General features: G+C 36.7%; 6 protein-coding genes and 2 pseudogenes across 7 annotated transcripts in view; 1 reads left to right on the top strand and 7 right to left on the bottom strand.

The window, feature by feature from the left end:
• Window positions 1-9613, bottom strand: part of LOC143559898 (clustered mitochondria protein-like) — a 10497-nt gene extending 884 nt beyond the window's left edge. Inside the window, exons 1-27 of the mRNA XM_077048332.1 lie at window positions 9433-9613; window positions 8844-9130; window positions 8377-8438; window positions 8101-8290; window positions 7875-8015; window positions 7628-7787; window positions 6947-7140; window positions 6753-6854; window positions 6543-6678; window positions 5616-5744; window positions 5196-5520; window positions 4986-5090; window positions 3803-3921; window positions 3615-3723; window positions 3396-3536; window positions 3176-3304; window positions 2856-3026; window positions 2679-2765; window positions 2449-2583; window positions 2188-2331; window positions 2037-2105; window positions 1791-1949; window positions 1608-1664; window positions 1482-1522; window positions 955-1074; window positions 565-874; window positions 370-477 (exon numbers count right to left, since the gene is read on the bottom strand). Of these exons, the coding sequence (XP_076904447.1) occupies window positions 370-477; window positions 565-874; window positions 955-1074; window positions 1482-1522; window positions 1608-1664; window positions 1791-1949; window positions 2037-2105; window positions 2188-2331; window positions 2449-2583; window positions 2679-2765; window positions 2856-3026; window positions 3176-3304; window positions 3396-3536; window positions 3615-3723; window positions 3803-3921; window positions 4986-5090; window positions 5196-5520; window positions 5616-5744; window positions 6543-6678; window positions 6753-6854; window positions 6947-7140; window positions 7628-7787; window positions 7875-8015; window positions 8101-8290; window positions 8377-8438; window positions 8844-9114 (3714 nt within the window). The 5' untranslated portion in view covers window positions 9115-9130; window positions 9433-9613. The remainder of the gene's footprint in view (window positions 1-369; window positions 478-564; window positions 875-954; window positions 1075-1481; window positions 1523-1607; window positions 1665-1790; window positions 1950-2036; window positions 2106-2187; window positions 2332-2448; window positions 2584-2678; window positions 2766-2855; window positions 3027-3175; window positions 3305-3395; window positions 3537-3614; window positions 3724-3802; window positions 3922-4985; window positions 5091-5195; window positions 5521-5615; window positions 5745-6542; window positions 6679-6752; window positions 6855-6946; window positions 7141-7627; window positions 7788-7874; window positions 8016-8100; window positions 8291-8376; window positions 8439-8843; window positions 9131-9432) is intronic.
• A 13599-nt stretch (window positions 9614-23212) lies between these two features.
• LOC143559886 (disease resistance protein Roq1-like) lies at window positions 23213-28553 on the bottom strand. The gene is made up of 5 exons (XM_077048322.1): window positions 28239-28553; window positions 27670-28167; window positions 23980-24528; window positions 23448-23684; window positions 23213-23296 (listed from the first exon to the last, which is right to left on the bottom strand). The coding sequence occupies exons 1-5, from the start codon at window positions 28551-28553 to the stop codon at window positions 23213-23215; spliced, it is 1683 nt and encodes a 560-aa protein (XP_076904437.1).
• A 6803-nt stretch (window positions 28554-35356) lies between these two features.
• Window positions 35357-36591, bottom strand: LOC143559874 (uncharacterized). The gene has a single exon (XM_077048312.1). The coding sequence runs from the start codon at window positions 36065-36067 to the stop codon at window positions 35357-35359; it is 711 nt and encodes a 236-aa protein (XP_076904427.1). The 5' UTR covers window positions 36068-36591.
• A 1680-nt stretch (window positions 36592-38271) lies between these two features.
• LOC143559873 (large ribosomal subunit protein eL6-like) lies at window positions 38272-41103 on the bottom strand. The gene is made up of 5 exons (XM_077048311.1): window positions 41093-41103; window positions 39451-39711; window positions 39249-39355; window positions 38548-38729; window positions 38272-38455 (listed from the first exon to the last, which is right to left on the bottom strand). The coding sequence occupies exons 2-5, from the start codon at window positions 39705-39707 to the stop codon at window positions 38300-38302; spliced, it is 702 nt and encodes a 233-aa protein (XP_076904426.1). The 5' UTR covers window positions 39708-39711; window positions 41093-41103; the 3' UTR covers window positions 38272-38299.
• A 5887-nt stretch (window positions 41104-46990) lies between these two features.
• On the bottom strand, window positions 46991-53793 carry LOC143559891 (protein SRG1-like). The gene is made up of 5 exons (XM_077048325.1): window positions 53693-53793; window positions 53321-53459; window positions 52463-52710; window positions 47550-47874; window positions 46991-47218 (listed from the first exon to the last, which is right to left on the bottom strand). The coding sequence occupies exons 1-5, from the start codon at window positions 53791-53793 to the stop codon at window positions 46991-46993; spliced, it is 1041 nt and encodes a 346-aa protein (XP_076904440.1).
• Window positions 53794-54134: 341 nt separating this feature from the next.
• On the bottom strand, window positions 54135-56675 carry LOC143559895 (protein SRG1-like). The gene is made up of 4 exons (XM_077048330.1): window positions 56429-56675; window positions 55647-55894; window positions 54577-54901; window positions 54135-54452 (listed from the first exon to the last, which is right to left on the bottom strand). Exons 1-4 carry the CDS (start codon window positions 56666-56668, stop codon window positions 54189-54191), a joined length of 1077 nt encoding a protein of 358 aa, XP_076904445.1. The 5' UTR covers window positions 56669-56675; the 3' UTR covers window positions 54135-54188.
• Window positions 56676-60517: 3842 nt separating this feature from the next.
• LOC143559871 (FT-interacting protein 4-like) lies at window positions 60518-63255 on the bottom strand (annotated as a pseudogene).
• Window positions 63256-67780: 4525 nt separating this feature from the next.
• LOC143559885 (protein neprosin-like) lies at window positions 67781-71026 on the top strand (annotated as a pseudogene). The gene is made up of 8 exons (XR_013140013.1): window positions 67781-67941; window positions 68022-68108; window positions 68184-68419; window positions 68506-68667; window positions 68838-68891; window positions 68974-69120; window positions 69399-69510; window positions 70941-71026. The product of XR_013140013.1 is annotated as a protein neprosin-like (transcript).
• The last annotated feature ends 468 nt before the right edge of the window (window positions 71027-71494 follow it).

Below are 71494 nucleotides of genomic sequence, written 5' to 3'. Positions count from 1 at the left end.
GTTGATTACACAAATAGTCCATGTGGTTTTGACAAATGTACCACATTCAAGGTCTAGCTTTAAAAAGTTATAATTCAATCTGTAACATGTTTGGGTTCAAACACTAAATTCTGTCAAGTTTGTGTAATATAATGACCATTTTACCCTTTTGGCAAACCATCTGGACTACAATGGTTTAACAAAAGTAACATTTTTAGAGTCTTTAACTATAAAATGTTATTCACAGACCCTTTAGCGAGAGTTAATGTTATAACCCAAACATGTTGCATTTTTTTAAAGTTATGACCTCAAAGATATAACTTAAACAAGCCACAGAGACTTTGTGTAACTAACTATAAATAAAAAAGCATTAAAAAAACAAATTTTTACCTGCGTTTCACGAGCTTTAAAAGTTTTCATCCAATTCTCAGAATCGCGAGTCCTTGAGTCATCCTCTCCAAGCTGCTTCACAAGTGTATCATACATCTTCTTTTCATGCTGTTAAACAACAAAACATTAATCACAAATAACATTAACAGTTATGTAAAAAAAAGTTAACGCTAAAAAATAATTTGAAGCACATGCCTGATGAGAGAGCTTATAAGCACCGACACAGTTAAACGCAATAGCAAGTGCATGATAGCATACAGCAGTCTGAATATGTTCTTCACCCAAAAGCCTCTCGTTTTTCTTTAACGCTTCTTGCAAGTACCGAAGAGCCGTATTCATTTTCCCTATATCTTGATACATCATGGCAACGTTAATATAAGTTGCAGCCACATCCGGATGATCGGGGCCTGATGATAAACTCAATAATAGCAGAGCACGAGACATGTGTCTTAATGCAAGCTCTGATTGGTTGAGCCCGTGGTAAAACAGGGCCATGTTTCCATAACTGTAAAAGATTTAAAGTGAGTTTATGGTCACATGACACACACATGTGATAAAGAAATGAAATTGAGTCTTTAATGGTACCTGTGAGCCGTGTCGGGGTGGTCGAGACCGAGGCACCGTTCGTTTATGATAAGTTCTTTGTGTTGTTGCATAATGGCTGAAGCCATGTCTCCAGCATGATAAAGAACCATTGCAAGGTAACTATATTTAAGAAAAAAATAAATCTTTAGTTATAAGATAATTGATATTCTCATTATAAACAAAAATCTTTCAACAAAAAGATTGGAAAAAAAAAAACAAAAAATGCTCTGAAAACTAGAGGTGGTCCTATGGACTCTGATTTTTCTTTTTTTTTAAACTTTATATATATTAAAAATGTGGAATTTGATTACCAACGCTATAACTTATACAAAATATTCTTATCTTCTGAATAAAGTAGTTTACAAAGTTATATGCATAAAGTGACTTCCAATCGTTGGGTTAAACTTTTTATTTTACCCATTTGGCACGTTACTAGAATCGACCAGTTCATTACTGAACGGATTGAACTTGCCACTTTTACACAAAATTCAATCAAGATTGTTACTAGTAAAAGTATAAAATCATACCGGCAGCAGTTAGCAACCTCACGGTGCATTGGACCAGTAACCTGTAAATAATAATTGAATAAAGATAAGAAAATAATTTTACAAGATTTAAAAATTAATATTATGCGTGACGAAACAAACACGTACCTGTTGAAGAATTGTAAATGCTTCTGTAAATAAATTGTAGGCTTCGTTAAGCATTCCCTGCAAGTATGTGACAGCAGTTTATACAAGGAATAATAATAACTGCTATATATAATAGTCATCATAAGAAGATGTTTTCATAATTAATATCTATATTATGATGAGCTGAGAATGAACTTTGCAAACCTCTGCCAGCTGGACCTTCCCGGTTTCCACAAGATGCTTTGCTTCTTGGCAAACGGGTATCAAATGTTTTACAACAGGTTGAAGATTTAATATATCTGATGTTTGGAACGGTGTTCCTGCACTAAGGTCATATTTTTTGGCAGCTACGGCTACCCCAACCTGTAAAAAGAAAAACAATTTAACATGTATAAAAATTAATAAGAAATATTCATATTTGAAATACTTTAAATTTGCAAAGGCTAATACCTTCAGGCAGAGGTTACGAATAACCGAAATCTTTTTCACACGTGACCTCGCGTCTTCTGGCAATTCAAACTGTAAATCAAAAACTTGAATTAAAAAACATTGAAATGGCATTAAAAGACTAATTAAAAAAATATATATAACATTATATTACCTGGTACTTAGCCTTTGCAAATTCAAGAATGTTAGCCCACAAACTTTCAGAACTGAGATTCATGCAAGATGCTTGCTTTTTAGTAGCTACACCACCAACCTTCAACCTCGAGTGCCCCTTTGCCGATTTTCCCGCCAAAACATCCTGGTTTGTTACAAGTTACATGAATTAGTACCAAAACTTCAGCTAACATAGGTCGTAAATCTTGAAAATTTTCATTTCAGTTTGTATTTTTTATTGATTTTGAGAGTTAATACTGACCTTCTTCTGATTTTTTGACTGCACATTATTATTAACGCCTTTCCCAGATGCCGTTTGGCAATCTCCAAATAAACAGTTAAGGAAATGAGCAATTGCGTGTCCAATATCATGATCTGCTGTATCTCTCAACATATCCTGTATAACAAAGATAAAAATATTAATACACCGTTTAAAGACAAACAAATAGTGGCAAAATAGATTTAATAAATATAAAAGATTGTCTTACTGACCTTGAGGATGTGTTTTGCACATCTAACGATTATCTCATTAGAGCAAATATCCCATAAATGGGGCAAGTGCTTGGTACCATCAGCTATCTGTAAATATTCCAAAATTATTATTATATTTTCAATAACAAAAATAAATAATAATTTTCATTTACTTTGAAGTTTGCTAAATTATCTTACTTTGCCAATATAACGAACGTTAATTCCATGAGCATGTAGCGCTTCGGTCAACGTTTGACCGTCCATTGGCGAAACCTCAAGTGTGCAAAGATCTTGAATGAATTTGGGAAGCACGGTTTCTTTCAGATATGAACTCACTTTCCGTACACTTTCTTCATCAGCAGCAATCTGCTGTTAATATTTCAATAAACGAGTCAGATTGAGTTAAAAAATATAATTTTTGTGTTACATATTACTTCTGCAGTATTCATATATTTGGTCTTTAGAAGGTTGTATGTGTTTAATTACACTTTGTGCCAAGTCCGCAAAGAAAATATTACCTCAGGACTTCCAGCCAATTTGAAATCAGTAAACACATTAGGGTTAAACCGTATATCATCAGACTTATCAGCCACATCAGCGTCCTTGGAACCCGAGTCTTCAACGACCTTCTTTTCTACTGACTCATCCTGCAAAGGAAATATAGGCAAAGCAACATTAAATATATTTACTTGAAATACATGATAAAAAAAATATACTACGGCTTAAAGTATGCTTTACTGGTTTAGGGTCAGTTGTTTCAGGTGTTTTGGTAGTATCCGCTTGATCAACTTGTTCGACAATATCGTCTTTTGAAAAATCTACAGATTTAGATGCATCCTCTGGCTCAGGTTTAGCTTTTACATTCTTTGCTGCTTCAGCCTTTTAACATGGCCATACATTAATCACATGTGCCATAAATATTCAATAGTGTTTTTATAAAATATATTAAAATATTACCTGGCAATAGGCGGTGATTAATTCAGGCCTCAAAATGCAAAACTTGGAATTTGGTCCTGCGTAATTTGCATCACGAGGAGTGACGCGCATCAGGTCTAAAAGATAGTGCCTGTGCAAATAAATTCAGTCAGTATATAATTAATGGGACATCGTAAAATAGTAATTCGAGTATTGTGAACAGAAATTACCTATCATCACTTCCAACAATGCCCTTGCATTCAACAGGTGCAGCTATTTGGAAAACATTTCCTGATCCATCAACAACCGAGTGTTCTTTCACACGCAGACGCTTTGAAGCTTCCAGTACCTAATGTTAGATTTCAATTAGTTAGAAAATATAAGTAAATAAAATTAGAAAACATCAACATGATTATTACTAAAATTTTAAACCACTTCAATGCAGATAGATACGCCCTGCTTGCGGTGCGCGCATATAATGTATATATGTGTGAACCCTCGGGTGGGCAAAAGTAAAATTGCACTAATTTTGACGTTATTTTACTAATCTCGTGAAAATAACGTTAAAAGTGGCGGAAGGTTAATCAGGCATCATGTGGTGGCGTTGATAGCCGAAAGACAAGGGCACATGCACCGATCAGCCGGTGTCCCGATGATTGAGTGCTATGTGCCTTATGTCCAAGGCTTGATGCAAAACTACTATCGAGCCGGGGGTCTCACCGGAAGCAGCCTCTCTATCCCTATGGGATAGAGGTAAGGCTGTCTACATCTTACCCTCCTCAGACCCTACCATGGCATTGCTATTGGTGGGATATACTGAGTACGATGATGATGATGATGATGATGATGATGATGATGATGATGATGATGATGATGATGATGATTCAATGCAGATAGATATAAGAAACTTTTTAGTCAACTAAATGTATTAACTAGAAACAAAATATATATATATATATATACATATAGATATAGTAATTACATAAAACTTTCAGCAAATCACATATATTATAAAGTAAAGATGATGAAAAGACAGAAACAAATACAGAAAAATCTCATCATAACTCCAAAACAATGTTAGAACTCCTAACAACAAATCATGTTATTTATTTATTTTATATACTCAATATTACTTTTAGAGTACTTTTGTCATTTTTATATGTTACATTATGATATATTTAATCACAAGTTTACATGTGTAAAAACCAACTTAAGAATACGTAATCATAAAACTACATATAATAAATGTAAAAACTGCCCTCAATTAATATCAAATATAACAAATAAATAAAGTAATATGTTTTAAGAGTTCTTAAATTATTTGGAAGTTCTGATATGATCATGATATATGATTGTGTGTATGGGCGTGTACACACACACGTGCATTTTAATTATATAGAAGCTATAACTTACCTTGGCATGAAAATCTTGATTCCAAGAAATCTTCTTGCCATTGTCAACAGAACCGTAAAGAAGTGAGTCTGATTTATCGCCTTGTAAAATCCCTGGCAGAACACTCTGGGATAAAAAACATGAACACAAAATCAAAAACAAGAAAACATAACTCTCAAAAAACATTTCACGTAAGTTCAGTAAAAAATAATAATGGAAATAAACGCATACCTGTGCCACCACTCTATGACCTCGATAGTCGACAATGGCCATAGCAAGATTATATAATCCGGGAACATCGGCTTCTTGATAAGCTTTTGTGCCTTTCAAATCATTGTTGGAAGATGCATATGTGGCTTGCTCACTCTCTGCCAGCTGTACCTCCGCAGGTGCATCAGAAGCCGATTCCACAACACCATTCTCACCGTTGACTTTAGACGATTTGGTCAACGTTTTCTCAGACGAGGTTGAGTTAAAATCTGATGACTGTTTTCTGGATAACTGTTCGAGATCCGAATCGACAGCAAAACTGAAGAATATGTTGTTGTGAACATACCTGCAACAATATATGAAAGTGATACGTTTAATATGATATTAATGGTTATCAAATAAATGTTAAATGTTAATGATTGCAATTTAGATCCTGCTTACATGTGAAAGCATTCTGGATCAGTTGGATTAATGGGCGGGATGCATCTGCTAATGACTCCAATAGCACCACTTATTGCAGCATCAACAAAATCAGAAGATACCTTATACAGAGCTCTATCTCTCAAGATCCTAAAATAATTTTTCCAAAAGTAACTTGTAAGAGAATGGGTTAAAAGTCACCCAAAGTGTTTTTTAGCATTTTGATGAAACCATGTAGATCTTTGTTATCTTGGGCACACCGCACTAATTATTTATACAGATTCAAACCTTGAAAACAAAATGTGCTTAGGATTGAAAGTCGTACAAAGTGTTTTTTTAAAGCATTTTACTGAAATCATAAAACTTTTTGTGATCTTGGGCAAAGTATAAACTTATAAAGATTCAGACTTGAAGAACAAAAGGTGTTTCCAAAAGTCGTGCAAAGTGTTATTAAAAGCATTTTATTGAAATTTTGAACTTTTTGCGATCTTGGGCACACTATATGTTTATAATTTATAAAGATTTAGACTTGGAAAACAAAAAAAAGGTTTTCAAAAGCCGTATAAAGCGATTTTAAAACCATTTTATTGAAATTATGAACTTGTTTTTATCTTAAGCACACTAACTACTTACAAGATTCAAACTTTTATAACAAAATGTGTTTAGGGTAAAAACCAACCCATTTTGACTTGTTGCCAAACAAGCAAGTTGAAGAAAAAGATTAAAACTTCGAAAACAGAAAGTGTTTGGAATCAAAAATGGAACCAAATGTTTTCAAAGCACTTGTTAAAATTATGAAACTTTTTGTGATCTTGTGGACACTAATCAAATATAAAGATCCAAACTTTAAAAAAAAAATGTGTTTAGAATCAACACAACACAACCCAACCCTGCCTGTTTTGACTTGTTGACCAACAACAAGAAGCACATGGAAGAAAAAGGGTATACCTTTCTTGAGGGCTTGCATGAGGAAACTCTCTGCACGACTGTAACTCCTCGTTCCAATCTCTTTGCATACCGATTAATTCACTCCCGAAAGACAAAGTAAGCGAATTTTCAGCTCTTGCTGCATCACGCTTGTGTTCTAAATAACACAATAAAAAAATTAACAATAGCAAAAAAAAGCTAAAAGAATAAAAACTTTTGAACACAAATTACCAGGAACAGGGTGCAATCCGAGCCATGAATTTGGGGGCAACAACGACTGAATGTTTTCAAACGGATGAGCCGACGCCTTGCGTTCCAACATTTCACGAAAAGCTAAAGTATATAATATCACAGCAAAAGTTAATAAAAAGATTATAACTAGTTACTTTTATATAAAAGAATAGAGAATAACAGATTGTAGAAACCTTTCTTGAATTTGGAGCTGATCTTTTGCAAGAGCCCGATAAGAGTGGTTGCTTCAGAAGCAGCCTTAGTCGGTTTCAGGTCAAGGGTATTTCCGGAACTTGAGTTAACATAAAATGTGGTTGTGGTTCCAGTTATACAATGTTTGCTTCCTTCGAGTGTCACCACATCCAGATAAATTAGGTCCCCAACGAGCCTGAACATTAAAATATATACGCTTAGAAATAGAGAGGCTTGTAAACGAAAACCAAACAGGGCTTGTCCGTGATCATTCGTTAAACGTTAATCAACAAAGCATTTAAACAAACAATCTTCCGTGTTCATATTCGTGCTTTTATTATTAACCAACAAACACAAGCATTTAAATAAATTAATTTTATTGTTCATGTTGGTTCATTGAGTAAATGAGCGTGTTTGTTTATGTCCATTCGTTTATATTCTAAACGAACACAAATGAACAAATTTTGTTTATATCCGTTAAGAAAACAAACATGTTCGTTTATGTTCATTCTTTATATTCTAGATAAACAACTTTTCTAGTTCATGTTCAAACGTTAAAAAAAATGAATGTGTCCATGTTTGTTTATACACCAAAATACCATAAACAACCAAACTTTCGTGTTTGTGTCCGTTCGTTAAGAAAACAAACATAAACAGCGTAAATGAAGAACGAGTTAGCAAACCTTCTGTAGCTAGGAGGAGGGTTAAATGATGAAAACACAATACTTTCAACACACTTAATTTCTTTAGAAGGAGACGATAACAAATTTGAAAGTGAACCCGAAACGTCCTCCATAAACCCTAAATTCTCAAGCTCCAAAACCTCAGTTTTCTTGGAATTATCTGTTTCAATAAATTAAAAAACATATAAGTCACTAAACTTAAATAATAGAATAATAATGCTAAAAAGACCATTTTTAAGCAATATACCTCCCGAATTTGCAGTCGCGTTCTGCCCCATTTCATGTTGCAATGCAAGCGATGTCGACAATGACGAGTGCAAAGTTGATAGTGAAAGCAATTCTCGGGTACGATGCACATGGGCCCGGATAGATCTATCGTCATAAAGTGCTGCAACATTTTCATTTATTAAGTCAGAAAGTATATAAAAGGAAACATATCAACTTATTGAAAATCATAACAAAGTGTAATATACCAGAAATCATTTCTAAAGAACAGTCTCCAGCAGTGATGTCAGCAACCTCAGAAATTTCATGATAATCTTCTAGATGATGAGTTGACCCGTCTTTGGTGTGCAATAACAAGTCATAACAAGTGAAAAAGCATGTTTCTGGTGCATCGAGAAGGAATTGTCGCACATCCATAACTGAGTCATTGGGACTTAACTGCAAATTTGATAAATTTTAATCATATAAAGCATATATACCAAAATAAATGGATATAGAATAAGTCAAGGTTAAAAATAGCATACTTGTAACACTAGCTTTTCACCAAACTGTGTCTTGACGGGAACCGGGAAAAGATTAATGTCACCTGCGCAAATAAAACACAAATTCCAATTTAAGAAATATAAAAAACGAGATGTGTTTAAATATTACAAAAAAGTTTCAAGATTTAATTAAATTAATTGGCTTTATGCCAACTAAGCAGCGCGTGTTCGTTTATTATTATTACTACTACCACTACTAACGGTCGTATTTGTATGTGCACCTTTTTAAAGCGCGTGAACATATACGAATATACGATGCACGCGCTTTCGAACACCTTTACATACACGCATTTAACGTTCCGTTCATTCAATTGTGGTAACAAAATATGTCATAATATCATTATGTACAAAATTACACACACAATTAAATTACTTCTAACATCAAAGATTCAAACCAATAACTACCATATCATGCACAACTAAAACCATAACCGCTAAACAATCTTTACCTTGCTTAGCCTGATTCTCTGAGCTTTCACTTTCCGGCTCCTTAACTTCCGCCTTATTAGCTTCAACCTCAACCGAAGGCAGAACCCCATTAGCATCAGCATTAGCATTAGCACTAGCATCCACCTTCTGTTCTTCAACCGGATTCACGTTATCCTCAGGATGACCATTAGCTGCCGGAACCACCACCGGTGCAACCGGAGCCACAGCAGCCGCATTAGCAACAGTGTTCGCCGCTTTCTTATTCCGCCCCTTGCTCGATTTCCCAGCCATATCTACTCCCAATCACCTAAACCCCAAAACACCACAAACAAACAATACCCATATATCAAAATTCAAGATTTATAAACTTTAACCAAGAAACACACCCAAACACACAATAAAAATCAAAACTTTATACCCGTATATCAAAATTCAAGATATGTACAGAACTTGCTATAGAAACAATAAAAATCAAAACTTTATACAAAATAATTGAATTATGAATCAAACCCAGATGGGATTTGGGTAATAAACACATAAACCCTACTTAAATCATACCTAAAACCTGAAGAAATAAAGACTAGATAAAAGATTTGAATAAAAACCCACCTGTGGGTTAATAATCGGTGATTGAAAACAGAGGAAACAGAGGATGAGAGTAAGGGTTTAAGGGGTGGAGGCTGTGGCGGCCGAGAAGGAATGAGTGTGTGTTTGTGTGTGTGGGTAAGCGATGAACAAAGGGGTTATTGGCTTCTAAAATGTGTGGGTTTTATTTGCATATTTCAAGGGGTCATATATGTATTGATTTCTTAACTTTTAGGTCATTGCCCACATGCTCTCTCTAGCTACAAATTTTATTTTATTTGTTTTTTTCAAAACTAGTGCACTACTATTTTTGTTTTTAAGGTATTTTAAATCCGTTAAAAGGGTGTAAATCGTGTTAAATCGGTGGGTTTTGATTTGGTTCATTGGTTAGTTTACTTTGAAGACGGTCCATGTTTTTATTCGTGTTAACAGTATAATCATAACACGCACATACATAAAATCGGGTAATTGTTTTTATGATATTTTAATCCGTTAATATTAATAGTTAATGTTGTAAATCGTTGTGGATTACAGTTTGTTTAACCTAAAGGCGATCTGCATTTTTGTTTGTGTTAAAATATAATCATAGCACGTTTTCTTAAAGCATTTTATACAAATGGGTTGACGGTGGTAATCAAGTTGTAAATGTGTTAATCAGTGTTTTAGTGGGTTGTCAAATGGGTTGAACATGTCGTAAGCCGGTTAGCAGTTGAAATGTTAAATTAATCAATTCGACAGATTGGGTTGTTGAATTAGACACGTTAAATTAGTCTGCCTGGTATATAAACTGAATTATTAAACAATTAGATATGACAATTTAAAAACATGGTTAAATATGTGACACGTGTGTGTCGTATTTTGGGTCATGCCATAAACCGACACCCCTAATTCAATATTGTTAAAGAAAGTCGTTTTATGTAAATTGTCTTGGTTTTTATTTAATTATTTAAGATGTTACGTGAATGAATGCTTAAATTTACTAGTAAACATTCCGTGAACCAAACGCTCATTATACATGAGTTGTTTAACAACTTCATTTTGTTGACCATGAAGTGTAAAAGGTTAGATTTGATTGATCACTCTATACTCATATCCTAGTTGTAACTTTAAAGATGTTTCTTTTTTGCTTTTCGGTTACTTTGTTATTTGATTAAATAATTTTCCTTTTTTGATGTATTGTATATCTTCCAATGTTGTTGTAAAAGATGGCTTTAACGTTTTGCAGAAAATTATAACTTATTATAATGAATTTGTTTTGTATAGAAATATAATAAATGTAGCATGTATGTCCTCTAAAGTACAGTGTGATATGATGTTGTTTAAACAAGTTATCCCTTCAACCAATAGCATTTGTTGCTTGATGAATATCACGAATATATAAATTTTATGAAATTCAATGTTTTTTACGTAAAAATTCATACTATAATCATATATACATTCATTGTCATCGTATGTGAAACAAACAAGAAATCAATTAATTGCATAGTTTAATAGTTAGGTATATAATAATAATAATAATAATAATAATAATAATAATACCAAAGGACTTTCACGGGTTCAACTAGTTGTATCAAGGTGTTTGATAAGGCTTTGTATTTCCATGTGATGAGAGTTCAAATCACGTGAGTAACAAAAAAAATTGTGGGATTTAAGACTTTACTACAATATGCATTACACGCCGAGTAGACAAACTGCCCCTAACACTTGATTACATTTAAAAACTAAAATTAAAACTTGGGTCGCCAACCCAGTTATCGTCCCCAAAACTTGTTTCTTTATTGGATCCGTGTTTCTTCATTGGTGTCATCCCGCGGAACATTGCGGAACATAAACTAAGGGTAAACCCGTTGTTTGCGCCAATTGTTCAAAAACAACGTAAGATGGGTCCGGAACAAACAAAAGCAATGAATGAACAAGTCCAGGACCTCTTGCAGGCAGGAATCATTCGTCCAATTCGTTACCAGACTTGGGTCGCCAACCCAGTTATCGTCCCCAAAAGCAACGGGGCATGGCGAATGTGTATCGATTTCAAGGACCTAAATAAAGCATGTCTCAAGGATTGTTATCCTTTACCCGAAATAGATCTCAAAGTTGATGTTGTGGCACCATTCAAATTCAAGTGCTTCTTGGATGCATACAAAGGCTACCATCAGATCCGCATGGCAGCGGGTGATGAGGACAAAACAGCATTTCGTACCGATCAAGGCACCTTTTGTTACAAAATGATGCCTTTCGGACTAAAAAATGCGGGAGCCACGTATCAGCGATTGATGGACACAGCATTTAAAAGACAAATTGGTCGAAACTTAGAGGTGTATATGGACGATCTTGTAATCAAAAGTGTTGAGGAAGATCAGATGCTGAGAGATATTGAAGAGACTTTCGAAACATTGAAAGGTATTAACATGAAGCTAAATCCAGCCAAGTGTTCATTCGGAATGGAAGAGGGAAAATTTCTGGGAGTGATTGTCACGGATGCGGGCTTCAAAGCTAATCCAGACAAAGTTCAAGCTATAGCCCGCATGCCTTCCCCGTCCTCCCTCAAGGAAGTTCGACACTCAATGGGCGTTTGGTTGCTTTGAATCGATTCTTGGCAAACCATGCAGCCAAATCTCACCCATTTATCTCAACACTAAGAAATTGCCTTAAGAAAGCACATTTCAGTTGGACTGCGGAAGCAGAACAAGCTTTTTTGGAGGTTAAAAAATGTTTGATGGAGCTGCCCACGTTAACAGCACCCTGTGCGGGGGAACCTTTAACATTATACCTATCAGCGTCAGACATCGCCATTGGGGCCGTCTTCCTGACATATCGAAAGAATATTCAAACACCGATCTACTACGTCAGCAGAACATTATCGGACCCGGAAACAAGATACTCCATGCTTGAAAAACTTGTTTTAGCACTGGTCTATGCTGCCCGACGCCTCCGCATATACTTTCAAGGGCACCCCATCAATGTTTTCACCGGATACAAGCTCAAAAATGTTCTCAGTAAGCCCGAATTATCTGGCCGACTGGCCAAATGGGTCATCGAACTAGGTGAACATGCAATAGAATACAAACCTAGGCCAGCAATCAAAGGGCAGGTGTTGGCGGACTTCGTGACAGAAGTTCCGCATCACAAAGAAAAAGAATGTTTAATCGAGCAACGACCCCAAGCACCTCCGGAATTAGGACAAATTTGGTCCTTATTCACGGATGGAGCTTCAAGCAATGAGGGATGTGGCGCAGGCCTCAGGCTGGTCAATCTCGAAGGCCATGAGTTTACATATGCCATAAAGCTGAACTTCAAAAGTACCAACAACGAGGCAGAATATGAAGCTTTCTTGGCAGGCTTGCGGATAGCCAAAAAGCTCGGGGTTAAACATTTAGAAGCCCGGGTGGATTCCATGTTGATTGCGGGACAGATCAATGGTACATACGAAGCAAAAAACGATATCATGGCTTCATATGTGTCACAGGCAAAGGATTTGATGCTTCAGTTCTCTTCTTGCAAAGTCATTCATATAAAGAGAAGTGAAAACAAATCAGCGGATGCTTTCAGTAAATTGGCTTCAACGAACTTCGAACATTTCGCCAAGGACATCCGCATTGAAGTATTAGATCGCCCGTCTGTTCCGCAACATCAGGTTTTAGTGATCCAAACAGGAGTAGAATCCTGGATGACACCCATTATGGCATACTTGTCATCTGGAGCACTTCCGGAAGGAAAAGCAGCGGCCCAGAAGATAAAGCACAAAGCCTTGAACTATCAGACTCTTGATGGTATTTTGTACCGACGTTCTTTCCTCGGACCACTACTTCGATGTGTGGATGCCGAGGACGCGAATTACTTAATTAGAGAAACAAAGATAATGAATGCATTTGTGGTCTTCATGAAGGCATTTGTGGTCTTCACGCGGGTCCGCGGATGGTTGTAGCAAAGATAATGAATGTCGGGTATTACTGGCCGGGGATGCATATGGATGCTGTACATGAAATCAGAAAGTGTGATTCATGTCAACGCCATGCTCCTAACACGCTTTGACCAAAAAACGAGTTAGTCCCAATCACTTCAGCTTGGCCGTTCCAGAAATGGGCAGTTGACATAATGTGACCTTTCCCTGAAGCCCCGGGACGTATCAAGTTCCTGATAGTAGCCATCGACTACTTTACAAAATGGGTGGAGGCCAAACCAGTTGCTTCTATAACAACAGCGAGTGTTAAAAAATTCTTGTGGGAATTCATCATATGCCGTTTCGGCCTCCCTTTAGAGCTCGTTAGTGACAACGGGACACAATTCGCGGATAGTGGGTTGCAAGAATGGTTAAAAGAGTTACACATTTCTCAAATCTTCACCTCTGTAGCTCACTCGCAAGCGAATGGTCAAGTCGAAAGAACAAATCAGACGATTAAAGAAGGAATCAAAATGATGCTGGGAACAAAACGAACGGGATGGGTGGACGAACTGCCCCATGTACTATGGGCCTTCCGCACTCAAAGGAATTCCAGCAATTCCGAAACCCCCTTCAGTTTAACATATGGCACAGAAGCCATGATTCCCGCCGAGATTGGTATCCCATTCGCCAGAGTCCTTATGATTGAAGATAACGATCATGAGCTCCGGATGAACCTCGACCTCCTCGAAGAAAGGAGGGAAATGGCATCGATCCGTGAGCATAATTACAAACGACAATTGCAAAAGTATTATGATTCGCGGGTTCAATGATGTGAATTCGATGTGGGAGATTATGTCTTCCGCACTAACGAAGCCTCAGGGCAAGTTGGCCCCTACATGGGAAGGACCTTATAGAATCCAGAAAGTTCTGTCTAAAGGTTCCTATAAACTAGAAAGGTTGGACGGGATAGAGGTCCCTAGAACTTGGAATGGGGCCCAACTGAGGAAATGCTACATTTAGTATGTTTATCTTTTGGCCTGCGCGCCTAACTAGAAGTTCACAACATTTGTAATTTCATTTCTTGTAAGTTGGCTTATGCCCTATTTATGAAAATTTTCATTTCAGTCATTTGAGACTTGTATTATTACGTAATCCTTTATTGTCATACAAAGAAGATCCTACTAAACACTTATATTATGACAAAATAAACAAAGTGTAACGGATGCAAAATTAAAACTTCTTTATATACAGAAATGGGATTACAACAAAAGATCAAGTTACAAGAAAAAAGAAAATTCTATCTATGGCGCGGCATCTTCGTGTTCCGCATCGTTACCTCCAGCATCTTCAGCATGGTCTTCTTCTTCTTGTTCGTTACTTCTATCAAGTTCAAGAATCTTCGTCAGCAAGTTCGGATATCTGGTCCGCCAATGGAAATTTCAAAGAATCAAAGTCCTTTGATTTCTGTTTAAGAATGGCAACAGTATCCTAACCAGCCAAAACGTACTCCTCAGGAAGCTTGGAAGTGGAACCAAACTGATAACCTTCTTTAAAGCCCAGTTGGCGACCAGCTTGCTTCGAAGCTTTGAGGAGGATAGCAACACAATTCCCAAGTTCGTCACTAGCCTTGGGAATAGCCTCCGCCAAGTAACTCGGCAATGACCTGATAAGACAGTTACACATAAGTAACTCTAAAAATACTGGGAATATTTATGATAAGAATGAGACACATACCTTGGGAATAGCATCCGCCAACAGCCATTTTTGATCTGCCTTGGCCTGAATAAATTCCATTTTGTGTTTGGCACATTCTAAGGCTTGATCACGGTTTCTGGCATTAAGGTCAGCCAAACGCTTGTCTTTGGCCGCCGACTCAGCCCGAAGGGTCTCCAACAACTTAGCTTGTTCAGCCATCATCTTAGACTGTTCATCCAGCTGTTTCTGGAGAGTGACCTTGGCTTCCTCGGCAACAGACCGAGCAGTTTCTTCCGCCTTCAGGGCCCGGCTGGCTTCCCTAGCTTCATTCATGGCTTTAAGGGCTTCTTCTTTGGCATCGGAAGCGGAGGCCGCTAGCTCGTCCCATTGCTCATTTATCGTCAACCAGTCCCTGGTTATTTCATGGGTGGTGGAAATAGTGTTCGCCAAATAGTAAGAATGAGAGTTCAGCAACTCTTGGCGCACACTAAGACGACGCCTCTCCTTTTCACCGTGCGGGAGACACTCCCCCCAGAAATTCAAAACATGTGTCCACGTTACGGAATGTCGAATCCCGACGTAAGGACCAGTTAGGTTGATGAGGGGTGGGGTCCTCCTCCTCAGGAGTAGGAGAGGTTCGGGAAGAATAGGGGAACGTGCTTATGCCCCCTTGATCCCTGAATTGGTGTACATTGTACGAAGGTGACACCTTAGCGTGAACAGCGGTGTCCGCCTCCTTATTCTTCAACAGAGAGTCGTCCGTCACAACAACCGGGTCCTCGGCAGTATTAGGAGGAGGCGGTGGCGGACGAAGAGGTGAACTTTTCAATCCGGAAATACCCTCGGAAAGATTATCCAGGTTCACTGAAAAACACTAACAATGGTTTAACATCACAATAAACAAAGAGAAAAGGGAAGTAGGAACTTTGCATACCCAGCGAAGGGTCCTCCGCATCAAGTTGTTCCAATCGTGCTTCCAAGGCGGAAGGTTTGGTCTTTTTTGACTTCTTCTTCTTGGGAACATCCTTTACAGGATGAATTTTTCGCTTGCCCGCCGCCTTGGAGGCGCCCGCATCAACGGCCGGGCGTTTACCCTCAGCAGTAATATCATTAGGTCCCGGACCCTCGAATTCTGCAGTGGTGTCAGCATCATCTGGGCCCGTTGATTGAATAGTCGCGGCTCGTTGACGGGTGAGACCTGCAGTTGAGCTCAAAATTTTGTTAACATCAATCAAGCATATTTCTCCAGACAGTGACGACTCCTCGCTAGACGAGAAGAGCACAATCACTCAGTTGGAACTAATAGCAGTCACATGTTTGGGTTCAAAGCGCCCTCACCTTTCTGGATGCATTCTTTAACATATGCCTCACCTTTGGCATACATCGCCTCGGAAACTTTGGGTTCCGAGCGGAAAGCTGTGGGAAACACAAAATTAGAACGGGTGCGCTCAAGAAAGGACGCATCCCTTTTATTGATTGGGCGGCGCACCATCATTCCCCCCTTGCGATCCAACAAAGTGCTAAAGGAGGAACCTTCACCTACGAAAAGCAAGAAAACAAATTAGAAAATTCTTAATGACAGAACAGAGACAACAACAAACTTACTCTTGTCGGTCTCCTCGTAGTACGGTTCCAGAGTTGGGAATGGCCACAATCGGCTCATCCTCGCACTCACCATTGCCCCTTCGTGGATTGGGCGCATGGGAGTCGGTGTGGAGATCAGCGTTTGATACCATGCCTGATCTTCATGGGCGGAGGCCACAACCACTGGCATAGCCTCTTTCGCCTTCCGTTTATGCACCGCGAAAGGAATAACATCCTCTCGGATCCAGAAAAATTTAGGTTTCCAGCCATGGAGGCTACGAAGCCATTCCGTGCCTATAACCCTCTTCTCCACAGTCGCGAAGCTGTACCATCCTTCACGGAAGGTCATCTTGTAAAAAACGGCGAACATGCCAACAGTCGGTTCAAGGTCGTGGGTCTGGCAATAGAACTCGAAGTGTCGAATCCTCAACATCCCGAAGGGATGAATCTGGGAAAGATGAATCCTATAAGTTGTCAAGACCGATTGGACAAATCTGGTAATCGGAATCCGGAAGTTCCCTGTTGTAAAGTGGTCTATGTATACAGATATTTTCTTTGAAGGCGGACCAGTAGCAATAGAACCACTAGCAGGAAGTTCTGGTTCCCACTCCGTTGTCAACCCATAAACATTGACAACATCATTATAGTCTTCTTCTTTAAGACAAACGGCAACCTCGTCGATAGTAGGGGGTACTCTTCTTCTCTTTAGCCATTTTAACTCCACAAAGATCAAGAAAAACACATAAAGAGGAAGAAAATCAAAGAAAAATGAAAAACTTCAATCGTTTGAAAGAAAAGAAATCTGAAAGTGATAAAGAGCAAATAGAAGATACAAGGGCCATATTTATACTCATCGCAATTAATGCGATCCATAAAGCGCCAAAAGAGGGAGAAACCGCGAATCGACAGACGACTGACACGTCAGGCGGGAAATTCAAGATAATGAAAACAGACTGTCGGCAGCGTCATATACATCCTGTCAGTTACCCTCAAGAAGTTTCTCTCTCCGCCAAATCACTATAGTTATCTAAAACTTTCAAATATTTCAACAAATTGAAGGATTCAGAAAATTCCTCTCAGAAGGTATTAAAAGCAGTAAAAAGATCACAAGAAGTCAAAAGAAATATTCTTCATTAATGATCCAAAAAACATTACAAGAAGGAAAGAAAACTTTTTACAAGTTATAGAAACAGTAAATCTATCCTAAGGGTTTGAAGCGGACGGGTCTTCCGGAGCCTTCACAGACGTATCTTCCGAAGAATCATCCTCAGAGTCTTCCCCAAGATAGACCTTCAAAAGTTGTAGGCCATCATCTGCGGATGCAAACTCCGGAAGCATTTGCTGAAGCGGAAACACTAGGTCATCATGTTCCTTTACTCGCGTAACTCGGGCTTGCTTGACATCAACTCCATGAAGAGGATGATCTCTGAATGTACGGTTGCTCTGAACATACTTCATCCCTTCATGAAAGCCCACAACACGCCCAAGTGAGGAAGAAGCAGACATTGCATTGGCAAAGCTGTCATTTAGCTCCTTACCTCCTTTGATATGGCGAACAACCTGTTAAGACAAAAACATAAGTCCCCAATATCAAAAGGTACGAGTGAAACAACAAATGATAAAGTGTGACTTACAGCATCAACTCCCCGAGTAAGGAACCATTGACGGTCCTGTTCCGCACACTCGGCCCGCGCTCGGAACTCCTTTGATTCCGCGATGGCTTCCTCATGAGCTTGGAGGAGGGAATCATAAGCAATCTGGATTTCAATAGCACTTTGATCCTTAAGTTCAGCCCGCTCCTTCTGCAGCTTTAGCTCCGCTTCAAGATCGTGAATTCGCGCACCTTGAAGGGCTACTTGGTTTTCTAATGAAGTATTAGCCTCTTGAACACGAGCCAATTCATCCCTTTCCCTCTGAGCTTTAGCTCGAGCAGCCTCAAGAAGGGAATTTCGCTTTTCACAAGCTTCTTTCCATCGCCGGGCAGCCTCAGCATTGCGATCCTGCTCGTTTTTCAAGGTGATTTCCGCATCAGATTGTTTCCATTTGGCGGTTTGGGCAGCAACGCGATGCTCCTCAGCCTCCTTCCTGGCAATCTCAGCCGCCCGACGAGCTTCCCCCACCTTCCCGCCTAGAGTACGCCACTCACTTAAGACCTCCTGGCTACCGGCTAAGGCATTAGCCAGATGATAAGCAACATCTGTATGAATTTCGTGGCGGGAAAGATCACGCTGATATGCCATCTCAGCAGGGGGTGCACAATGTTCAACAAATTCCATACAAGTTCTCGGTTGAGAAAACCGATAACCATTGGTAATGCCCCATGGAGGGACAAACAACTCATGTTTGTCACCCAAACCCGTATCCCCGTAATAACGGGAACCCGAGGGCTTAAGGCGAGCCGGGGTGGAAGAAGACTGTTGAGGAGGACGTTGGCGTGGAAGCTCGTCAGTCTGAATATGATCCTCATCAGCAGCAGGACTGTCTTGCTGATCACCACTACCACCCCCACCTTGAAACAAATAATCAAAACGGGTATCACGGCCGGACTGATCGTCCGGACCTCCCGTTGAAATATCAATCGGAGGAGTAGGCGTCTCCTCATCCATAGTAACCCCAGCCTGGGGGAAAGTTGGTTGATCCTCCACGTTAGCAGCATCAGGAGGAGTAGATAGTTTATCCTCTGCCCCTCCCCTTGAAAAAGGGGATGATGGTTTCTCAGTATGAGGAGTGGGTGTTGATAACTTTTCAGATATATCTTCACTAAAAATCAACGAATCTACACAACAAGATTTATACTTAGCAAAATACTAATAAAATAATAATAATAATAATAATAATAATAATAATACAGTATTTAAAGGCTGGCATGTACCTTCAATAGTGTCAAGACGATCAGCAAGGCTATACTGTGGCTTCTTGGGACGGTGTATTTTCCGGTTTTTCTTGGACGGTCCCGCCTCAGAGTCCGCAGCCTTCTCGTTCGTACGACCCGTCTGGGAAGCTAAGAAAACTCTCCTTTGCTCCAATTTTGTCAATAATTGTGAGACAGAGGAAGGTTCAGAAGTATCAAAATCCTCTTCTTCGGAGGCAGGAGACATAGAAACATTACCACCGTCATCACTTGACGATAAGATGGCAACTATCCCGTCCGAAGTAACGGCAGTAAGAGGAGGAGGGTTTAGAATATACGCACCTGTTTCAAAGGTGGCATTTGAGATTACAGGTTCAGCCCAAACTTTCTTCGGAAACAGAAATTGAGATTTAGTTTTGTCAAGAATGGGTTGGTCCCCCGCCTCACGGATACCCTTACGGACACAACCCCTATCCCCAAAAAGAACGTTAAACATGGGACTCCGACCTGAGGAAATAAAAACTTAATCATTCAACGATTCAGAATAAAGAAGAAACAAGTATACAAGGGAACTTACGCTCATGCAAGTCTACAAAAATAGGCTCCATGAATTCCGTCGGCCACAGACGACTCATGCCTGCCCACACCAATGCCTCTTCCGACAAGGCACGCATAGGTGAGGGCTCCATGGTAAGCATGCGATACCATTCACGAACCTCATGAGCAACTGTCACTACCTCCGGGAGAGCAGAATTCACAGGGCGGCGAACCATGGGTAGAGGCACCACGTCCTCGGATTTCCAGAAAAACTTGTTGCGCCAGTCGACGGACAACCTTTCAACCTCATTCCCAAGGCTCTGATCGGAAAATCCTTGGCACGTATACCAGCCATTATGGTTAGCAAGGCGATAGAAAACCGGGAATCGATCTATGTGGGGAACCATATCATGTGCTATGCATACAAATTCATAATGACGATTTCACATCATAGCACGTGGGTGTAGTTGAGATTAATGAATTCCATAAGCGGTCAGAATTCTCTCTAAAAATTTTGTTATAGGAAGACGAAAATTCCCGTGAACAAAATAATCGGCATACAAAGTCATTTTCCCAGGCGGTGGGAAACTGGCTATGGATCCAGGAGCAGGGAACTCTGGCTCCCACTCCGGTGGAATGCCATAAGTCTCTAGCAATTTCTCGTAATCAGAATAGTCCCAAGACACTTCTGTCTCGTCAACCTCAGTTTGAACATTCGACATCTTAGAAAGATTTGATGAGAGAATACAAGAAAGTTCAATGCTTTATCAGAAAAAAAAATTAAGAAGATAATCAAAGCAAAAGAGCGATAAAACTTCAAAAAGAAGGAGTCTCTCCTTATTTATACCCATCGCAGTTAATGCGATGGGATATGAACAGCAGAGAGAGAAAAACATTACCCAACCAGTGACTGCCACGTCACGCGGAAAATTCGAAAAAGAGAAAAAGTTATACATTCGGGTACAGTGACAGCTGTAAAAACGTTCCATCATGTGTTCACGCGCCTGCGAGTACTCAACTTGTCCTTTTTCGTGACTATCCATACAACAGAAGATATTTTCTACCTAACCTACGAACAACAAAAATCCCCAAAACATACGTTAAGTCCAGAAATTTCACCCGCACAAAAGACTTCACGCGGAAGAAACACTGGACTGGGGGGACTTGTAGAGGTAGGGTACCAAAAAGACCCAAATACCCTTAAATACTACCGCGGGTCATAGAGAACCCTCTTATAAACCACCCGCGGGACACTTGGGCCACCCGCATGTTACGAGTAAGGAGGAACGTTCTCATAACACACGCGGAAGCATCCTGGCGTCCTCAAAAGTCATCCGCAAGACAGGACGTATGTCCGCACAAATAACTGGAGGACAGTGCCAGTAGGACAGCTGTCACCATTCAAATACTTTCTAGAAGAAAGGTTCATGATTCTTACTTGGGGAATACTTGACATACTAACCAATGAACAAAGGACACCTCGCCAGGTTGTTATAACCGTGCACATGGTCAGGGTGCGATCCATTCTATCAGCTGGTGACACGTGTCCAGGTTGTTATACCCATGCACATGGGACGTATAGCCCAACCTATCACAAGAAGACACGTGTCCAGGTAGTTATCAAAGATCTTCTAGAAGAGGACAGCTGCACCAATCATCTTCCATCATCCTTCGGCTATAAATACCTTGTCAAACGATATGAGGTATTCATTCATTCACTCACATATATTCTGACTACACTTAGTCTTTATACATCAGTACTTTCTTCATTACGAACGTTACTGATTCTCACGCCGGAGGGTGGTTACAGGAAGACCCCCCCTCTTGTCCTTCATGTAACGAGACTCACTGTGTCTGTTTTGCAGGTTCCGGTCACTGGACTTTAGGAAGCCTTACTCATATCGTGGTAGTAATTATCGTATTGTACCCTGTGGACTCACTGGATCAAGGACCCATACCCGGGGAGTGGATCCGTGTTTCTTCATACACCACTACTCCCACGTTAAGGCCATGTACTTGTATATACTCTTTACCTATAAGAAGTTCAACACTTTGATCTCATATGTTGTTTAAGTGTGCTGACTTTCTTTCAACACCAAAGAGTTTCTTACCTTCTAAGTACACCAAATCGTTGTGAGACACGCCACATGAAAGGCATTTGCTTTACGCGTCGGCGAACACGAATACTTATAAAGTTCAAACAGGTCACGAGTTGAGAACGCATTAATTATTAGATCCTTACACTAACAAGCAATGATATCCCACACCGATTGGGTGAAGTGACACGACTCTAGTAAATGTTCTGCCGTCTCCAAATCCTCCTCGCATATTGGACACAAGACTGAGGTGACCTAAATGCTCCACTTAGCCAATGAAAATAATGAGGGGATCCTTTCCATTCCCACTTGCCACACTAAGATACACACCTTCTTTTGCACAAAACTATTCCATTTGAATGCATACCAACCTTCCACATTCGAGCCCGTAGCAAACTTGTTCTTTATACTCTTCACTGAAAATCCAACCCCCACACGAGTCGATCTTGTTATCCATATAACCGAACCCCTTAACACTGTAATAGTAGCTCCCACAATTCATTGATTCTGGCCAGCAGCTGCCAAGCCCTTAAACTCTATATCCCAATCATAAAGCTACCAATGTATGCGGCGATAATATATCGATTGTCTATTTATTTGCTTATTTGTTTAAACGTTCATTGTACTCTTTGAGCTTCTTGCGGCGTGTGAGTTGTACTATTTATTTGCTTATTTGTTTATTTATTTGTTTGTGAGTTGTCCTTTTTCTTGGTTTATAAAATTTGGCCTTTCCGAAAAAAATCAACACACTAAGCATGTGGAATTCCACATAAATAGTATGCCGATATCTTCACGAAAAGGCTCCATGTATACACTTCATCAAATGTTTAAAAGACAGCTTTTGCGCTCGTCAACCTACCGCTTAGTCTGAGGGGGTGTATTCACATATGTATGTTTAGTCAAATTATAGATTGCATCTATTTAGGAATGATTGTTGTATTTCAAATTATTTGGTATAGCCTCCATGGTGGTTCACAAAGAGGTTTCTGAGTTTATGCTAGCAGTGATTAACTAATATCACATATGCAGACTAGAGCATATAATACGGAAATTTTGTTCGAACCCAATGTTTGTTCGTTGAAACCGTGTTCGCTTCAATAAATGTTGTCTTATCTTGAAAAGGTGACCACGAGACGTGTTTGGTCAAGCACAACCCCTGCTTTATGACTTTGATACACAATTCTTCAGTTTTCTTCGTTTTTCTTCGTGCATCAGCTCGTTTCTTTCTTGAAGACCGGAATACACCTAAAAGCAGAAAATAACATCATAAATAACTATTTCAACTAAAATTTAAAATAAAAATAGTAAAATGAAGATTATTTGATGCCAAAATGATGTATATTTTTATATACATCATGAGCACATGTGATAAGAAAGGGTGGTGTTAAAAATGTACCTGAAGACTTCTTTTGGTTTCGCAATGATTATGCGAATATGTTTTGTTAATAATCCGCATAAATGTCATGTTATCTATGATGTATTCTCCCATTGTGAATTGAGAAGAAGAGAGATCTACACTAGTTATATGATTCTGTGGCTTATAATAACCGAACCCATATTCTTCTTCCTTAATCGAGTTCAACATCACTTTCCCCTCATAGAATGAGCTGAAAAATCCAAATTCATAATGTAACTGCAATTGCGATTTGTATGTTCGCAAGCGCATTTCTTTAATAAACTCCAAGTTTGCCCAGCCCAAACCTTGTAATAAATTTTCCTCAACACCTGCTATAGCTTGGATTTTCACAATGCCTTCAATCTCAAAAGATGTTTGTGATAATAATTTCCAGGCTCCTCAGTCTAAGTGGAGACATTTCTGGATAAAATTTAACTTTTCTTAGGGAAGGCTTATAACCGCGTATGAAACTAACATCAGAGTCGATCGATAATACTCGTAGCGTGCGTGGAGGATGCTCGATTGATATCACCTTATCACAATTATTCATGCTAAGTTTCTCAAGCCTAGGAAGGGTTCCAACACAATTGGGCATTGAAACTATTGGATTATTATCTAAACCTAACTCCTCTAACATGGATAGGCAACTCAAGTCCATTGGAAAGGATTCGTTACACAATTTATTATTCGCTAGTGACAATGTTCTTAACGTGATTGGTGGAGAAATCTCAAAGAACTTCAAATGACTTGGTAGAGCCTCCATTATGGCTCGCAAAGAGGTTTTTGAGTTCACACTAACAACTGATGAACTCATATCACACGTCTCGGCTTGATATTCACGAGAATCACAACCATCTAACAATAGTGTTTTAACCTTATTTAACTTGCCTATGGCTATTGGAACCCTTTTGAGTTTGTAGCAGTAACTTAGATCAATGAGGACAACTTCAACACATTGTTCAAATGATTCACACACCTCAATCAAACATATGCAATATCTAACTATTAACCTCTCAAGTGCAGGAAGTTCTAAAAACCCACCAAGAATATGAAGTTGTTCGCAAAAACTCAGATCAAGAATCTTCAATGATTGATGTGCTCAAAACAGTCAATAAATATTAACTAAATTAAACAAGTAATAAAAACTAGACCTAAGACTCAACTAAACAAAACACAGGCAAGTGAACCGGTCAATTGTACTAAGCTAAGTAAGTCTGGAATATCGAACCCACAGGACTCTATAAATTACGTTAATTAACTAATTAGACTCGACTTACGACACGACTATTTATTATTAATGTTTTAAGGGGGAGTTTAAAACTAATATTAAAATAAGAAAACAAATAAGCAAATAAACGAGAAACAAGCAACCAAACACAAGATCAGAATCAAATAGAGAAGGAATCTACTTAGGTAAGAATCCCATGCATCAACAATCATCAAGCAATTGACAAATAACATGATTATGGAAACTGATTTCTAAACGTATTCATCTAACAAACCCTAAGGACCTTTGACTGAATCAAATGAAATCCCAAAGAACAATTATTAGATTATTAAGCAATCAGTATTATTGATTTCCGCAAAGTCATCAGTTAGGGTTAATTAATAGTATCTATAGCAAGCAATCTTACGAAACACTAAACCCTAGATAACTTGATAAGCTAACATGACATCATGAACATGGATCAACACAATAAGCAAGAATATTGTCACTAACTATCCTAGCATTCAATTGACCAAGACACATGAAAAACTCCTCACCTTACAGCTATTGGAATTTAGCAAAACATTTAAAACCCTAACCAACTATCAACAAGCTTCTATGATCTAATGGACCCATTTAATCACAATAATCAAAACACCAAGTAATGATTTAAACATAAACCTTAAATCTAAAGAACACAATCAAAAGATAAAAGATCTATGTGAAACAATAGTTAACAATCAATCAAGATAATAAATACTTATATGCATCATGAAAACAAAATTAAGTCTTTACTATTAAATAACGAAATCCATAATCAAACAATTATCCAAAGCAAGAATCAAGCGTCAAACATGTTCATCAAACCTAGGTAGACATGAAGTCTAGCCTAGAAACATTATTAAAAACAATCCTAAACAAGTATTAAAAACAAAGAGGAAAGCCATGACAAATAATGAATAAGGAACGAAAGTTAGAGCGATAAAACCCTTTGCGATTGATCCTTGAACACACGGATGAAAGAACTCTTGATCCTCCTTGGTTTCTCCTCTAGAGCAGGTGTGGGATGTCTGGAAACTTAAATAATTTCGTTCATAGGGTTTTAGGGTTTATATATATGTTTAAACACCTCCTTCCTAATATAAAATAGGTTAAAACAAGCCCACTAGGCCCACTAGAAGATAAAATAGACATGGTAACTGATTCTTGAACATTCTTGGCAGCCTTGGGACATGTTGGAATCTACCACATGCTTCTTGAATGGTATGACCTGATCGCGTAGCTCGAACATGACATTTTCTGACGTTTTTCGACTTTCAGCTCGTTTGTCTCGTTTTTGCGTACCGGCTTCATCCGAGCTCCGTTTTAGCTGATTCTTTTTCCATTTGACTCGTTTTCTCGCTCTCTTCAACATGGGACCTATCACATACACAAACATGTAATTTAATGCAATAATAACAAAATAACCGTTAACGTTTAAGCACAAAATAACATAAACACTATTAGGAAAACATGTGTGTTTTACATCACATCAACATGAAAACAAATCGAAACGCTAAGTGGAACAATCATGTAATCATTAACGAGCAAAACGTACTTAAACTTCGCATGAAAAGATAGAAAGAATTAAGTAAAACATGCAAGACACCAAAAGAGTTAAAACACGATAAATATATAAAACTTGACTCAAAACCTAAATTAATAAAAGATAAACAAAACTCAAACTTAAACGAACTTAAAACATTAAGGAAACACAACTTTACACGGGATTCGAGATGTATAAATACATGTATATCAATTATCCTAGCAATCCTTTGTCTTTTGACATGTCAAAAGATTCAATATTGCTATAGGACATGTCAAGAGCAACCAGATTCTCCAATGGTAATTTTAAAGACAAGGACTTAAAGGGAATCCATGCATGCACAACCATCTTAATTATTCCGGTAAGTTCTCAAAAAATTCATTTATTTGCACATAATTGAGTTGCAATAGCATTAGATTATCCATCTTACTAAATGAGTCCAATTTTAGATCACATGATCTGTGAAACTTCTTTTTGTCAAGCATTCTCATGTCAAGAACAAGGCCTAAAAGATTTCTCTTACCCTACAAAGAAAGGGAATGCAAACATATAAAAATAAATGTTATATACATTAGGGTTGTTCAAAAAATTTGCGGCTCGCTTGAAAAAAACTTTTTGTAAACGAGCCGAGCCAGAGACCAATCTGTTTATCTTTTATATACATGTATATTAAAGAAAAATGATCTTTTTGTCTTTTATATATCAATGTGTAAAAAAATTAAATTTTTATTAAAGTAACAGGCCACGAGAGGGCTCGATCTCAAGCTCGATAAAATAAACGGGTCGAGCCAGCTCATTTAACTTCGATCTTAATTGGGGCCGAGGTCAACATGGCGCAGCTCAAGTCGTCTCGTTTATAACCCTGATATACAAGTGTGTAGACCATAAAATACTTAGATCATGCATGTGTAGGGATATAAACGAACCAAACGTTTAGAGAACTGTTCGTAAACCATTAGACGGGAAGTTCTTTTATGTTCGTTCGTTTGATAAATGAACGAACATGAACAACTCTCTCGTTCGTTCAGTTGTGAGTTGTGTTTGTTCGATAATGTTTTCATGAGCGTTCTTTCATGTTCATTTGTATATTTGCTCATTAAAGTTTTTTGTACATTTATTTATTTGATCTAAACATTTTATATTCTCTAACTTATTACCACTAACACAAAATACTAAACCATATTCTCACATTGAAGAATGCATCGATCTTAATCTCTTTGTTCTGCCGATTTTATTTGTGTTCGTTTGTGTTCGTGAACTATCCATGAACACATGTATATCCTTAATGAACAAACACAAACATAAAATCTTCTTCGGTAAGTGTTCTTGAACATATTATAATTTCCTTAACAAACGAACATAAACAAGGTCTTGTTCGTGCTCGTTCGTTTCGTTTGCAGCGTACTAAAAAAATATACATGGCTTTCTACCTTTTCTTGTTTCAACACTTTGAATGGCTCCTCATGACACCATAATCGACTCCACTTCCATGGCTTGCTAGGTGATTCTAGACGTATTAAATCTCTTCCCATCTCTTGAACTAGTTGATGCATCAATAACTCATTATTCCGTCCGATACTAAGCAGACATCTGTCAATGAGATTCGTGATCCCAGTTCTTGTCTTTATATCACACGCATTTAATATTATTTCAGTTAAATCTTTATCTTTTCCCACAAAGAAACATGCAATATGCTTAAACAGTTCCTTATCATTTTCAGTTGGCAAAGAATTAAAGCTTAATTGCAAAGCCTTTTTAATGCGGGAATCAATTTCTTTATTTAGCCCTTGAATGCACTCTTCCCAATACTCTACATCTCGGTTATGCAGAGACCTACCAAAAACTTCAAGAGCTAATAGATGTCCTTCACAGTATTTCACAATCTTTTTTGAGACATCTTTGTAACCTTCTTTGATAGGATCCTTGCACTTGAATGCGTGAATGTGTGAATGCGTAAAATCTCTAGTGATTCCGTCTCACATAAGCCTTTAAGTAATACCTTCGTATGCTTGGATATAACTTGTGGGTTAAATATTGCACATCTTTCTGTTAAAGATGCATTCTTTGTTGTAACTATGATTTTACTTCCAGGATGTAAGCATTTATTTCCAAGTAAAGCATCTAACTGGTATACACTATCAATATCATCCAACACTATATATATATATACCTTTTTACGCGCTATTACATTCTCAATCTTTAGAGGTGTATACAGATACTTCGTTGACATGTAACAATTTCTTTTTTGAAATGTCTTCGTGAAGTTGCTTCTGTAAATCAAGCAATCCATTGAAGTGTTGATTACATCTTGCATTGATACCTTCAATAAAGCTGCTTTCGTGGAACATACTAAACTGCAACCGATATATATACTTGGCCAAAGATGTCTTACCAATCCCACCAATGCCTACAATTGTTAGAATGTCGGCAGCATGACAAGATCCATCATTCAACCATGAAGTAATGAATCAAATATGATGGTTCATTCCTATAAGTAGTGGCAAGGTGTTATTTAAGGGTACACCTAATCTACGATGGAGGTCGGTAACAACTTCTTTAATAATCTCGGCCTCTTTCCTGAAAATTAACTATGGTGAGAAACATGAAACATCATTTTACTTCTTTTTTTTTCCAGTTATTTCTTTGTGTCAATGCTTAGTAATCCTATATTGCAAAACTGAATTTATTATTTAAGTTATCATTAATTTTGTATGTTAGTTGTTATTTTATCTGCAATTTGAATATTAGCTTGAGACCCGTATACGACATGGTCAACGGATGAAAAAATAATATTTAGTAATTAAACTCGTGAATTTTAGGCAACGATAACATACAACAATAAAATTAATACAATTAATATACCTACCCTTTGCATCTTTCCCTTTTAAGTCCACAACTTGTGTGAGTGCATTCTTCCAAAGCTCCATCTTTTGAGCCATTTGACTTCTTTTATCTACACATGCCTCCATCCTTTGTTTATGTTGAAAATAATTAAAATAAGAAAAAGATTGTGGGATCAGTCAAACATCATCTCCCGAAATAGACACAATCACAGCTCGTTTACAACCATATATGCTTCCTATAATTGTGTTGTTTCCAATTATGTAAAAGTTATGTATTATATATTGGGATCTTCCCATCATTGTAAATCATCAGAAAATAATATCAATTCAATGAATTCAATGTCCATGATTTACAACATGGTATCAGATCAGTAAGACGATCTGAAAAAAAAAAACATGTCCTCGCCATGACAGAAGCCAGCGGCGATGATCTCTCAATCCAACTCGCAAACCTACTCAGAAACAACCTCAACATCCAACATCAAAACTCGAAGCAAACCCTTTCTGATAGCTTGAAGATTAGTCTCAAGCTTAATAGTACGAATTATGCCCTATGGGCCCGAATGATTCGGGTCGCCATAGGGGCCAAATCCAAAAACCTATTAAACCACCTCTCAGGAGACCCTACACCACCAAAACCGCCCAATGAGCAATATAACCAGTGGGAACTGGACGATTTGGTCGTGTTTTCTTGGCTCATACAAAACATTGAACCGAATCTAGCAAGTAACCTCACCGAGTTTCCCACCGCAAAAGCATTGTGGGATGCCTTAGTGGTCACTTATAGCAATGTGAAAGACAAACTACAAACCTTTGACTTACATGTGAAAGCAAACGACTTCAAACAAAACGGCTCACCTCTCGAAGACTTCTGGATTATTTTGCAAGGTATATGGGGCGAGATCGATCGGAGAGATCCAAATCCGATGACATGTGCGGTTGACATAGCAACATACAACAAGATCAGGTCAGAACAGAAGTTGTTTCAATTTTTAAATGCCCTTGACCGCCAGTTTGACCCTGTAAAACGGGAGATTCTTCGGTGGGATCCACTACCCTCGGCAAAGGGAGCCTACGCGGCTGTTAGGAAAGAGATGGCACACCAAGGAATCCTCAGAACCATCTCCGACTCACCCTCACAGCCCGGCGTGGCAGCAGGACTGGTTTCCGGCGGATCTCCAGAAACCGATGGTCTAGGGCTTGCTACAAAAAGCCATCCTCGCTGGTCAAACCTCACCGGGAAGCCATCATTCCAAACTGACAAATCAAGATTAAAATGCACCCACTGTGGTATGACAAAACATTCTAAATATCAGTGCTTCAAACTAGTGGGTTACCCCGAATGGTGGAGCAATGGCCACAAGAAACCCAATCTGCATACCAGACACGAAGAGGCAGCCACCAGTGGCAGCGCTAACGTCGCCGGCAGCAGCGCCAATATAGCCGGCAGTGGCGATGGAACAGATGTTGTTCGGGAAGGCACAACTGACAGACAGAACCAAGGCGGTGCAGGTAACGGGTTTGAGAACTTAATCTCAAACCCTCTTATATCAAACCAATATTTCTTGAATCCTCAAAGTCCAAGAAAGTCACAAAATACCCCTGAACATTTTGCAAATATAGTACAAAAAGGCTATAAAAAACATAACGGGTGGATATTTGATTGTGGGGCCACCGATACAATGACATATGATTTATCTGACATTACCTCTGTCAATAAACGAAAAAATTTTATATTCAAACAACAAACGGGGGGGGGGGGGGATTATGCATGTAAAAGGAGGAGGAACAATTGAAGTATCCCCAACAATGAAACTTCCAAACTGTCATTTTGTTCCGTCTTTATCACACAAGCTTCTATCAATTAGTCATGTGACGAAGGAGCTTAACTGTACGGTTCTAATGCATCCAACGTTTTGTATTTTACAGGACATCAGGACTGGGATGATCATTGGGCGTGGCACTAAACGGGGTGGATTGTACTATGTGGATGAGGTGACTCAAAGTGGTACTGTGATGCTTGCACATGGAACTACAAATAGAGAAGCATGGCTTTGGCATAGAAGATTGGGGAACCCGTCCACTGGTTATTTACATCTTTTATTTCCTAAGTTATTTCCTTCAAATAAAACGATAGACTGTGAAACATGTGTTTTAGCCAAAAGCCATAGACAAACATTTAAACCAAGTAATACCAGGGTTGATTTACCGTTTTCTTTAGTTCATTCTGATGTTTGGGGTCCAACAAAGGTCAGTGGTGGCCAAAACTTTCGGTTTTTATTGTAATTTGTGGATGATTGTACTCGAATGGCGTGGATTTACCTTCTAAAACAAAAATCAGAGGTTTTTGAAAAATTCACTTTATTTCACACCATGATCCAAACTCAATACAAAACCAATATCCAAATATTACGGTCCGATAATGGAGGTGAATTTGTAAATGCCTCTATGAAAGATTTTTTTCAGAAAAAGGGAATGATTCACCAAACCATCTGTCCTAGACATTCCGAACAGAATAGGTTGGTTGAACGAAAAAACCGCATTTTACTAGAAATAACACGTGCCCTTATGCTTGAGTCCAACGTCCCTAAATCTTTTTAGTCAGAAGCTCTAGCCACGGCAACCTACTTAATTAACCGATTACCCACCAAGGCCCTCCAATTCAAAACCCCGTTGCAAACCTTATCCTCCTTCTTTAAACTCCCCTCAATCCTTACACTCGAACCACGAGTCTTTGGTTCAACTGTGTTTGCTCATATACCCAAAGTCGAACGAACCAAGCTTGACCCATGTGCAGAAAAATGTGTCTTCGTTGGCTACGGTGTGAACCAGAAAGGATATCGATGTTACAGTCCAAAACGGGGGTACCGTAATTACCACCATGAATTGTGATTTTTTGGAAACAGAATACTTCTATAATAACCAACATCGTGATCAGGGGGAGAGACACAAATGACACACCGAGTTGGTTAAAGTGGCTTCCTTATTCAAATACATTTGAAGACGAGTCATCTCATACGACAACACAACCACCAAATAGTGCCATCCATGATCCTCCCAACCTGGAGTCCAAGGTAAGTAACTCTCAAACCTCAGAAACGTTTATTATTTCTAACAATGAGGAACATGAGATGACAGTAGAACAAGTTGACACTCCCGAACTCGATGAAGAAACTCATGAAGAAATAACCGTGGAACATAACGTTGACCAGGAAACAACACAAGAGAAATATGTGCTACCGCCCAGAGCAAACCGAGGTATTCCCCCAAAACGATACTCTCCAGAAAAAGAGGCTAAACAATCCAAATACCCTATGGCAAACATTGCTACAGGGAACCTGTCAAATGAAGCGAAAGCCTTTATTATCTCTCTATGCGCCGAAAAAACTCCAAGTACTCTAAAAGAAGCTATGGAGTCAGTACATTGGAAAGAGGCCATGGAAACTGAGATGCAAGCACTGAATAAGAATGATACATGGGAGGTGTGTACTCTTCCACCGGGTAAAAAACCCGTTGGATGCCGGTGGGTTATTCAATTAAGCATAAACCGGATGGAACAATTGAAAGATACAAGGCCCGACTAGTCGCGAAAGGCTATACACAGACATATGGAATTGATTATTCTGAAACATTCTCTCCGGTTGCTAAGATGGACACGATTAGAATTCTGTTTTCTGTGGCTGCAAATAGAGGTTGGCCTCTTCACCAGTTTGATGTGAAAAATGCATTCCTCCATGGAGAACTAAAAGAAGAAGTATACATGGAAGGACCCCCTGGATTCGAATGGAACTTTAAGGAACGGGAAGTATGTCGGTTAAAAAAATCTCTCTATGGGTTAAAGCAATCACCTCGTGTTGGTTTGGAAGATTCACTCTTGCAATGAATAAATATGGGTTTAATCAGAGTAATGCAGATCACACGTTGTTCCTCAAACGGAAAAATGGTCTTATAACATGTCTGATCATATACGTTGATGACATGATAATTACCGGTGATGACAAGGAAGAAATGGAGAAATTAAAAAGAAGCTTGTTTGCAGAATTTGAATGAAAAACTTGGGAAGGTTAAATTACTTTCTCGGTATTGAGGTAATAAGATCAAAACAGGGTATTTTCATCTTCCAAAAGAAGTATATTCTTGATCTCCTTGCAGAGACAGGTATGATAGATTGTAAACTGGCAGAAACCCCAATGAGAACAAACCATAAAATCCACATGGAGCCTGAAGCAGATTTGTCAGATAAAGAAAGATATCAAAGACTGGTGGGAAAGTTAATATATCTCTCTCACACACGGCCTGATATAGCCTATGCTGTTGGGGTTGTAAGCCAATTCATGCACCAACCCCAAACTGCTCACATGGAGGCGGTCGTGAGGATCATCAGGTACCTCAAAGGAACAACGGGCCATGGAGTATTATTTAAACCCAACGGTCATTTAGAAATACAAGCCTATACCGATGCTGACTGGGCCGGAGATGTAGGAGATCGTAGATCCACGTCAGGTTACTTTACCTTAGTCGGAGGAAATCTCGTAACATGGAGGAGTAAGAAGCAGAAAGTTGTAGCCCTTTCTAGTGCGGAAGCCGAATTTAGAGGAATTGCACGAGGAATAAGTGAGGTTTTATTCATAAAAAAGCTCCTAACTGAAATCGGATTTCCCCCAAAGAAAAGCATCAAACTCATGTGTGATAATAAAGCTGCAATTCAAATCTCCGAAAACCCGGTACAACATGATCGGACAAAACATATAGAAGTTGACAGGAACCTTATTAAAGAAAAAATTGAAGCTGGAATCATTGAGCTCCCGTTTGTTCAATCAAAAGATCAACTAGCTGATATACTAACGAAGGCGGTTAACGGGAGAATCTTCAACTTTTGTCGAAGCAAGTTAAGTATTGGAAACCCCACTACTCAACTTGAGGGGGAGTGTTGAAAATAATTAAAATAAGAAAAAGATTGTGGGATCAGTCAAACATCATCTCCCGAAGTAGACACAATCACAGCTCGTTTACAGCCATATATGCTTCCTATAATTGTGTTTGTTTCCAATTATGTAAAAGTTATGTATTATATATTGGGATCTTCCTCTCATTGTAAATCATCAGAAAATAATATAAATTCAATGAATTCAATGTCCATGATTTACAACAGTTTATGCTTTGCCATTGCTTCCCCAAAGCTGCCTTGTTGCTTCCTGACGTCGGTTGGCTCGACATCATAGAAGATAGGGATAACGGTTTGGTTAAAGTTCTTCTTTTGCTCGAGGATTAATACCAGTTCCTCTAGGCACCAAGTGGATGAAGCATAATTTTTGGATAACACGATAATAGATGCTCTACTTGACTTGATTGCACTCTCCAATTCCGGTTTCAGTGGCTCTCCGAATTCTATCTCTTCATCATCCAAAAACGTGCTGAAACCGGCATCCAAAAGGGCGTTGTAGAGGTGATCGGTGAAACTATTGCGAGTGTCAGCACCTCTGAAACTTAAAAATACATCATATCTATGATTACGATCATGATTATGAGTTGTTGGTAAAGAGTATAAACATCCATGCAAAACTTCAGTAAGAACAACCATTATGAGTTATAGGAAGCTATGAGTGATTTGGATATAATGGTGATCAATTTGTTAATGGTTTCTTGTCTTTAAATGAACTAGAAGTTTCGGTAATTGGACTTTCACAAGATTGAAAAGTCAAAAGTACATTTAAGATGATAGTGCCTAGAGCTTTCTGACTTTGATTTCCGGAATTTTTTTTAACTCACTCTAACTCATTTTTGACCATGTGTTAACAAGTGTAACACGTTACTTTTTTTTATATTTGTTTTCATATTTGTAACTCACGCCATAAAAGACGTATTAAACTTTCCAGCACATGGTCAAAATAAGTTAAGCCTCCAAAAACATAGTATAAAATGTGTTAGCCTCTTATTTATTTTTTAATTATTATATTAATATAACTAATTATACTTACATTTGATTTTTCTTTTATAACTTTTAATATATAAAGTTCTATATTATTTCAAATATACCGATAAGACATTTATTTTTATATAATAATCCATTTTTTAGTACTTGTTCAGGACATTTGTTCAGGACATCTGAAATCCCCAAAACGGTTTGTTCAGCGTAAAAACCTTTTGTTTCCAAATTAACTCTTATTGATGTTTTCAAAGTGATCAATATTAAACTTGAGCCAATACAAAATCTTATAATACATTTTGTTTTTAATCATTATAATCAGTTACTCCTTATTTGAACCCTTGACAATCATTTGCATTGAGGTAATGGCGATCCACACAAACATTTGTTGTGTACGAACGAAGAGTTATCGAATTCGAAGCCTTCTGATCGATACTTTAGTTTCCAAGGTGAAGGAATCTTGCCACATAACCTATTATAACTAACATTAAGACTTTGCAACATGTAAGCTTCCAATATTTGAGATGGTATCTCCCCATATATCTTGTTATGTGATATATCCAATGTCACCAACGAGTCAACCATGAAGCTAACTCGTGACAAATCGAACTCAAAGTTGTTTTGTGAGATGTCGATCACGCTTGTATTCTTCCATGAACCGAACAACATCGATGCATCACCGGACAAGTTGTTTCTCGACACCTCAAACCTATAGATTATCATGTTACCGATTGATTTAGGGATTTCACCCGATAACATGTTATGAGATAAACCTATTCCTTGTAAAGCCGGAGACGTGAGGTGACCGAATGACTCAGGGATTGAGCCTGTGAGCCGGTTACGACTAAGCTCTAGCCCGATCATATTTGGTAGTGTGGCTAGTGAGGGTGGGATTGGGCCTGATAAGTTATTAAACGAAAGATCGAGAATCATGACACTTTTGTGCTCGGAAAGAAACGAAGGCACGTGGCCTGATACATTGGTCCAGCTTATGTCGAAAAACGTTACATGTTTGAGTTTTGTGACGGCTCGGGGAATTTCACCGATAAGAAATGGCATTTTGTGAAGTCGAAAGGTTTAGAGGTATGTTAAGTCCCCGATTGCATCGGGAATTGTGCCTGCGAGGTCAGAGTTTGTGAGGGAAAAGTCAATGACACGATTTGTGGTCTTGTCACAATCGAATATGTCGCAACAATCACGATCTGAGGTCCACATTGGTAAGAGTTCAGGGCCATTTGAGAAGCCGTTTTTGAATTTGAGGATGGCGGCTTTGTCATCGGGGTGGCAACGCTCCGCCATAACGATCACAGGAGAGAGTAGAAGTAAAAAAAAGTAGCATTGACATATTTAGTGATTATGATAGCTGTGGATTTGAAATGGATGATGAAGCTCTTTATATGTGGATTTTGAGCTAATGGATGAGTTGTAAGGTTGGAACAAGTCAAAACCGGTGAACTACAAAGTTTGACTTTTCTATGTTATTTTAATTTGTTATACTAGATAGGGGTGAGCGTTAACTAAACAGAAAACTGACAAAACCGAACAAAAATTAACCGATAACCGGATATGTATGAAAATGTATACTTTTATGTAACAGATTTATTTGAAGGGGTTTATGTTGTTTCTTCTTTTGGAATTCAACTGCATATTCTATATTTAGCTATTATGATGCAAGTGAATATACAAAACATTAACTATTTATATAAACAATATTATTTTATTATATAGGTAATGATACCAAGGAGATAAAATCATGGTTGTCGTAAAGAGATTAAATCATGGTTGTCGTTCAAAAAAAAAATCATGGTCAAACTTTGACGTATTTGTAGCCACTAGGAGTGTAGTTTAATTTGCTGGCATGCATTAGCAAGCGGGAGACATTATCTACACTTCCACACATAGCACTTGAATTTCATATTTTAAGTTTAGCTAAACTGGATATATCAACAATACATTTTGATGTAGCAATTCTACACACATAATAAACTTTGGTTTTAATCAATATAATAATCTATAAAAATATGTCCTGTCCAACACTTATAATTCACTTTGTTGTCAAGACTAAATCTACTCCCATAACTCAATGTCATCCTCATGGATGATTATGAGCAAAATTAGAAAACATGCATTCCAGCAAAAAAACATAAACAAATCAACGATGACTATGCAAATTAGATTGCTCTTAACAAAAAAAAAATGAACTTTAAGAGTCACTGATTAAATTGTTAATATAAGCTCACACTAAACTATCTACCCAAGTTAAAACAATAATTACTTTGTTTAAACTATCACTAAACTATTCTAAATCACCTTACTGCAAACTCAAATCAAGTTAAACCTTAATACTCAAGCTGAGTCTAAAACATAAATTAAAGCTGGCCTAACTTTCATACATCATTTTTTACTAACTCGTCCCAAAATAATTATTACTATATTACATAATAGAACTTCGTCCAATAGCCGAGCTTTATAGATTGGAACACAAAGTGAGCTTAGCTCGATTGAGTTTCAAGAGCATAAGTGAAGCTTAATCAAAATTAAATCAAATAAATCAGACTCAACTCATTTAAAGGGGGGGGGGGGGGGGGCGCATTCGGAGATATAATTGGGTAGGATACCCTTAGCGAGTGCAACATTGTCTTCCCATTAAGGTATATAGTAGCAAGTAGTCTTCACCGATTAGAGATTGTAAGAAAAAATGTGCAAGACTGCAAGTGAACCCTCAATTATTAACCACCCAACCATTTACTGTCTTTCTATAATTATCTTTTTGAAAAAAAAAAAGGTTAAAAAAGTTTCAGCCTTTCAGGATATTGAGTGTTGCTTGTGACAAAGTAAGATAGTTAAGAGTGTAAATGACATAGCAATGCATGATTGGTGGAACTTATGCCCCACACATTGAACGCAATGTTGACGTTAAACTTAAATTTTGCAAATGCTCCATTGTACAACAATCGAATCATATAGAAAAAAAGAATCTCATTGTCATTCTTTCAACACAAAACAAAGCAAAACAAACAATGCATCCCACTAGATCTATATGATAACATCATCGTACTCAGTATATCCCATCAATAGCAAAGCTATGGTAGGGTCTGAGGAGGGTAAGATGTAGACAGCCTTACCTCTACCCTATAAGGATAGAGAGGCTGCTTTCGGTGAGACCCCCGGCTCGATAGTAGTTTTGCATCAAGCGTTGGACATGAGACAGTTAAAAACACAAAAATCTAGCTCCCAAATAGCTTTGCTAACATGAGACAAAAATTCTAGCAAAAGTCTTTAATCCTTGCCTTAAAACACAAGCCCATGAGGCTTCATGCCAGCCTTGAGCGAGAATCTAGCTCCCAAATAGCTTTTCAGGTCTGGAACAGCCTCAATGCATGCAATAAACGCGGCATCAACGGTTTTCTGGTCATCTTTCTTGTCTTGTGGAAGCGTGTTCTTTTCCTAAAATGCAGATTAATAACAAAAACCGTGTCAGTTATGTAAAAACATGAAAAACATAAAAAAAAATAATTAGATTTGGATGAATTATTTACCTCTTTCTCGGCTTCAAAAAACTCACCCTCTCCTTTCTTCTTCTTCTTCTCGACCTTCTTTCCAAAGTATTTGTCATCAAACTTTTCCACATTAACCCCTGAAAGATCAACCTTTGTTGATGTGGCGATAACGTATGACTGGTTCACTCGCCTCAAAGGAACACCATTGATCTTAAACGGGCCTGTAATGAAAAATGTTAATCAATGATTGCCGAAAATGAGAGAAACAGATATTATAGCCATGGAAAACAGTGTTAGCCCAACAGCAAGCAAATACAACACGTTTAAAACTTAGAGCATATTTGGAATTAAGTTTAGAAAGTGCTTATTGGTGTTTTTAAAAAGCCAATAAGTTAAAATGTGTTTGGCAATCACAAAAATCTTTTTTATTTTAGCTTTTTGAAAGGGTTAAAAGCAGTTTTCCAAAAACCCCAAATCCTGGCTTTTCAAAATGGCTTTATGAAAAAGCCAATAAACATTTTTCAAACTCAATCCCAAGCATGCTTTTAAACCCAACTATCTAAAAAACTCAAACGAATGAGCTGTAATGAAGTTGACGTGTTAAACATATCATAAACGAGTTAGCGAGTTGTAATAAACAGGTTAAACATGTTATAAACAGAAAAAAAACGTACGCAAACAGGGACATACAGAAATATAAATAAATATGTTTAATCAAAATATAAAGAACAACAAGATACCTGTAACCAGCAACAATCCAGAAGTAAGCTGTTTCAAGAAAACAACCCTCTTTCCCTTAAATCTTCCGGCCAAGATAATCAACACAGTTCCAGGAGTAATGCTAGCCCTAAAACAACAAACAACCAAATAATCAACCACTAAAACAATACATGAACCGCATCATGATCATCATTAACATACTAACATTAGTAAACCATATACCTGAGCTTAGTTGGTCTAGGTTTACGCTTGTTAACAAGCAGTTTCTTCACATCATCAGCTGGATAGAACTTTGGTGGCTTCTCAACCGGAGCAGCAGCAACAGCTTGCTTCTCGTGTTTAGGGAAAGCACCTCCGTTCTTAGCCTTAATAGCCCAAAGCCCTCTTTTGTGGTACATTTTGGACCGTGAGTATTTCCCCACACATCTGATCAAATCAGGGTTCCTGCAAACATGTGGCTTCCTGTCCTTCGGTGCCATCGTTCTACATTCAAAATGCACATAAAATTGTAAATCTAAGTAGAGATGCAATCGGTACCATACCAAACCCAAAAACAAAATCATATGAAACCATATACCCCAAATACCGTACCGAATATGGGTAGAAACAATCTGACCCCGAGCTCAACTAGGCTCGTATAACTAACACGGAGCTCAAACTCGGCTCATTTTTATCTCTACTTCTAAAGCTCGGGTCGGGCTCGACTTGTTTACTGTTTTGTTAATCGATTTTTATACATTTATATTTATTTTTATTTTTCATCAATTATAATTTTATATATAACACTTTATTTAATTATTTTCAAATAGCATCATATACGTTACGTAATAATTATATATATATTAATTAGAGAAGTCGGTGCTACACACATATGTTACTATTCAATTTTGTACAAGGTCTTATACAAAGGGTACTACTCCTTCTCTACAGCAAACTGTTATCTTATGTGTTGTCCTCTTTCGGTTTTAACTCTTCAAAACTCAAGTATATTTTAAAATATCTATGAGAAAGATAGAGAAGAGATGTTTGTGTCTGGCACTTTCTCTGTTTATTTTCTTTTAATTGTAACGTTAATATGATAATGCACACCATAAAGAAATAATTGATTTAAAATGGTTTTTTAATTGTAACAATGCAAATATAAATAAATAATTAATCCAAAATAATATCTACTTTTGATACACGTTTTGAGGTGTTGGAATGTTCGAATTAACACGCTCAACGTGTGTGTGTAATTTAGTGTTTTTATCTTTGTTTTTGTTACGGTTTAATAGCTCCGCTGCAACGCGCGGGGTCATATGTACTAGTTAAATATAAATGACAACCCTCATTTAGGTTCGCGAGCCAGCTCAGGCTCATTTATTAAACAAGCTTACTTTAAGGCTCTAGCTTGGGCTCATTTAAACGTGGCTCAATCGAGCTTTTCACGAGCCGAACTCGAGTAGCTCGCAAGCAGATTGGCTCATTTGCACCCCTAGTACCGCTACCACTAAAAATACCAAAATCGATACCAAAAACATGAAAACGGGTACCAGTATTCGTTTTAAAGTGCACATAACTAATTTAAAGTTAAACCTAATGTTGTTGTATCTCAGCTTAAACTACATCAAACTGTTACAGGAAAACGCAAATTCGTTGAATTCAAAGAACGATTTGAAAGATAATATTGAAACGGCAGATTATTTACACTAATATAAAGTCAAAACCCTAGAAATCAAAATCGAATGGTTGCAAACTCGAATTGAAATCAGTTACAGATTCAAGAGAAAAGTATATAACATAATTGATTAGGTAAAGAGCTCATATAAGATGAAATTAACAGATATTGAGCAAAATAGTAATAATAATAGTTGAAACTGTTTACCAGTAGTTTTGTTGGTCCGGTGAAACGCGGCGGCAGTGGGAAATGATGAAAAACCTAATAGGTTCTCATATATGATTCTCTATGGGCCTCATATATGCTCTGGGCTTATGTTTTTCAACACTGGCTGGTCCTTTTGTTTTTCAATAAACACACACGATGCATATTTCTTTGGATTTATATTCTCATACTTCGTGTGACGCCCGAATGACAGCGAATTGGTCAACTAATGATCAGGGTCCACTGGTTTTGTTCTGCAGTCATCAGACGAGCGGCAACAGCTCGCTGTCAGCGATGGGTTCATGGTGCAAGCACGACTAGGCATGTATGTTTCTTTTGCCGCTGAGACCGTGCCCGATGAAGTCTGGGACGAGTCAACAAAACCAAGTGTTTCAACACAAATTAAGCATCTCGATCTTCATATATTTGGTCAGTGAAACTCAGCCTCAAATAAAGCTCGTTTAGTTATCGAGCCCGAGCTCGACCCTTGTTCGGGGAGCTCCTTTAGGCTCATTGAGCCTCAATGAGTCTTGTTTATTTTTAAGTTTTACCTCTTTAAGACTTGTATGTATTAAGTTAACACTTCACAACCCAGCCCTAGCCGAGCTTTGTCACGTTTAAAATTTTTCTAAACATATATAAAATTATTATTAAGAACATGTATATAAATTAACTAATACACAATAAACGAACGAGCCGAGTTCGAGCTTGGCTCCGCTTGTTTGCACCCATGTAAAACTGAAACATATTTCTCATAAATCACTCTAAAAGACTCAAAACTCATATAATTTAATTTTATGTATATTAAAGTATCTTTTTTAATATTAGCAAACTTATCTACCAATTGTAATAAAGGATTGATTTCTTTTGAGAATCACTTTGAGTTTTAAGAACCCGAAAGAACTCAACATAACAATTTTTTTTTTCCGAATTTTTTTTACACATGTGTAATACGTAAGTGTAAGTGATGTACAAAAAATTATGGTAGTTTTTTACACATCGAATCGACTTTTTACACATGTGTAACTAACGTTTAAACTTGTGTAATTATCAAAAATACTTATTCTCTCTCCTGCTTCATTTTTTAATTAAATTTAATCTCAGCCACATATTCCATATCATTTAATTAAATGTGTGGTTTAAAACTGAGTTCTTAAAGTTCTTAAAACTCAAAATAACCCTCCCCTTGTAATAAATAAAAGTTATAAAACCATTGTTGTGCCACATGCCACCTAATTATCTCATTTTTTGACAAGTGACATCATTATTGTTCAACTTTGAAAGTCATAAATATCTAAATAAAACAATTACTAAATATTTTAAACATTCCATATTGATGATTTATCTATAATTTTATAGTAGTAAATAAAAAAAATTAGAAATGAAATAACGTCTGTAGAACTTTTGAAACTCATTTTAGTGTGTGTAAATTTGTGTTGTAAGTTTTTAGTTTATTAGTGACCGCTTCAGAATGTGCCATGATTCATCTTTACTTTGAACAATATAAAAATGATTAATCTCATTTGATTATTTTTTACTATTAATTCTATATAATAAACTTTTTTATATGTATTGATAACTTTTGCTAAAGTGACATAATTCAGCACTCAAAGAGAATAATAGATTGATGAGGGTGTATATCCATATTATTTCTTTCAGATCTAATAATTCTATGCATTTTTTTGTCACATGTTAACTGATAGTGAAATTAATTGTGCTTATTCATTATCACAAACTTGCATCAACTATAGTTTTAGGCCAAATTAATATAGAAAATGAGTTGTTTTGATCTCTAAAATACATTGGTGTCACGGTGAGTTTTGTTTCCTTGATGATATACATTTACTTTCATGAAGCAAAATTCATATCTTCTTGGAATAGTATCTTGGTGGTGATAAAATTGTGTTGCCTCTTAGACCATCTCCAACGGTTTCTGGTTCAAACCAGCCACATCACTGCCAAGTCAGATTTCTTAAAAACCATCTTTTTTACTCCAGCAATACACATTTTCAAACCATCTTTGCATTTCCACATCATCACTTACTTTTACATTTATTTTATATAAGAATTTCACAATACTATAAAATAATTTTTTACTTAAATAAATAGCAATACAATAAAAATTTAATAAAAATAGATTAACAAAATATAATAAACAGATAAACAAAAAAAATACATAAATTAAAATGACAATTAGTCTAACAAAATGAAAGAGAGATAATTTGAAACTTTTGCATAATAATAAAACTTATGAATTATTATTCTTAACCGTCCACAAATGTTCCACTAAATTATTCCGAAGTGCATGATGAGCTCCATTGTTACGTAAATCCCTGAACCGTTGTACGCTTGTAAAGTTTTTTTTATTCGAATTAAGCGTTGTAAAATAAATAATAAAATCGTTAAAAAAATAGCCGTTAAAAAATTTAACCGTTGAACTTGCCGTTATGTGAAAAATAGACAAACAAAAAAAATACATAATTTTGAAATAAGTATAAAAAAATATGCATATAAGTATAATATTTTAATATATTTAACAAATATAAAAATGGGTAAATATATATATATGGGGTGAATTATATGGTGTTGGGACCCACAATTGGTGGTTTTTGGTAGTTTGAAAAACCAAACTTGAAATGTTGTTTTTGGTTTAAACCAACTCCTCCGTTGGTTTCTTGGATTTTAGGTTGGTTTAAACCACACAAAAACCATCCAATAGAGATGGTTTTATAGACACAACACTCATTATTTTATTAAAATATTACAAGTTAAGGCTATAAAGTATACTTGACTATTATAAATGATAGAAAAATGGTTGCAGTTATGGGTGTTGCAAACCGAATTTATACAAAATCATTGTAAGGAGTAAGAGCATGAGTAGGGTGTTCGAAATACTAATATGTTTCTTTTAAGTTGGTTGTTTATTATTATGATTTGTTTTTGTTCTATCTTCTATACAATAATCTCAAAATTGTTTGATGTATGGGAGGAATGATGGTTTGGTTTTCAGTAAGATACTTATTTGTTGTGAATAAAATATTTGTAACAATTTGTTTACTCTGATTTACGTAACACGTCATAACAAGTTTTACTTGAAACAGACCCACTTTTAGTATGACTTGGATCATTTTGGGCAAGTTCAACTTATATTCAACCCTTTAAGTATATGAGTCAAATTTGCTACTTGTGTTCGCTTATAGCTGGCAAAAAGGACGGATCGTGTCAGTCGGCGCAACACATAAGAACCAGTTTGGTCAGTACAAGTTAGGGTCAAAACTGGTTATTTTAAAAAAAAATGTCACTTTTGGTTTCGATTATGTTTTCTTTACACTTTTTTTTACAGTTTCACACAAATATAAAACTCGCTATAACTGTTTAGTCTCATGTATGTTGTTGGAGCTAAGTAGAATGTGTCAAAATCATCTAAAATTAAAAGTTTAATGAGATGCCATGTTTGAAACAAAAAAAATTGTGATAAAATACCTACAATAGCTTTATTAGTATTACAATTTCTTTTATGATATTACTAAATATGCAGTTGCTCTTACTTCTAATTTTATAACTTAAGGCAGAATTTCGAACAAAAGACATAAAGTAAGTCACGCAAGTTTATTTTTTTGTTGGTTACAAATGGTCAATAATTTAATATCATTAAACCCTCAATTTGAATTATTTAGTACTTTTTTTACCGATAGAAACTATTGCAAATGTTAGTTTAGTAGCAAGATATGTTGAAACTAACTCAACAATATACTTAGATGCAGTTTTTTTTTTGTTAGTTTTTGTGACTTTTCAAGAGTTTTGATGTATTTTTTGTACATGATTATTGCAATTTGAAGAACCAGAATCATATAATAAGATAATGAATAAGATTTAATTTTTTTTAACCCTTGTAATACACGGGTTTATAACCTAATGAAATAATGTATTATAACTCTTTGTTGCAAATATAACGCATGAAAACTATATAGAAACCAAACATAAATGTGATTATTAAGTTTTAGTGAATGTGGTTAGTGAAACCAATTCCTGCTACGTGATAGTAACGTTACACGATTTCTAATTTTTTAATGAAGCCGAATCAAATCAACTTTCAAAGTTTTTATAAGAGCTGTAACTAACGGGGTGTTTGTTTTTTCTTCAAACATCTTCAAAGGAGCTAATGTCTGCAGGCGCGCAGACATTTACTCTTGAAGACTGTTTGATTTTTTTCTTAAAACAGATCTGAAGTTTTCTTTCATCTTAAAAGAAAAGCAAGGAAATCTTGCTTAAAACATCTTCATAAAGAAACCCTACTCTACTCCCTTTGCAGCCACCCTCTCATCCACTGCTCCCACCACCGTCCGCCACCACCACCATCCACCACCACCCACCGTACGTCGCCACCACCACCCCCGCCGCCACCGTCCACCACCGTCCGCCGCCACTACCCACCGTCCGCCGCCACTACTCATCGTCCGCCACCACCACCACCCATCACCACCACCATCCATCACCGCCACCACCACCATCCATCACCCACCACAACCGTTCATCACCACCACCACCCACTGTCGGACGCCATCACCGTCAACTACCACCGTCCACCACCAACCAAAACCGTCCATCACCACCACCCACTGTCCATCACAACCATCCACCGCCACTACCCACCGTCCGCCACCACTACCACCACCACCCATCACCACCACCACCTTCCACCACCCACCAAAACCGTACATCACCGCCACCCACTGTCCACCACCACCGTCCACCGCCACTACCCACTGTCCACCACCACCGTTCACCGCTACTACCCACTGTCCACCAACCACCGTTCACCGCCTACCACAGTCGCCTACCACCACCCACCACAGTCGCCTACCACCACCCACTTCTATAGTTCGTACACCACCCTTCCACTCATTATGCAGACGATATCCAGTTTATAAAACAAACAATATTATATTTTCAGATTGCAGATCTTCAGACCACATCTTCAGTTGCAAATATGAAATCAGATGAAATCAGATTGCAGACATTTTTTATCTTCAAAAACAAACAGCACCTAAATAGATTTATAATCAGTTATTCCATGCTAATGGCCAACACAACTGTATTAGACCATATCAACTATTGCTATTCATATTGTATAGAAGGTTTAAAAACATGTATGGAAGTATATTTGATCATCCATGATCAAGTTTTGCCTGTGGATTAATTATTGATTGTCATTTTGGGTCACTTTTAGTCAAAACTATTACTTGTACTAATTTTCCATATGATTTATGCATTGATTTTTTATTCTTTCACCTAGCATTGCAAAATGCAAAGTACCATCTATCAAAGTCGTGATTGATTATATTTTTGTTTCTTTTTTGGATACGTACGCGTTGCAAAATGTTGAAGATGAGATAAATCGAGTCTCAGCTGCTATCATTTTACCCGTCCCGTCTTCTTTAATAAACTTGACATCTAATTTTTGGAATACCGATAATACTAGTAATATTAACTTTTATAAATATTATTACCCTGGAAAGTCATATGTTTTCTTTTTATATTGAAATTCTACAACTTTTGTGACACAAGTGTAACTCTTCCTAACACATTGCTTCAACAATCCTTTTATATCTTTGTAAGGCAATTGTAAGTCCTCCTAACATATTGCTTTAAAATTTCTTTTAATATTTTAGTTATTAAAATGGTTCCTTAAAGACTTAAAGTATATTTTTTGGAACATATTCTATTTTTAAAATTTCCTTTTTCATAATCTCCTATGTTTTGGACGTTTAAAAAAATTTAATTTCACTTGTTTTATACTAGAAGAAAGCTTGTAACTAACATAACGTAACGTAACAACATTTATAAGTTATAACACAGTTATGTGTTTTACTACATCAAACAATTACAGTTTCATAAAATCTAAGTGTGACTTGCCATCAAACCTTTGAGCAAAAAAAATCCTTTTAAGTATGTTTTGGTGGGCACTTGCCGAAAATTTGCTACATTATGTTGTGCAACAAGGCTTCGTGCAGGGCCTAATTCAGTATCCATATTTGAGACATAGAATGTTGCTACTGACATCCTCTCAATGTTTGAGTTCACTATCGCTTGATGCTCGATGCTCTTGTAGACGCCATTACTTACAATCTGCAAAACGCGTAAAGTTCATAATATGAAACTAATAAAATAAATTAGAGTTGGCAGTTAGAATCTGTCTTATTTCTAATAGAAAATTATTAGCTAAAAGACGTGGTTAAAGAGTCTACTTTGAGAGCCTATAAAACCCATGCCAAATTGTACCCAAAACGAGTATGTCGTATCAAGTTGGTAACAAGTCAAAACGGGTTTAGGTCACACTGGTCGTTTTTTAAAAAGTGATTGTTTCGGTTCAAATCAAAAGGTTTTGACAAAATTGGATACTGGTGGAAACAAGTCGTTTTAAAAACTAACTAGAATCCAAAATTGTCTTACTAATTACCTCCATTATGTCTCCAATGTTGACTACCAATGCATCCGGTCGAGGTGCAACCGTTACCCATTTTCCATCTTTACGTATTTGTAGTCCGACAGTTTCGTTTAACTGGTACAGGATTGTTAAAGCATCTGCATCAGAATGAGGCGAGAACCCCAACGCCCTTTTGGGTTGGGGACATGGTGGATAGTAGTTCATTCTCACTGATTGGAAACCATCATGAAATAACTCACTCATTTCCTCTTTCTCTATCCCTAGAGCCTTAGCCATTTGACTCAATATTGTCATTGCTACCCTCTTCATTTCAATAGAATAACCTTCTAACTTCTCCCTACATATTTATTTAAATGTATTAACATGGTATCATCCTAATTCGATTCTGAATTCGTTTTTGCGTTCGTTTCTTCATTCTTCGTTCAATTCATCAATCCAATTCGTGATTTCTTCGTTCAATTCAATCTGATATTCATCATGACTGATTCGGTTCCGTCTTCTAATGTGATCGATTCTTCCATCCTCTGTTCTTACATCCTTCTGATCATCCTGGGATGCTTCTTGTTTCTAAACCGTTTGATGGCTCGGGATTTGGTGCGTGGAAACATGCCATGGCAATTGCTCTATCTGCGAAGAACAAATTGGTGTTCATCAATGGTGAATTTGCTTCTCCTACTGTTTCTTCTCAAGTTCCTCTCTGGAATCGGTGTAATGACATGGTGATTTCTTGGATTTTAAACACATTATCTCCAGAAATAAGTGACAGTGTTCTTTATGTTGCGTCTGCTCGACAATTATGGCTTGAACTTAACGATCGATATGGTCAAGACAATGGTACCAAGTATTATCAGTTACAAAAGAGCCTTATTGATCTTGTTCAAGGTAATTCTGATGTTGCTTCTTATTTTACAAGACTCAAGACTGTTTGGGATGAATTAATGTCAATTAACACTATTCCAATATGCACCTGTGGTACTGCTCATCTTCTGGCTAAGAGAGATGAAGATCAACGTCTTATGCAGTTCTTGATGGGTCTAAACCCCTGTTATGATACGGTTAGAGGTAATATTCTTATGATGAAACCGTTACCTACTATTAATCAAGCTTATGCTCTTGTTGTTCAAGATGAGAAACAAAGGGAGATTCATTCTTTATCTCCCTTTCCTTATGAATCTGCATCTATGAATGTTAATACTCATCCTTCTTTTGGGAATAATGATAACAAGAAGGTGCAAGTCTATTCTAACTGTAAGAAATCTGGACATCATGTCAGCAAATGTTACAGAATCATTGGCTTTCCCAAAGATTTCAAATTCACAAAGTCAAAGCGTGGAACTGCTAATAATGTGGAAATTGAATCCGACTTACCTTTTCAACTTTCAACAAATCCTTTTGCTAATAACACTTCTCATGAAACTTCAAATGGTTCATCCTCTATCTCAGTCACACAATACAATGAGTTGATAGAACTGTTGCAGCAACACAATTTAGCAAAAGATACTCAATCACATCCTACTTCTTCAATTCATGCTGCTAATTTTGCAGGTATTATGGCTTGTAATTCCACTAATGTTCATACAAAGTGGATTATTGACACTGGAGCCAGTGATCACACGTGCAATGATCCAAACTTGTTTTCTAATCTTCACTCTATTTCATCTACTTTTTTGATTGGTCTTCCTAATGGAACTGTTATATCAGTTCATCAAGTTGGAACTGTTATACTTCATTCTAATCTGACTCTTCATAATGTTCTTTTTGTTCCTGAATTCAAGCATAACCTGCTTTCTGTTTCTAAACTGTGTCATGACAATCAGGGCATTGTTTATTTTTCTAATAAAAACTGCTTGTTGCAGGTCCCATCAATGAAGAGGCCACTGGTTCTTGGTGATCTCCTAGATGGGCTCTACATTCTCAAAGCAAGCAATCCTTCTTTCAATTGTTTCAACACTTCTTTGTTTACCACTTCTACTTGTATACTGTTTCAAATACTACATGGCATCATAGGCTTGGGCATTTACCAACCTTTAAAATGAAACAATTAGATGTCATTTCTAATAAAAATTTGTCTGTTCTTGATAATTGTTCAATTTGTCCTAAGGCTAGGCAACAATGTTTGCCTTTTCCCACTAGCACACATTCCACTAATGCTATTTTTGATTTGTTGCATATTGATGTTTGGGGCCATATATATAAAACATCCACTTATAACGGCTGTAAATATTTTTTGACAATAGTGGATGATTTTAGTCGAACTACTTGGACCCATTTACTCGTAACTAAAGGCAATGCATTTGCTGTTTTGCAATCTTTCATTGAACTGGTTGAAACACAATTTAATGTCAAAGTAAAATGCATAAGATCAGATAATGCATTTGATTTGGGTAGTAGTACAGAACATGCTTCTTATCTAAGATCTAAAGGCATTGTTCATCAAACCATTTGCCCTCATGCTCATCAACAGAATGGGGTGGTTGAGAGAAAACATAAACACCTTTTGGAAACTTCAAGGGCTTTATTATTTCAATCAAATCTTCCTTTAAAATTCTGGGGAGATTGTGTTTTAACTGCTACTCATCTCATCAATCGGTATCCTACACCTTTACTTGATAACAAAACTCCTTTTGAAGTTTTAACACGAAAGCCTCCTTCATATTCACATCTTAAAGCCTTTGGATGTTTATGTTATGCTTCAACTGTTAAACAAGGAAGAGACAAGTTTCAACCTCGAGCTACACCTTGTTTATTCATTGGGTACGCTATTGCAAAGAAAGGTTACAAACTGTATAACCTAGTTACTCATACTACATTAGTCTCTAGAGATGTGGTATTTTTTGAACACTTGTTTCCTTCTTTACACAATCCTAACAATTCTTAAATTTTTCCTTCAATTCCACTTGAACATTTCAATTCCTTCTTTGATAATTCACCTTCTCCAATTACGAATCCTCTTCCATCAGATTCTCCTCTCCCTAATCCTCCTCATCCACCTTCTCCTCTTCCTGTTAGAAGGTCCACAAGATCCTCTAATCCTCCATCATATTTGCATGATTATGTATGTAATCATGTTCATACTTCTGATTCACATCTTCATTGTTTTCATACTATCACCAATGAATGTTTGGCCACTGCTTCTGCTAATTCTGTTGATATCTCTAAATCAAGTCAGCTTATTGCTCATCATCTTAATATTTTGCATGAGCCTATTTCATACAAACAGGCTGCACAATTTCCTGCTTGACAGGAGGCTATGGATAAGGAATTTACTGCTCTTCAAAATAATAACACTTGGTCTATAGTTGATCTTCCTCCTGGAAAGAAACCAATTAAGTGTAAATGGGTTTATAAGATAAAGTATCATGCTAACGGGACCATTGAAAGATGCAAGGCCCGTTTGGTTGTCAGGGGGGACACTCAGAAACATGGCATTGATTATAATGAGACGTTTTCTCCAATAGTTAAGATGACTACTATTCGATCTCTCATTGCCATTGCAACTAAATTGAAATGGCCACTATTTCATCTTGATGTGAACAATGCTTTTCTCCATGGTGATTTAGATGAGGAAATTTATATGTCTCCTCCTCCTGGTATGTCTTTACCATCTAATCAAGTTCTTAAACTTCAAAAATCACTATATGGCTTAAAACAAGCCTCTAGGCAATGGTATGGAAAGCTTTCAACTGTCTTAAAATCCAAAGGTTATGTGCGTTCTACCAATGATTATTCTTTATTTACCAAGTCTATGGGATCTTCCACTATTCATGCAACAGCATATGTGGATGATATTTTGGTAACAGGAAATAATCATGAGGAGATCACTACTCTTAAAGCTTTTCTACAAGATGTTTTTCAAATAAAAGATTTGGGTTCTTTGAATTATTTTCTTGGCTTGGAAGTTCACACTCATCCCAATGGGCTTATATTGTCACAAAGAAAATTTGCTAATGACTTACTAGCTGAGTTTGATTCATCAAACCTGGCTATTCAAAATTCTCCTCTACCTTCTCATTTACAATTGAGGTTAAAAGATGGTGATTCGCTTCCCGATCCTTTGAAATACAGACAACTTATAGGCAAATTGAATTATCTCACACATACAAGGCCAGATCTTTCATTCGCAGTTCAGTTTTTGAGCCAATTTATGCAAGATCCTCGTTTGCCTCAATGGTCTGCAGCCTTACACACATTGTCATATGTCAAGGGAACAATTACACAAGGGTTATTTTTTAATAACTCAAATTCTTTTGATCTTCAAGCTTACTGTGATTCTGACTGGGCTTCTTGTCCTAACACTAGAAGATCTGTTAGCGGGTATTTTGTTACTCTTGGAGGTTCCCCAATTTCATGGAAATCGAAAAAACAACCCACTGTGGCATTGAGTTCAGCTGAAGCTGAATATCGATCAATGCGACGAGTTACTGCTGAATTGGCGTGGTTAACTCGTTTACTACACGAGTTACAGGTTCCGGATGTTACTCCTATTCCCTTAAAATGCGATAATCAAGCTGCGATTTTTATTGCTAAGAATCCCGTGTTCCACGAACGAACGAAACATATAGAGCTTGATTGTCATTTTGTTCGTGAGAAACTTCAAGATGGTCTTATTTCTTTGACGTATACTCGAACATCCGATCAACTTGCTGATATTTTTACGAAAAGCTTAGCTGTTCCACAGCATCGAGAAATTTTGTCCAAGTTGGGTGTTGTTATACCACCAACTTGAGGGGGATGTTGACTTGATAAAGTCCAATTACTACTTTACCCTTTTTATATTTATTCAGTTAATAGTTTGTTAGGTAGTTAACCAGTTAGTTAGTTCTTGTTTGTATATAATTAGGGCTTGTATCATTTGGGGATAATCAATCAAGGTATTTCGTTTTATCAATCTTTACACAATGTCAAGTAATTACTAGAATATGAACCTTAGAATGAGAGGCAACTTCTGAAATATTTGGAGTTGTCTGAGATTATGTGGAAGAGTAGTTATGTAAAACATGTCTGACCAATCAAGCTTTTGCTCCTCGGACATGACAAACAATTGACCGAAACCTTCAGGATTGTCTTCTTCCTGCCAAAGCTTCAGCTTCTCCTCCATTGGAAGCTTGAACAAGTTTAAGACTTCCCTCTTGAAATCCTCTAATAAGGACTCACTTATTCCATGATTTATAACCTGTGTTTTTCATCAATCACATGAGCTAATTACTTACTCACCCACCATGACACAACCGTCTTGGTCACAAAATAAGTTGTTATTGTAGTGTGTATTTTCCTAAAAATTTTGTAAACAGGGGCACATATTGGTATGTTAAAATAATATGGGTTAAAATGGGTTAGGTAAAACTAATTCATACTTGTCTACTTAATGGTATTGTAAAAACTATTTACACTTATTACTTAATAACCCGATAACTCGGATAACATATTTAAAAGTGTATATTTAACTATAAATAAGAAAATAAAAACATTTTGTAAACAACAAAAGAAGAAAAACACTTATACATCAATTGACTAATCGAACACTAAAACACATGACTTATCTACCCAACTTAGCACACATGACTTATCTACCCAACTTAGCTAGTTATGATTAATGCCTAATATGGAATGTTTAACTCTATGATTATTTGAAATTTAAATCAAACTAAAAGGTCTAATTGATAACTTTAATAAATGTAGAGGGGGTTATAGTAAATTAGTCGATTACAGTGTTTTCTTATCTCCATGCAACAAATACTTGTAACTTATAACTTTCAATACATGAATTAATTAATAAAAGTGACATGGAAGAAGCCCCGTTCTTTAGAAGCTGCATGGAGCTTATCAAGCTCAGCACAAGAGCCTTCAAGCAAGCAGTGAAGATCAATGATTGGCACTGATGGAGCCTGTGCATCATCGGATGCAGGATGGTGATGATCATGGTGCAATTACATACAAATTTGGTAATTTACACATATTTCCATCTTTAAATGATAATTTCTAGTGTATACTAACTTTTGAAGATCATATTGTTTGAAATTTTCTTGTTTAAGTTGTTGAGAATAATAACATTTCCACGTGATTTATGCACCAGTTATTGTATTGAACTATTGAAATACTTTTTCAACTAGTGGTACAACACTACAACAATACCACGTATCAAAGTACAATCATGTCGTACATACCACGGTGGGATCTTGGTCATAGATTGCTTTGCAAGCTCTTGAACACTTGGCACGATCAGTGATCTACCAAAGTTAATCTTTTTGTTTTCCATTTAGAACAAACAAACTCACATGAACAAATGTTTTGTACGAGGTTTGTTTAACCATAATTTAGAGTTGGCCGGTTAGGTGGGAGGTTGAAAGAGGGTAATTATCATAGAGTAATTTCATAATTACTCTATGATGTAATTACATAATTACTCTACTTGTATATATAATTACTCTACTTGATTCTCACGTTTAGCACGTTAATTTCATTTGTACGTTAACCTTCCTATATATATATATATTAATTTTCTTCTACTACAAATTCTCTATCTTTTGGATGCTTAAAACTCAATTTCACTTGTCTTTTATACCAAAAGAAAACTTGCAACAAACATAATATGGCAACATAGTTATGGGATTACTCAGTCAAAAGTCAAAAACAACTAAAGCTATAATCCAACTATGGAATGTGGTTAAAATGTTCAAGCTTCATAATATCCAAGTACGATTTACCATCAAGCTTTCTAGCAAAAAATTCTTTGAAGTATGTCTCGAGGGGTACTCTCCGGAAGTTTGCTACATTATGTTTTTCAACAAGGCTTCGCGCAGGGCCTAATTCCGTACCCATACTTGAGCTGTAGAATGTTGCTACTGACATCCTCTCATTGTTTGAGTTCACTATCGCTTGATGCTCTATGCTCTTGTACACACCATTACTTACAATCTGCCAACACACATGTAAAGTTTATAAAATGAACAATGTCCATTATCTTTTAAGTAATGAGCTATTACCAAAGGTTAACAATTCCATACATCAGTATCCTATCCAAAATTATGTCACTAAATACCTCCATTATGTCTCCGTTGTTGACTACCAATGCATCCGGTTGAGGTTTAACCATTAGCCATTTTCCATCTTTGCGTATTTGAAGGCCCGCAGTTTCGTTTAACTGGTAGAGGATTGTTAACGCATCTGCATCGGAATGAGGCGAGAATCCCAACGCCATTTCGGGCTGGGGACACGGTGGATAATAATTCATTCTCACTGATTGGACACCATCTTGAAACAACTCATTCATTTCCTCTTTGTCCATCCCTAGAGCCTTGGCCATTTGATCCAATATTGACATTGCTATCCTTTTCATTTCATTACAGTAAGTTTCTAACTTCTCCCTGCAGTTTTTTATGTTTATTTAAATTTATTCACAAAGAGTCAAATAGATAATAATAATAATAATAATAATAACAATAATAATAATAATAAGAGCTGGTACAGTGGTAACACCTAAGTTCCCTCTGCGAGTGGTCTCAGGTAGGGGTGTGCATGAAACCGAAATAATTGAATGGTAACACAAATAACCGATGTAAACGGGCCGAAATAACTGGACCCAAGTAAAACAACGATTTGGTTTTATGTTGTTTAAAAAACTGATTTTTCGGTTCAGTTTTGGTTTAGCATCAACCAAAAAGCGAACTAAACCGAAAAACCGATTTCAAGGAGTTTATAAGAAATTAATAAATGGTACCGAGTAACTGAAAAGTAAAAAGTTTCAGGTTCAAATGTGTAATAATCAATTAATCAATAATTAGCAAAAAAAAAAATCTAGGCTCGATTCAAGGCCGAACTCATTATTATGGACCAAGTTTTTTTCAGCCCAAAATTTTTAAACCCAAATGGTAAACCGTAACCGAACCAAACCCTTGTGAAAACTAAATAAACAGAAAATGAATGGTTTTCAAAAACCTAAAAAACGTCGGTTTTTGGTTCAGTATTAGCCCAAAACTGATCCATGCACACGCTCAAGTCTTGCTTACACTGGTTTTATATCACAACCAGAAGTATATATGATTTCGGTTATTTAATATTAAATAATGAGTTTCAAAATGCAAAATGTCAAGTTTTAGCTAGAAGTTGAACCTGAGGATGAGTGGCAACTTCTGAAAAAGTTGGAGCTGTCTGAGATTATGTGGAAGAGTGGTTATGTAAAACATGTCTGACCAGTCAAGCTTCTGCTCCTCGGATACGACAAACAGCTGACCGAAACCTTCGTGGTTGTCTTCTTCCTGCCAAAGCTTCTGTTTCTCCTCCATTGGAAGCTTGAACATGTTCAAGACTTCCCTCTTGAAATCCTCTAGCAAAGACTCACTTATTCCATGGTTTATAACCTGTTTTGTTTTTATCAACCAATTCTTTACCTTAAACTAAAATCCAGGGCTGCTAAATGGGTCATGTTGGCGGGTCAAACCACACACGAACACAGACCCGAAAATCATGTCACACACATGAGCCAAACACAGCTATGGTATTCGTGGGTTGACATTAACACGACCCGTTTTACCCGTGGAAAAACATATTAATACTTTCTAATTCCAAGTTTGCATATTATTTTTATTTTTCGTATCAATTATGCTAATACTATTCCAATTTATTTTCAAAATTTTAAATTTTGACATAAAAATATACAAACAGTTAAAGTTAAAATATGAATCAAATTTTAACAAAATAATTATTCAGTAAATAGGTTCATCAAGTCAACCCACAAACCCATCAGGTTAATTAACACAAACACAACCCGTTTAGCTAAACGGGTTGACGGGTTCGACTTGAATAATTTACACCTTGTTGAATCCGGAAAACATAAAAGAGTTATGAAACTATAAAACTAATCTTTTATATATCAAGAAAGAGATTAATCTGACCTGGAAGAAGCCCCATTCTTTAGAAGCTGCATGTAGGTTGTTGAGTTCAGTAGAAGAGCCTGCAAGCAAGCAGTGAAGATCAATGACTGGCACTGATGGAGCCTGTGCATCACCGGATGCAGGATGGTGATGATCATGGTGCACATACCGAGGTGGGATCTTGGTGATAGGCTGCTTAGCAAGTTCTTCAACACTTGGTACAATTAGTGATCTACCAAAGTTAATCTTCTGGTTTTCCATAATAACAACAAATCCTATCTACTAAACCTGTCTTATCCTATGTTCATGTTACATCAGTCTATGTTGTATATATAGTCAAAAAAAAAAAAACCAAAGAAGTAGTTCTCATCCATATCACATCATGTGTATTATTTTTATTTATTTATTTATATATACTCCGTTAGGCCAAGTGTAGTGGGCGATGTTTGGGGGCGAAATGGGGCGACTTGGGGCTAGAACACCGCCCCCCGGCGATTTTTGGGCGATTTAGGGCGGGGGCGGATTCTTTTTATCGCCTAAACTTTGAGAAAATAATAATATTTTATTATTTTGACCGTTTGACAACGTTACAAAATAAATTTTTTTTAATTAAAACAATATATTATATATCTATATAAACATATACCTTCTCCATTTCATATCCTTCTTCTTCATTTCACATCTATATAAACATAAACCTTCTTCAAAAAATTTAGCAAAATGAATCCTACAAACAACCCGAACCAACCGACACTCGTGGAAGTCGCCGCTACCATGAGAGAAATCATCCAAAAACAAAAAAAATGAGTCGAGGAACTCAACGAAGTCATGAACGAAACCAACAAATAACACGAAAAGATTGACCAAATGTTGGAATTGCGGGAATTGAGTGAAAAATACGAATCCCTCAAAGCGGCCGGGTCACACGAAGAGGCCGCATTATTGCAACGACAACGAATTGAAAAAATGCGCAAATATTATGGATATTAGTATGTTATTTAGTTATGTTTTTTAATATTTTTAGTTATGTATTTTTTTTAATTTTAATTCATTATTAGTTGTGTTTTTTAATTTTTTTGTATTTCTTTTTAATTTTAATGCATTTTTATTTAATTATTTAAATAAATTGGTTTTTATTTAATTATTTTAGTTATAAAAAGAAAATAATAAAAAACACACAGTGAGCCTAACTTGTAGCCCCTACACCATTACACCCCAAAAACAAATTTCCACTCCATGCTGACTGGGCGTCACGTGTCACAATTCGCCCCCAGTTATAGCCCCTACACTACACATAGCCTAATAAGTTTTATTAAAAGCATAGTTGTATTAAAAAATAAATAATTTTTGGGGATTAATAATTTTTACCGACTACCTTTACTGTAACAAACTAATACGAATTGACCAACATCAATACTGGTAGATGTATTTGTTTTTATGAATTCCGGTTTTAATAAATTTGCCCTACTGGTACCCAACCGGTATTGTATCACTTTCGGTATTTCAATACAAACACGATATCAATCTCACTCCCATCGTGAACGTCATTTACACGTACTTTTATTAGTAACGATAGGGGAGTATACATATTTTGTTATTTTACGTTAAAGTTATTATGTCTTTTGTTCAGTAAATGCTTTAAAACTCTTAATGTTACATGTATTATATCTTTCAAATTTTTAATTTTAAGAATATTAATTCTTTAAATATATAGAGCCACTAGGAATTATATTTATAAAATTGCGAGTATATAAGAATAAAAGAAAAATAAAATATATGTTTGTATGAGGAATGAAGTGAGATGTGACATATGAGATGTGGTGAAGACTTGATTGAGTCACTTGGCGTCAATTTAGTGGTTATTTTAATTTTTTTATTGTTTATGTTTTTTTGTTTTTGTTTTTGGGTAACATAACGAAAATAACGTAAATCAATCGAATGTTAATTTGTTTTTTTCTTTTTTGTTTAGTTTCAGTATCGTAACACACGTGATGGTTGCTGACCGAATTCGCGTTGACTCACCGCATATTGTTTTAGTTTAAGGGTTGTAACGAACGTAACGGGAACGACCAAATGCCAAATTGTTTTTTATTTAGTTCTAATTACCGTAACAAACGCGACAGAGACCAGCTGAATTTGCGTAGACTCGCCATCTTAACGCCCGAGATTGACAACACTCAGGTTTTACCAATGCAGGAGTTTTACCAACCATCGCCACCTCATTGGTCAACCTCAATTTTTTATATATATTATTTGTTTTAGTTCCGATATATAAAACACGTGATCGAAACCGAAGAAATTCGCGTCAAGTTAGCCTCTCAACGCCCGATACCGACAACGCTTGGGTTTTATTAACGATCAGATTTTACCGATGTACCCCGGCACAACGCGCCGAGTGACATCCTAGTTTCGTTATAAAATTATATTTTACTAAAAGTTTAATTACCTTATATTACTGTTTTTTTTGTTTTTTAAATCGCATAAAATACATCTATTCGTCGATATATTCATTACTAAGTTATAAATACACGGGTTTGAAAAATTAAGTTTCATTCATTATCTTATTATATGATTTTGGTTCTTCAAGTTTTAATAATCATATAAATAGATCAAAACTCTTGAAAAACCACAAGATCTGAAAAATGTAAACAAACTGCTTCTAAGTATATTGTTGTGTTAGTTTCTACATAGTTTGCTACTGAACTAACAACTGTAAGAGTTTCTACAGGTAAAAAAATTACCAAATGATTTAAATTGAGGGTTTAATGATATTAAATTATTAACCATCCATAACTAACAAAAATAAACTTGTGTGACTTACTTTATGTCTTTTTTCTAATTCATGCATTTCAGGTTATAAAATTATATGTCACTTTAACAAAAGTTGTCAATGCATATAAAAAAGTTAATATATGATTAATAATAAAAAATAATCAAATGAAATGAACCATTTTCGTATTGCTCAGAGTAAAGACGAATCGTGGCACATTCTGACCTATCACTAATAAACTATAAAAATATACAAGTATACAACATAAATTTATACACACTAAATTGAGTTTCAGTAGTTCTACATGAGTTCTTTTACTTCTAATATTTTTACTTTATTTAGTTTACTACTAAAAAGTTATAAATGTATATTAATATGAAATGTTTAAAATATTTATTATTTGTTTTAATTAAATAGTTATGACTTTCAAAATTGAACAATCATGATGCCACTTGACAAAAAATTAAACAATTAGATGGCATGTTGCATAACAATGGTTTTTGTTTATTAAAATAGTAGATTTATGCATATACAAGCATAATTTTGGGACGCTACTATTTTCTCAACCGTAGTGAATTTCGGTTGAGATTGTTTAACTATTTTGTAATTGGTGTTGCTCTGTGTTGTTGTTAGAGGCGACACCCACCCCGGGGGTCGTTCCCCACCCAGGAGCTACTTTACCATATTTAAAATTCAAGGGCTTTAATAAAATCCTTACAGCTTACACTTGTTCGTTTGAAAACCCTTACCGATCCATGCACACGTTTAATAGAACATTTAGAAAGAAGAGACAAGATTTGAAAGGAAATAAACAAATTAATATGGTGTTCTATAGTTTTTAAAGGGAGAGAAAGGAAATGAAATGAAGAGAAGAGAAGAGAAGAGAAGAGAAGAGAAGGGGGAATTCTTTTTTTTCTTTTTTTTTTGTGTGTTTATCTTTCCTTTAAAATCGGAAATATTTGAAGAGAAAAAGAATAGATTATTGTCATATTCATATTTCGATTCCAATTTTACCTTCATCAACAAGATGGCGAGATTATCTCTCACAACCGCCAAGTCTTTAACCGAACTTCCGTCATCTTGCCCATATCGCAAATCTTCCAACTCTCTCTTTCTCGGTGCAAGCCGAAGCCCAAACCCTAGCCCAAGCCCGAAACCAAAAAAATTGTTTTAACCGAACCAAGTACCAACCTGAAATTTGCCCAGCCCAACTTCTTGAAATATTATTTGGTTTAACATTTTCACATAAACATATATTGTTGGTCCGGTTTGGATCTACTCTGTCCAATTTGCTCAGCACAACTTTTTAAAACATCAATTTGTAAATAACATATTGGGTCCAAACAAAGTCATCAACTAGTGGGATTTTATAGTTATAAACATAAAACAAAACTAGCCATCTCATAAACCTAGTCTGTGATCAAAATCTTATAATCAGACAATACCTATATGAAATTAACCGATAACAATATCAAGTTATCACAACAACCCATCAGTTCTCGCCGGCAACCTCCTAAAGAAGTTCATCGGTACCGACGGTAGCCGGTTCCTTAAACCAGGATGCCTCATCACAAACAACCCGACCAGCACCACAACCCCTCTAACCGGGACCATGTAGAGCACAATAGCCATCAGAAAACAAAACACCAAAAACATACCCGTGGCTCGCGGGTCCCGCCATGTGACCAGATTCTGAACCCGCTCCCCTTGAGTCGCCACGTCACCAATCAAGCTCTGAATCCGGGCCCCCACACTTCTAAGCCGGTCATACCTCAACTTCAACGCCTCACCATGTTTCAAACTAGGAAACGAGTCGAATTCTTCGTCGAGTTCGTCACCGTTCAATCTATCCGCGTAGGATAACTTAATATCCATATGAGGCGGGTGTCGGGCCCGCGACCGATACTTAGAAACCCCGATAACGAACATGTAAAGAAACATAAAACTAAAAATCATTGCGGATTGTACACGACGATCAAGAAGAAAACGTGCACGAGAACCGTGAGAACCGGGTTAGTCCATACGCATATGTGGTAGAACCATTTGCAAAACCACACGAGACCCGACAGAACCTCGATTAGCCGACAATAATTAGCCGTACTCTTCCTCAAACTCCACATAGTCGAACCCACATCGAGCATGTACTCGACCACCTCTTTCCTCAAAGGCGGTTCGGCTCGGTTCAACCTCATTGCCATTATTTGAGTCGCGTGGTGCCTCAAACTGTCTTGTTGGAGCATCGTTAACGGGTGAATGTAATGCATATTCGGTAACAACGGTTGCGAATACATTTGCACTAAATTCATCAACGACACGCACGTGAACCGAACCGCCGCGAGCTGGATTTCCCCCATCTTTTTCACACCCGACGGGTGCAACGCGATCAACGGATACAAATGCGTGTACACCCGATCCGCTTCAAGCGTCGATAACCTAATTCATACTTTCCCAATTCTCGAATCCTTACTCCCGCCCCCGCTATCCACCCCTTGTAAATGATTATTATCGAACACGACAATCGTGATAACCGTACACGGATCGAAAACTTCCCACGTATACTGCTCGTTCCACTTCGGGTTTAACGAGTCAATCACGGTTCGCGTTCGGATCCATTTCTGTCCATACTTCGCTACACAATACGCGTCAACCGCCCCATGCCCGTTTCTCGCTTTCCCTGGGGTTAACCCGGTAGCGTTTAATATCCCCAATTCGAGCACGCCGATGCTCGGTGACCCAAGTAGCCGATGAGTCGCCCGAAGATCGGTACTATACTGAGTCAATTCGTCTAAAACATGATACCCGCCGTCCAAACACACTCGAATATGAGTCTTACTGTTTAACTCGACTACATTAACCTCCCCGTTTTCGCCTCGAGTATGTTTCTCAAGATTAAACCATTTACTACTCACGGCTCGGCAACAACAAACATCAGATCCTCATTCCAACTCGGTTTACCCGAAACCTTAGTCCTCAAAACCATATTCATAACCGCACCTTTGACATAAACCTCAGGCTGTCTATTACTGTTATAATAACTATTCGGTTGCAGCTCGTGAGCCTCGATCACATGAACTCGAACATACCAAAGCCGAGGCGATAAATACACCTTGGACCTAATACTCGAAACCCCATCACCATCAACCGAAACCGAATCAAAATGCCACGAATCGGGGAACGCCTCGTCGGCTTGAGTCCCCATCCAAACCGCAACCATTAACTCCCCGCCACTCGCATTATCCAACCGGTACCATTGCGCCGCCAACGCGCTGTCGGGCGGGACCCGAACCGGGAGCTCAGTGATATCAAACGAAAGCCCGCCAATTGAGCTATCCTCATCCTCACCCACATCCTTATTCCTAACCATTAACTCGATCGTTAACGACTGAATCCGATCCTTTGCGAATGCAAACACTTGGTTCCATTCAGGGTTCGGGTTCTTTTCGAAATGATTAGTGCAAGCAATGAAGTTACCGAGCTTAATCTCAACGTAAGCATCAGGGGTATTCTCGGGATCACCTTGTTTTGGCGGCAAGTTTCTTGCTTTGACAATTCGAATATACAAGTAATGCATTTGCTCCACGAGATCGAATGCGATCCCGAATCGTTCGTTACCCGGAACCCGTCCGCCGCCTAAGCTCGGACGGGTTTCGCGTAAATTGAACTCGTCAGGAGCCACATTATTATTACTGTTCTGGGTTTGGTTTTGGTTTTGGTTTTGGGGTTGATTTTGATTTTGTCTTGCCATTGAAGGAAATGAGGGTGTTTGGAAGTGAAATTGGGATGAGATTGAAGTGGGTTTTATAAATGCAGAGCCGTTACAGGCGGTTGTGGGTAATCCGATAAACAGGGGATGTGGGTTGAGATCAAGATTTTGAAATTGTAACCGTTGAGTGATTAAATTGAGATAAAGAAGATAAGGAAATTGAGGAAGAATAAGGGGAATGTAACGAAACAGAGTAATTAATTGTATTATATGAGATATTGCAATGGTGATGAAGAGTGTGTACCATTAACAGTAATTCTGCAGAGAATAATCATAATCATAGAGTGTCAGGAAGATATGGAAAGAGAAACTGTTATGACTTATGACTGTTTATGAATTTCACTTTTAATTCTTTATTTCTCAAAATTTGTTTATTTAATGCAAACAAGTTTGGCTCGTTTAAAGCTCGAGCTTAGCTTGTTAATATTTTTTCAAAGTTGAGTTTGGACTAACCAACTATCAACCTCACATGTACACACACTTTTATTTGGCTGTCATAGTGTCACATGTTACACATGTATTCACTAATATTTGTTACATGATTATACGTACGTATCAAACAATTAGTAAAATATGTAGGGATCTTAATTGTTTATTTTATAAGTAAAACATTAACACTACGGGCTGAAACACACTTTGGTCAAGGCTTGATGTTATATATGCTAGAATGATTTATTTGGTAGCAAATTAAATGATTTTAAAAGTCGATCGATACAATTATTGTTTTATTTTAATTTAATTAACGAAAAATATAAGTCTTCCAAAACGTTAAATAACAAATTTCCTTATTTTGTGGGAAGAACATTTCAAGTAGTTCTATCTTAACTCTTAAGATTTTTGTAACTAATCTAACTATCATTATAATTGCCTACCATGAAATCCTATGTGTCGCTCTCAGGTTGTTCCCCTCATTCTCTAGAGCCACCGGATTGCTTGATTTCTAAATAGAGGCTTCTCATGCATTTTACCCGAAATCTCGGGTATGGGTCTTACCAAACCCATATAGTCTTTAAATAGGTTATAAAATCTCATTTACTTGTGAAACTCTTTTATAATCAAAGAATAATTTCCACGGTTTATGGGTCTTACCGAACCCTAATAGCTCTCAAATGGGTTATAAAATCTTATTTATTGGTAAATACTTTTATCCTCAAACCCTAATTTAATTTATCTTCTTTACATGTTCTCCATTGCTGGTCTATCATCTCCATCGCCGATTAACTTTCGATACTACCCGTCATCGCCAACTACATCAACGTCCCCTTTTTCATTAGACAAATATTTGTGGTCATGTTTGTCCATTTAAAAAAAATCAACATGCTCGTGTTCGTGTATTTTTGTTCGTTAAAAATCTGAAAAACCTATACATCTCAATTGAAAATACCTAAACGCAAAAAAAGTATAATAACAAACTAATATATATACTAAAAACAAAAACTTAAATAAGCTCCCGTAAATATACACATTAAAAATTATTATTTAAGCCTATAAATGCTAGCCCGTTTTATATATGTGTGTAAGTTGAAGAAACTTGAATTGTTTAGTTGGATTAAGGATGAAACAAAAATAATCATATTATATAGATATTTTAATTTGTTATTTCTCATAAATATATCACGCTCATAAATCCTATTTATTTGATTTGAAATAAAGGGATATTAGTTATTATTTATCGTTTATTAAAAAATAGTGTTTACAACAATAAAAAAGGGAGGTAAGCAACAAGGTACGCAAGCCTTTTTTACAAAAGGCAAGCGAGGCGATTTCATTCGTGTAAGGTTAATTAGTCTATCATAAAATTTTCTTTTTTACTTCCAAAGTGGCTGGTATTTCTTGTTTTGCTTCCGATATTTGTTCTCTTGTAAAATAACTATTGAAAATTTGGAACTTCTTTAGGGTTTAAACTCGTGTTTTTTTACCGATTAAATTTGTAATGGATTTATATTAAAGAAAACTAAGTCGAAGCTATAATGGATTTGTAGACGGTTGTTATTCTACAATATGTTTTCATGAAATGTATGGAAAAAAACTAGTCAAAATTCTACTAAACTAATGGTCTGCGTCGTTAATTAATGATGATATTAAGTAGGGCAAATTTGTCTTTTATGCTACTTAATTTACGTAATAAATTATAAGTATATCTTTACCCTCTAAACGTTACTCAGCCTTTGAAAACTTAAAACAAATACTTATATTCTTCCTCATCTTTATCCATATATATTTATTTTAACTAGGTTAGAAACACATATGCTATACGAGTTAAAAAATGAATACAATATAAACAGCCGCAACACTTAGAAAAAGTGTGTAACTTCATCAATTAATCCCAATCCTCTTTCAAAACCCCACTGTTATGGAAACTTCAAACGATTAAAAAGGTTTTTATCAATTTCATATTGTTATTGCATAATTAAGTTTAGATAAAATAGTGAAGAAAAACTAAAATTCAGAAAAGACTTAGTAACGTTTACCTATTATTTCTTCATTAAAACTTCGATTTTTTACTTGTCTCCTGAACTAACTAAGATTACAATATGAAAAGCTAATGTATACTGTGATGTGACCGGTGACCGGTTGCTGGATCTTGCACGTGAATGTTTGCGATCTACACTAATCGCATATCCTGTTCCTTAGAAAAATCAGATTTATCTCGTTTCTCACAAATATCATATATTTTCTCACCATTGTTTCTCCTCTTTTCTTTTACCATATAAAAAACATCATATTCAAGTGTATTAATTCTTTATGGGTATGTTTTCTCACTTTTATTATACACTTCAAATTTTTTATTGGTATAACTAGCTTCTATTCTCAATTGTGCATTATGCTAGAATATCATCCCTAAACTTTTAATGCAATTCCGATCATGAAATCTTAACCTTTTTTTTCCGTAGAAAAGTACCTTATGACTTCAAAACATTGTATGATGCCAACGTAGAATCAGAGATCATACTTTTCATATCGTGCGCTCTCAACTAGGCTTTGGAGGCTCATTGTAAAATGGTTGAACCGATCGATCGACTTTGTGGAAAGGTTACAACGTGCCTTTTACCAAGCTTTGAGGCTACATGTTGACGACTTGGTGGGTGATTTGAAATTTCACTATTGCCTAAAGTCCTAAACACATTAATGATTATTTAGTTAATATTAGATGGGAAACGTTACTTCACAAAAGAATTTTGTTAACTTAATTCAAATTTTCATTAAAATTGAAACTTGGGAACGCATTAAAAAAATGTTTTGCAAATGTTGAAAATGATACAAATCGATAACGGTCTCAAGATAATGAAAGTATCGTCGTTAAATTGTCACAAATTTAAGAACAAAATTTTGGATTGAATTCTGCTCAGACTTCTTAGTCGTCTGTTGTTGTGAGACCATCATCAGTACCCCTCTGTATATTTGGGCAATATTTATAGAATTAATTAATTATTTGTTTTCAGTTAATTAGTATTACTAACGAATTCTAAGGGCACATGTCGTCGGTTAAGCTTAATGATATCGATATTCGTCGATGTAATGCTGCCAGCACTTCATTGCAAACAATCCGTTAGTAATCCTTTGGAAACAAGCACCTCTGACTACTTTACAACAGTTATCGATAAATGTCGGTACTATTGACCCTTAGCGATTCCTTAGTATCATCCGATGGTAATCTTTCGCAAATGATTTACCGACTAACATAAAATCCTTGCTGGTAACCAAGATTAACGACAAATATTGCCTTCGGTGATGCTTTTTTTCTTTTGTAGTACGTAAAGTGGCAGTCGACAAATAGCAAAATAGCCCAATAACATTTTTGCCGCAAAAGGCTGTTTGCGATCGATTTACTGCTGAAAGTAGGGTTAATGACACAAATTCAACTTTTCCACCACAACTTTAAGAAAATTTGTAAAGGTAATTATTAAGCTGTGATTTTTTTTATATTAATGTAGAAGTTGTAGTACATAGAAAAATCGGAAACCCAACAGTTGACATAAGGTTTCGTATAAAAATGAAGTCTTTCAAAAGTTAAATGAACCTAGTATATGCCAATATATCTACTCTTTTAAACGTGGGAAATGACATAAATTTCTTTAATTAAGATGAAAATAGACTAATAATCCCATCGTAATTCAAAAATCATATGGGTGAAAACATGTCGCTGCTCTTGAACTACTCGAGATCAAACTCAAGCTATCTAATTTAATGAAACCAGCTAGCTTGAGTGATGCGGAAGCATCTGGTCCATTAAGTTGGCCCGACCCATAGTTTCATTGATATTTATAAATAAGGTTATTAGGTCTTTTGTTTAGTCAACTGATTGATGAATTGTTAATGATTGTAAGCTTTGTCGACAGAAGCTTTTGGTTCGTACGCCTATGAATAAACTATGAGTTAATCTTGAGCCATTTGATTATTACCCGGGATTCGGTATCAGAGCTTTGGCTGTTCAATTGGCTCGCATAGAGATGAATGTTTTCCTAATTCGTAGTTGTGCCCGACTGGAGCTTTCGGAATTGCGTGTCCGAAGAAGAGACAAATTTCAGTTTGTATGCCTATGGATAAACTATGAGTTTCTTGAGCCATTTGATTATTACCATGGATTCGGTATCATCAAGCTTAGACAAGCTCCGAGTCACTTGTTTACGCCCTTACGAAATCATATATCATAGTCTTAAAACTCTTTGAATTTTAGGCCACATTTCAATCCTATATAAACACCATGTATGGCAAGTTTGAAATGGCAAGCAACTGCATTTCCTAGGTCGGTATGCATCTATAATTTTTCTTTTTTTTTCCAAGAGTGTAGAAACTGAAACTGGTATTTCTGCAGTTAAATTAAGCAAGTGCTCTTGAAAAATGATGAAGGTAAAGCTACTTTTCCGTTTTGCACTGGTGTTGTATTTGTTTACTACGGGACATTTATGTTACGCAAGTATGTTTCCCGGTTCCTTGGAGAATGTTAAGGTTCTGAAGCATTTGAATCTTCTAAATAAACCTCCGGTTAAATCCATCAAGGTCTATTCTCTTTCTTTTCTTTCTTAGTTTTATCATTCCTTTTGTCAAATTTTAGCTAATATCATGAACTCTTTGAACAGAGTCCCGATGGTGATATAATAGATTGCGTTCATATCGCTCACCAGCCAGCTTTTAATCACCCACTACTAAATAATCATACCATTAAGGTGTGATTCCTTTTTACCATATGTTCATATGTATTCTGATTGTCAATAGTAGGAACAATGTGTGATTATATATAGATGAGGCCAAAGTACTATCCTAATTGGGTAAATGAAGACAACATAAAAATGAGTGCTTCGAAAGTTAGAATATTAACATCATCACCAAAGGAAGCAATTTCTCAATTGTGGCATTCAAATGGGAAGTGCCCAAAAGGGACAACCCCATTATAAGGACAAAGAAAGAGGATGTACTAAGAGCCGATTCTATCGAAAGTTATGGGAAGAAACTCAACGGTGTGGGTGACGACCATGAGGTAACCTTTTTAGCCTTGCATTATCATGTGGTATTCCAAATCTTGTTTTCTTAACTTTTCTAATCTAGTATTTATGTTTTTGTTAGTATGCACATGCAACAACTGATGAATCGATTTATTATGGAACACAAGCGACATTTAATCTGTGGAATCCTAAGGTTCAAGAGCCAAATGAATTTAGTTTAAGTCAGTTATGGATATCAAGAGGTTCTGATCCAAATTTGAATACTATTGAAGTTGGTTGGCATGTTAGTTCCTTTTCCATTTAAGTTATCGTCTTAAATAAGTAAACATGTAATCAACTTTACATATCTTACAATCATAACTCATAACAAAGACCCACAAAATAAAGTATTAAACTGTTAAAACGAAGTAAACATTTAACTTGAAAGGTCTTCCAACAACTTTGAAATTATAGGTGTATCCCGAGTTCAACGGAGACAACAACACGAGACTCTTCATCTACTGGACTGTAAGTTTATGTAAATTTGTAAATAGTATTTGTCTTAACCAATTCAGCAAGTTAATGATTTTATAATTTATAATTTGGAAAGAGTGATAGCTATTTAACAACAGGATGCTACAATCTTAAGTGTCCCGGGTTTATTCAAACCAATAATGAGATTGCACTCGGGGGCATTATATCTCCTACTTCACAAGTTGATGGTTCTCAATATGATATCACCATACTTATCTGGAAGGTATATATTTCTCTAATTTCTTAGTTATGTATCTCAAATAGTTTTACATAAATCATCTTCTTAATGTTATGGTTTAAAAGGAATATATAGTTGTGGGGAGAATATATCTATGGCATTTTTTTCTCTTTCCAAAAACATATTCCAACCAAATTTATAAATTCCAACAAATCACCTTAAACCAACAACTATAAAACTACTGAGACTTTATGACTGGTTTAGTGCTCCATGTGTATTGAAGCACAAAGTGCAAATTGCATAAGGTTTTGTTATATTGTTAGTGGGACACAGAAAGAGGAGACTGGTGGATGGCCTTAGATGGAGAGGTAGTAGGTTACTGGCCGGTTTCACTCTTTTCACTCTTAAATGAGAGTGCATCAGAGTTAGATTTTGGTGTGGGGGGGGGGGGTGATTAACAAACGCACAAACGGGCAACATTCGACTACGCAAATGGGCAGTGGCCATTTCCCTCAAGATGGGTTGGGGAAAGTGAGTTATATAAAAAATATTCAAACTCCTAAGCCAAAAACCAAAGCTCAAAATCAAGGCTACAAAACCCAACAATCTCCCACTTGCAAACTTAGGCCCCGTTTGTTTTTTTTAGAGATTTAAGTCTGAATCTGAATACCACATCTGAATGTTAAGGGGTGGTTCAAATGTCTGAAATCTGAATCATTAAGAGGTGGAGGCTAGAGACGAACCTCTAGTCGTCGGAGATGGAGCCTAGTCTCCGGGTTAGAAGTTAATGGAGGCCGGAGACAAACGTATGTTTTTTTTGGGTTAAGAGGTTTTCAGACCCACTAAAAGCTCTTACTGGTTCAGATGCTATTAAGACGCTGAACCTCTTAACGCAAGAAAAAAACAAACAGCCCCACGTCTGATTACGTCTGACCGAATCAGACGTTTTCCTCTATTCAGAGAAAAGATGCAAAAACAAACAGGGCTTTAATAATCTTTAAACTGTCATCCACTGTGAACACTCATACACCTTATAATTTTCCTCATCTTGGTTGCAACAACTTTCTCATCAGTTAACCTAAAGGCCTATTTTAGATTCTCTAAGCTCCAACACATCAGTCATGACTAATAATGTCCCTCGCCCATCCTCTGTTCCTATCGGATTCTTCTAACACAAACTCTCGGATCCTGGAATGCCCTGAAAACAAACACCACTTTCCATATGTTGGTAATCCTTTGTGGAGATTTTGACCACCGGAATATTGGTTCTCTTAAACCATTGTTCTGGTAACTTTGGCTAACGTACTAACTAACTAGCTGCAAGTGCTTCTGCTGACTGGAATCTCTAAATACATCTGAACACCTTCAACATGAACTTGACATACGGCTCTAGATTTGTCTCATGCAAACAAACCTTCTCTTGCCCATTAGACTTTGTGGACCAGACTTTGGTCTTCTGAACTGGGAGGGTATCTCTCTCAGATAATCAACCATGTAAAGCGAACCTCTCTTTCTTCTTTGTGATATGAAAAGATTTTGCTGAACAACTTTTCACTGCTCGTTCCCGAATTTAGCATCATGTCCATGTTCATCAAAGTGCCCAACAAAAATCAATTGCTTATTTAAGCTTGGAAACATCATTCAAGATCCACGTCACCCATGTTTGTAACATTAAGAACATCATTGTTCACCAGTCTTACCTTAACCAAATCACATTCCTTCAAATTTTGCAAGTGCTCCACTACTTTGGGTAGCATGAAATGAAGTATCGAAATCCATAATCCAAGAATTTACATTGCTTCCTACACTACAAATCATAGTTTGTTGATCTCATTTTGGTCTTTCACACGTTTTGTGGTTAACAGCTGGATCAGGCCTTCGTCTCTTACTTGCACTTGTCGAGATTGATCTTTCTAGTGTGGAGCGGTCCTTTGCTCAACGCTACGCGTAATCGTCTTCGATGCTGTGTGGAGGTGTTATTAGAGTTATACAGATTTGCCTTTTGTAGACTCCATATTTATGATCTTTGCGCCTTTGATTTTCTAGTATAACTTTTTGTGAGTGTACAACCCTTCTGATCGAGCTTTTTTATACTTCCTTTTGATGATGGATTACAAATAGAGACCTTATTACCTGCTTTGTCCAATTGTTTATATAGTAATTCTCATTTATTTTTTAGGAAAATTGGATTTAATAATCCCAACTTTACGTATGATAATAATCCCAACTTTGAATATAGCTGCCACTGGTCCCAACTTTCACACTATTTGTTTTCATTGGACCTCCGTTAAAAAAAACTTAACGGCGTTAAGTTTTTTTTCAAATTTCAAACTAATATTTTAGGGCTTTTGATCAGAATGAGTATATGATTCGATTGATGTATAACTTACCTCCAAACAGTGGTCCAAACGGCTAAAAG

Source organism: Bidens hawaiensis, unplaced genomic scaffold (genome assembly GCF_021521415.1).
Source record: "Bidens hawaiensis isolate Kalapana, Puna unplaced genomic scaffold, B.hawaiensis_p1.1 tig00020106_1, whole genome shotgun sequence".
Taxonomy (NCBI): Eukaryota; Viridiplantae; Streptophyta; class Magnoliopsida; order Asterales; family Asteraceae; genus Bidens; species Bidens hawaiensis.
The sequence above is the reverse complement of the archived record's forward strand: the minus strand, read 5'-3'. Positions and strand labels throughout refer to the sequence as shown.

Coding starts and splice junctions, on each gene's coding strand:
- LOC143559895 (XM_077048330.1), bottom strand. CDS start 56,668: ATGGAAAACCAGAAGATTAACTTTGGTAGATCACTAATTGTACCAAGT. Junction 55,895..56,428: donor AAGAATGGGGCTTCTTCCAG/GTCAGATTAATC, acceptor AAAACAAAACAG/GTTATAAACCATGGAATAAG. Junction 54,453..54,576: donor ACAACGGAGACATAATGGAG/GTATTTAGTGAC, acceptor GTGTGTTGGCAG/ATTGTAAGTAATGGTGTGTA.
- LOC143559891 (XM_077048325.1), bottom strand. CDS start 53,793: ATGGAAAACAAAAAGATTAACTTTGGTAGATCACTGATCGTGCCAAGT. Junction 53,460..53,692: donor ATCCCACCGTGGTATGTACG/ACATGATTGTAC, acceptor TATGTAATTGCA/CCATGATCATCACCATCCTG. Junction 52,711..53,320: donor AAGAACGGGGCTTCTTCCAT/GTCACTTTTATT, acceptor TGAAAAACACAG/GTTATAAATCATGGAATAAG.
- LOC143559886 (XM_077048322.1), bottom strand. CDS start 28,553: ATGCAAGATGTAATCAACACTTCAATGGATTGCTTGATTTACAGAAGC. Junction 23,685..23,979: donor GCATGAATAATTGTGATAAG/GTGATATCAATC, acceptor TCGCAATTGCAG/TTACATTATGAATTTGGATT. Junction 23,297..23,447: donor AAACCAAAAGAAGTCTTCAG/GTACATTTTTAA, acceptor TTCTGCTTTTAG/GTGTATTCCGGTCTTCAAGA.
- LOC143559873 (XM_077048311.1), bottom strand. CDS start 39,707: ATGGCACCGAAGGACAGGAAGCCACATGTTTGCAGGAACCCTGATTTG. Junction 39,356..39,450: donor CCTAGACCAACTAAGCTCAG/GTATATGGTTTA, acceptor TTGTTGTTTTAG/GGCTAGCATTACTCCTGGAA. Junction 38,456..38,547: donor TTTTTGAAGCCGAGAAAGAG/GTAAATAATTCA, acceptor TCTGCATTTTAG/GAAAAGAACACGCTTCCACA.
- LOC143559874 (XM_077048312.1), bottom strand. CDS start 36,067: ATGCCATTTCTTATCGGTGAAATTCCCCGAGCCGTCACAAAACTCAAA.